General features: G+C 36.9%; 1 protein-coding gene and 1 long non-coding RNA gene across 3 annotated transcripts; both read left to right on the top strand.

The window, feature by feature from the left end:
• Window positions 1-44,605: 44,605 nt before the first annotated feature.
• On the top strand, window positions 44,606-47,899 carry LOC124587459 (TAR DNA-binding protein 43-like). Of its 2 annotated transcripts, none has more exons than XM_047131437.1 (2): window positions 44,606-44,752; window positions 45,766-47,899. In XM_047131437.1, exon 2 carries the CDS (start codon window positions 45,776-45,778, stop codon window positions 47,087-47,089), a length of 1,314 nt encoding a protein of 437 aa, XP_046987393.1. In that variant the 5' UTR covers window positions 44,606-44,752; window positions 45,766-45,775; the 3' UTR covers window positions 47,090-47,899. The 2 variants fall into 2 exon arrangements, with proteins under 2 accessions (XP_046987393.1, XP_046987394.1); XM_047131438.1 differs by lacking the exon at window positions 44,606-44,752 and adding an exon at window positions 44,971-45,121.
• A 10,890-nt stretch (window positions 47,900-58,789) lies between these two features.
• LOC124587735 lies at window positions 58,790-64,973 on the top strand. Its single transcript, XR_006975667.1, has 3 exons — window positions 58,790-60,571; window positions 63,085-63,215; window positions 63,785-64,973. It is a non-coding gene; the product is annotated as an uncharacterized LOC124587735 (long non-coding RNA).
• Window positions 64,974-72,089: the final 7,116 nt, after the last annotated feature.

Genomic DNA, 72,089 nt, shown 5'->3' with positions numbered 1-72,089 from the left:
TGTCGGTCGATTTCTTTCGTGAGATTATTTAGTTTTCGTGTTTGGATCAATGTATCGAAGTTTAGTTTACAAATGTATGTTTTCTGCTTGTAGGTAAATTTACCAGAGATCTCCGATATTCTCTGCTGTGCTAGCCTGGACTCCTCAGAATCCGAAAATCCAGCTGCCGCCTGTCGACGGGCTGGTTCATGTCTGCTTGTGTTTCATTGGCTTGGCCTGGGTGATACCAGGACCAGACATGACCAGAGGGTGTTGAAGCCGTTGGAAGCAAATATTTTCAGCCGAGTTCATTGAGATAACAGACGGTGATGAGAGTACCGGTGATTTTCATTCAGACGTGTCTGGATTTTGGGTTCAACGGGTTCAGGATTGTGTTACTGTTTGGTTCACCCCAAGTATTTGATATCCTCGGTTCCACCCATATGTGGGAGGATCTCCCCTATCCGCCACACAGGATTATTATTATTATTATTATTATTATTATTATTATGTCATCAGCAAATCCGATATTGTTTATCTTCCTACCACTGAAATAGATGTGTATTGTTCGATTTAGTATTTCCATCACATAAATATAGGTTATAATTACATTACATTGCTGCTAGTAGACATATTCCTCTCTTTTTCTTAGACAGTTGCTACCTGTTACTCCATCAAAGGCATTTATGTGCAGTAGCATTGTTGCAATACAGACGTTCAAATTATACGATTTCTGTAATTTCAATTCGATACCAGATCCTTCTAATTGGCTCAGTCAGTCTTAATGCGGATATCCGACTACGGCTCTCATCATATGATAGACTGAGTAAACCACATTCTTAATCGGACTGTTGAATCTAGATCACTTATCTATGACAGGTCCTGAATTCTTAAACACTATGGAAAATACTATACAATGTGCTTATTTCAAATACGTTATTTAAATATAAATATATTAAGTAACGAGATAACAGTTTATTTACAGGAGCAGAGCCGCATCCATCAGAGCAGAGCAGTGCAAGATTGGTTTCAGGGCCAAGAGAGGTTAAAACTGTTGCCGTTTGTTCCACGATCACCGAACATCAACCAGATAGAGAATATGTGGACCTACAAATTCAAGCGACCTTTGGACGAATATAGAAAACATATAGTGGGAAGTAAACCATCACGCTACACTATCGACGACATACTGAAATCAATGCCCCTATGCCTTCGAGAAATCTTCCGTAATGATGTTGGGTGGTTGGTTACTAAAAATACACTCGTCCACAAAACCCATGTGAACAATTATTTGATAATCTTTCAAGCTTTGCTTTGTCGCAGCTCTTTAGCATGCAAGTCCATATACTTTCAGTCTCCTCCTTGCAATTCTTCCAATACAAGGTAATTGAAAAATCTCATCCACTCGACGCCAACTGAGGAATTGATTGGTGCATGTGTTGTTCAACACACAGCAGTTGTCACCCTCACTGGAATCAATGACTGTTTGTGTATGTGTGTCAGTATGTGTGTTTTCGTGTTCACGCACAATCTGAATCAATACTATTAATATTATAGAGACAACCATCAATAAATATTGCATCAAATGTCACTGTAAATTATTTTAATGCGATGGTGGGAAGCTACTAACTGAATTTTTACCCAATCCACGTCCTGCATATTACGTTAAGTAAGATGTGTTAACTCCATAATATCGTGCGGAAAGACAGTGCGCTCTTGTTGTCGCGGCTCGCGACAAGTACAGCGATTAGCAGAGCCCAATGCCACCGAGATTTGTTTATGTCGCCTGAGCGTGGACACTGCAGCAGACGCTTCGCCATAAACAGGAAGAAACCACCATGGCTCTGACTGCAGTCAGCGGACATCACTGCCTGCGTGTTCTTATAGTAACCAACGAGAGACTCTACTCACAGGTGCCATGGAGCAATTGCAACGGGTATCATGTCATCAGTTATCAGAATATTTACCAGTGATGAACTGTCCACTTTATTTGAATCCCAAGAAAACAGGAACCTTCTCACAAAGGAATGTGAGGTGATATCAAAATTTATCCAGCATACAAATATTAACCGTAGAGCTTTCGTGCAAGCATTAGTAGCACACAAGAAAATATTATGTCCTGGAAGCGTATATTTCATTTCCTCTTCTCATATCAACGCCCTTGTTTTAGTATGAAGTGAGAAAATATATACGAAAAACTAAAGTTCCTGAGAACCATATGTCATTTCCTCTTCTCATATCATAGCTTTTGTTTTAGTTTTTTTTTTTTTTTTTTTTTTTTTGTCATCAGTCTACTGACTGGTTTGATGCGGCCCGCCACGAATTCCTTTCCTGTGCTAACCTCTTCATCTCAGAGTAGCACTTGCAACCTACGTCCTCAATTATTTGCTTGACATATTCCAATCTCTGTGTCCCTCTACAGTTTTTGCCCTCTACAGCTCCCTCTAGTACCATGGAAGTCATTCCCTCATGTCTTAGCAGATGTCCTATCATCCCGTCCCTTCTCCTTATCAGTGTTTTCCACATATTCCTTTCCTCTCCGATTCTGCGTAGAACCTCCTCATTCCTTACCTTATCAGTCCACATAATTTTCAACATTCGTCTATAGCACCACATCTCAAATGCTTCGATTCTCTTCTGTTTCGGTTTTCTCACAGTCCATGTTTCACTACCATACAATGCTGTATTCCAGACGTACATCCTCAGAAATTTCTTCCTCAAATTGAGGCCGGTATTTGATATTAATAGACTTCTATTGGCCAGAAATGCCTTTTTTGCCATAGCGAGTCTGCTTTTGATGTCCTCCTTGCTCCGTCCGTCATTGGTTATTTTACTGCCTAGGTAGCAGAATTCCTTAACTTCATTGACTTCGTGACCATTAATCCTGATGTTAAATTTCTCGCTGTTCTCATTTCTACTACTTCTCATTACCTTCGTCTTTCTCCGACTTACTCTCAAACCATACTGTGTACTCATTAGACTGTTCATTCCGTTCAGCAGATCATTTAATTCTTCTTCACTTTCACTCAGGATAGCAATGTCATCAGCAAATCGTATTATTGATATCCTTTCACCTTGTATTTTAATTCCACTCCCGAACCTTTCTTTTATTTCCATCATTGCTTCCTCGATGTACAGATTGAAGAGTAGGGGCGAAAGGCTACAGCCTTGTCTTACACCCTTCTTAATACAAGCACTTCGTTCTTGATCGTCCACTCTTATTATTCCCTCTTGGTTGTTGTACATATTGTATATGACCCGTCTCTCCCTATAGCTTACCCCTACTTTTTTCAAAATCTCGAACAGCTTGCACCATTTTATATTCTCTAACACTTTTTCCAGGTCGACAAATCCTATGAAAGTGCCTTGATTTTTCTTTAGCCTTGCTTCCATTATTAGCCGTAACGTCAGAATTGCCTCTCTCGTCCCTTTACTTTTCCTAAAACCAAACTGATCGTCACCTAGCGCATTCTCAATTTTCTTTTCCATTCTTCTGTATATTATTCTTGTAAGCAGCTTCGATGCATGAGCTGTTAAGCTGATTGTGCGATAATTCTCGCACTTGTCAGCTCTTGCCGTCTTCGGAACTGTGTGGATGATGCTTTTCCGAAAGTCAGATGGTATATCGCCAGACACATATATTCTACACACCAACGTGAATAGTCGTTTTGTTGCCACTTCCCCCAATGATTTTAGAAATTCTGATGGAATGTTATCTTTCCCTTCTGCCTTATTTGACCGTAAGTCCTCCAAAGCTCTTTTAAATTCCGATTCTAATACTGGATCCCCTATCTCTTCTAAATCGACTCCTGTTTCTTCTTCTATCACATCAGACAAATCTTCACCCTCATAGAGGCTTTCAATGTATTCTTTCCACCTATCTGCTCTCTCCTCTGCATTTAACAGTGGAATTCCCGTTGCACTCTTAATGTTACCACCGTTGCTTTTAATGTCACCAAAGGTTGTTTTGACTTTCCTGTATGCTGAGTCTGTCCTTCCGACAATCATATCTTTTTCGATGTCTTCACATTTTTCCTGCAGCTATTTCGTCTTAGCTTCCCTGCACTTCCTATTTATTTCATTCCTCAGCGACTTGTATTTCTGTATTCCTGATTTTCAAGGAACATGTTTGTACTTCCTCCTTTCATCAATCAACTGAAGTATTTCTTCTGTTACCCATGGTTTCTTCGCAGCTACCTTCTTTGTGCCTATGTTTTCCTTCCCAACTTCTGTGATGGCCCTTTTTAGAGATGTCCATTCCTCTTCAACTGTACTGCGCTATTCCTTATTGCTGTATCTATAGCGTTAGAGAACTTCAAACGTATCTCCTCACTCCTTAGTACTCCCGTATCCCACTTCTTTGCGTATTGATTCTTCCTGACTAATGTCTTGAACTTCAGCCTACTCTTCATCACTACTATATTGTGATCTGAGTCAATATCTGCTCCTGGGTACGCATTACAATCCAGTATCTGATTTCGGAATCTCTGTCTGACCATGATGTAATCTAATTGAAATCTTCCCGTATCTCCCGGCCTTTTCCAAGTATACCTCCTCCTCTTGTGATTCTTGAACAGGGTATTCGCTATTACTAGCTGAAACTTGTTACAGAACTCAATTAGTCTTTCTCCTCTTTCATTCCTTGTCCCAAGCCCGTATTCTCCTGTAACCTTTTCTTCTACTCCTTCCCCTACAACTGCATTCCAGTCGCCCATGACTATTAGATTTTCGTCCCCCTTTACATACTGCATTACCCTTTCAATATCCTCATACACTTTCTCTATCTGTTCATCTTCAGCTTGCGACGTCGGCATGTATACCTGAACTATCGTTGTCGGTGTTGGTCTGCTGTCGATTCTGATTAGAACAACCCGGTCACTGAACTGTTCACAGTAACACACCCTCTGCCCTACCTTCCTATTCATAACGAATCCTACACCTGTTATACCATTTTCTGCTGCTGTTGATATTACCCGATACTCATCTGACCAGAAATCCTTGTCTTCCTTCCACTTCACTTCACTGACCCCTACTATATCTAGATTGAGCCTTTGCATTTCCCTTTTCAGATTTTCTAGTTTCCCTACCACGTTCAAGCTTCTGACATTCCACGCCCCGACTCGTAGAACGTTATCCTTTCGTTGATTATTCAATCTTTTTCTCATGGTAACCCCCCCCCCCCCTTGGCAGTCCCCTCCCGGAGATCCGAATGGGGGACTATTCCGGAATCTTTTGCCAATGGAGAGATCATCATGACACTTCTTCAATTACAGGCCACATGTCCTGTGGATACACGTTACGTGTCTTTAATGCAGTGGTTTCCATTGCCTTCTGCATCCTCATGTCGTTGATCATTGCTGATTCTTCCGCCTTTAGGGGCAAGAGAGTGCCCTGAACCTCTATCCGCTCCTCCGCCCTCTTTGACAAGGCCGTTGGCAGAATGAGGCTGACTTCTTATGCCGGAAGTCTTCGGCCGCCAATTCTGATTGTTTATCAAAATTTAGGCAGTGGCCGGGATCGAACCCGGGACCGAAGACGTTTTGATTATGAATCAAAGACGCTACCCCTTTTTTTTGTTGATCTCATTTTGTTCTATTTTGTTCGTTGTATATGATCGGGGCGGACGTCTCATGACACCTGTTGAAGTTGTTCGATGAACCGTTCACTCAGTTTTTTTTATTACAGAGGGTAGCTAAACCCTCTGACCGAACACGCTGAGCTACCGTGCCGGCACCCCTAGACCACGGGTACATTTTGTTTTAGTATGAAGTAAAAAAAATAAACAGTTTAGCATTCTGAAGCGTAATATGACACCAGATTCTTATCGTAGGCGCTATCGGAAACGCAAAAAGTAGGGAGCTGTCCATTCTTTTGTCCAACAGTCTGTTTCCTTTCATGCAGTACCACCGCTGGTAGAATCTTATTTAAGGACTTGCGGGCATCAAGTTCTTCAGCAGAATGAGCCTTATGTTATTGTGCTAATTACGGTATGGAAAAAATGCAACAAAGACGATTTCACCTAAAGCAGTGGGGATATTTGCAAATGTCTGTATTCAGCAATGACTGCCAGCTGCCATAACACTTCACAGAATCCGTGCGGCAGGCAACACAACTGTGCGTGCACTTCAGACTTCATTCAGTAAGACGTCAGGAGATGGACGGAAACGTCAAATTAACGTCGTTTACCGAGTCGTATTCAATCCAGAATGAGGTGTTATTAAGGTAGTTGAACGTTCTAGCAATTACACTTTAATTCGCATATGAGTATTCCGATAGCCAAAAGAACCCGTTAGTGTGAAACCATCGGGAACTGCGTTAATATCAAACTGCAAGAACTTGAGACAATACGTGGATTCTTCTCTTCGCTGGGTAACCTATTACTGTTATTTAGGATCCTCTGCGTCCTAGGTGTAATGAAATAAATAGAACTTTGCATTCATGAGGCGCTTTCTGCTATTCTTGATAAACATCAGAAACTTGTAATCACTGCGAGTTACAACTGTGTGATGATAATGGTACAGATTTTCAGTGGGTATGGTGGTTTTATACTGTCAAACTACTTGCAGTAACGTTAATGGTGGCGCACATAATTTAGCGCTGACTACCTACTTGAGTAAAGATAGTGTGGTGGCGTCGTCGTTTCTCTTTATTTGGCATCGGCTTGAGTAATCAGATTTAACGAACATAGTACTCCATTCGCGAGCTGCTAATGATACAGTATGACTACTGAGATAATCGTGCGTGTCTTGCATTAATTCTGCAGTGTATTGCTTTACAAATATGACTCATTACGCAGGAACTCTATGTTGCACTTGGTTAAGTGATCAGTTCGCTGCAATCCTGCTTCTATTGTTCGTAAATACTTGTATGTTGACCATTCGTTATTTGACTAAATATGCGCTACAATTTGATTCGTATGTATATGACATGGGTTGCCGTCGTATGATGCCGTTGAAGTCCCGTTACAATGATGGCAAGAGAAATGTTCGCAAATCACCTCTGTTTCCTCAAAAAACAATTACATCTTAAATATCGAAGGACCGACGTCCACACTGTCACAGCGCTTTGAAATACAGCAACGACGGCAGATGAAAATTTGTGACCGACTGGGCTTCGAACCTAGACCTCCTGCTTAACTAGACAGACGTGCAGACCACTGCACTAATTTTTTTTTTTTTTTAATTTTGAGAAGACTTTCAGCACCAGGTAGGTGGAAGCAAAGAGGGCAGGGGTCGACGATCCGAGGCCTGGCCACAATGCCTCCCCCTTACCTGTCACTGAGTAGCTGCATTATTCCCATGTAATCCATGTTTGTTCCCATATATACCTTTAAATTGTAGAACAAAATTGAAGTAGTAATTAAGGTAAAATGAATTACAGATTACCGCTTCCAATGGCGTGCGTTCCTTGTGGAAAATACCTTATAACAGGCAAAAGGGTGACGGAAAAATACATAACAAACATTCATTCAGAAGCATATTCACAATTTATTATGCACTGGATGCGTATGAGGTATGTAATGAAGCCATATATTTTTTCAACAAATGAAAGAAATTTCGGAGTCTGACTGGTTTTGCCAAATTAGAACAGTTCTGATTTTAGAACCAGCATAAAAGAAGATTTCAGGAATAAAAAAAAGTGAAAAAATAGTATTCTGCTTCTAATCAATGAAACTGTCCACCTTGTAGCCCACATAAAGGAATAGATAAAAAATTTTGAAACCATTCCTTATATTTGTTATTCTTCTTCAACTTAAAATGTTCTTCTACAATATAAAACATGTACTCTTATAATTTCGAATTTTTGTTTGTTAACACGTAAAACACAAACTGACCCAGAAGCCACGAATAACTGTTATTCTTTGCGGACGGGTAACATTTCCAGTCGGGTTGTAACGCTTCAGTTATCGGTACATGACTTTCTGCGGTTCTGTCGATAAGTACTAATTTCTTCCTAGTCCTGTTCCGAATTCTGATTCTATTTTCACGTAAGAACATATGCGCTACAGTTTCGTTTCTACAAGCCGACATTTGTCGTAATATGGAGATGGTCTCAATTTGATTTTCCATAATCGTTCAGCTGGGGATATGGTTTCGTTTACAACGTCGTACCAGACGGCACTGACGCTAGTTCGTAGAATTTTGCTGTTGATATTTTTCCAGGCGTTCATCCAGTTTTTAGTAGGCTAATTTACCTGAATTGGGTTGTGAAGACGATGTCTGGTAATATAATCATAGACGGTTCTAGTGTTGGTTTGTGCTGGTGGAAATCTTATATAGCTCCAATCGACAAAGTACTTTCTGACGTAATATAGGCTGCCGTCTATGTGTGCTATATTAACAGAAGCGTTCCTATCCCCGGGATCTAACGAGAGGAACAGAAGTTTCGTGATGCCTGTCTTAGTGGCATGTATTAGTTTAAAAGCATGAGTTAGAAACAGTGCGTCACATCTAGATTTAATGTATTTAATTCCAAGTTCTCCGTTTTTCCTCTGCAAAGTCGCCGTGTGGAAGGATACTTTGAAGATATTTTGTTTCCACACATACCAAAACGCTGCAGCTAGTATTTTATGTGCGGTGACCTGCGGTATCGGTAAGACTGCTGCGACATATTTTGCTAAGTATGTATGTATGTATTTATAAACTGAACTTTCTGCAGCCGGACTAATGATCGCATGTCATGGTCCTTCAACAAGGATCTGATGACATTAAGTTTCCGCTCCCAATTGTGCGTAGCCATGCGCTTGGGATTCGCCCTTAACCACGATCCGAGTTGAAGTCTCTCTCCAGTTACATCTAACCAGTGCGCACCTATTGCGCTATTGTAAGAACCGAGATGCAGTATTTTGGATTTAAAATTTTGTTAATTTGTGGTAAGATATTATATATATATATATATATATATATATATATATAATATGATGTTAGATGATCTTAGCCGCATACCACATGCGCGGTATCCCCCCCCCTCGAAACACCCCCGCCCCCCTCCGTCCATTATTCCACTCGCTCGCGGCCACACTGTATTTCCGCAAGGGTTCGGACTATGACGTGCGTCTAGCACTGAAAGCTTTCGATGACCCGTCAACATCTGAGTAATTATACAGGATGTTTCAGGAGGAATAGTAAATATTGTAGGAGATGGTAGTATAGACAAATTGCAGAAAAAACGCCTTATAACATATGTCCAATTTTTATTGAGTACGTATAGCTGGGTTCAATGCATTTTAGTTTCGTATGTTGGTCCTTACAGGACCCAGTTTTCTACACCTCCTTGAAAATGATCTTCCAGCGTTATTGGAAGAGGTTACTTTCGCTACAAGAATGCGTATGTTCCCCCAGCATGACGGGGCTCCTGCACATTCTAGTCATCTGGTGGCACATTATCCAAACCTAACATTTCCCGGAAGATGGATTAGAATATATGGGCACTTTTCTTGGCCACCAAGGTCCCCGGACCTTATCTCTTTGGATTTTTGCCTGCGGGGATGGTTAAAGGCGAAGCCTACAAGGAAAAAGTAAATCCAAGAGTCGATTTGATCGTTCGGATTAGGAATAGTTCAGCCCTCATAAAAGAACGAAAAGACGACCTCAGAAGAGTCAAATGTGCATTGAAATTGGTGAGAGAATTTTTGAAAATCAACTGTGAACGTTCGCATTTGCCTTTGCTTTGAATTTGTTAGGGGTAAGTACAAACAGCTGTATCTCTGTACTCAATAAAAAGTGGACGCATTTATATGGAATTTTTTATGCAATTTGTCTGTACTTCCACCTGCTAAAATATCTACTATTCCTCCTGAAACATCCTGTATATGGATATATGTGTGGTGTCTGTTCTTTCGGACATGTCCGAAAGAAAAGACACTAGGAATCCTGATTCGAACCTGGCCAGGCACAAATTTTCATTGGACGCCGTTGTTCTATTTTAACGCCCATGACAGCCTGGACATCTGTCCTTCGATATTTAGTTGATTAACAAGGCTGTCTATTTCGATTCGTAGTGTCTGTTCTTTCGGAAATGTCCAAAAGAACAGACAGACACACACACACACATATTTTTATCTTAAGTGCTATTCGGAAAATATTTGGCAAATCGGTGATAGTGCTGGACTGGAGCTGCCTCAACCTGCAAGATATAGCAGTAATTTTCTGAACAATTCCTGTTTAATAAGTGACAGCGACAGTGTCTCTCATCGTTTACTTTGTGAGAAACCTGCTTCTTTCTGCCCTAGCCTATACTACAACAATGAGTGATTACTCACGTTCTTGATACCTTACTGGACTTGCTACTGCAACTGTAGCCAAAGATTCAAATCCCGCTGGAAAAGTATGTTTCAAGTCAGATGGTTTTGCTCCTCCCCTACTGTCATTGAAAACGATCACAACGAAATAAAGTATAGGAATCCTTCGAAACCCTTGAGTTCATACTGCGGTGCTGTGCAGATGAAGAAAGTAGTTTTTGACAATTATCAGATGACAGATGGAATTTGTCAGAGTCCATTAATTATGACTGCATTATCAATTATTGGTTCACAGGCGCTTTTCTGCCGCTTATTGTAACTGCCTTTTGACTGTTAGAGCTGGAAGAATAGAAACATCAGATTATCGCCATATGGAATATTCGAATTCACCTTAAGTCTTCACGTTTCGAGCAAAGGCAGACTATCCGTCAGAAAAGATGACAACAAGAGGCCAGGCCATGCCTGTCTTATGGTGGATGTGCCAATGACAGTGATCTCAAGAACAATATTGTACAGCAAAGATATGTTGCCAACTCAACCACTGGAGAAGCTCCAAAATTGTGAATCGCGTCTGGTGAATACTCTTTCAAGGTTTCTGTCCGATTAAGAAAGTAAAACACAAATAATTGTCGTAGTTATTTATTTATGACATTTAGTTTGCACTCAGTGCATCGATGTATTACAAGTAATAACGCTGTAGCCCCTAAACGTAGTTACAGAAATGCAAATAAGGCTCATTGACATATTGCAGCCCTTGCCACCCACAACTTTAAGACAAAGCTATAGTCACTTCGCGGTCACTCACAGAGCCACCAGCTGGTATCCTTCCTGACAGTATAACTGAAACTTGGCAGCACCGCAGAATATGTTTGGCAACTCTGTGACCGACGAGTTACTTCCTTGATGGCACAGAACTATCCTCCTAAATTCCACCTGATATAATCTTGTCATTTCAATTGAATAATGTCTTCAGATGTGACATAAGAATATCATTTAATCCTTTTGAGTCAACGAAAGCCGTTCCACACGGGAAATACAACTACTCTCGCCTCTTATGTTACGATTTATCTGCCACAGCGGCTACTGGCCCAATAAGTAAGCCAAAGACAGTGCACCTATTCGCTAGCTTCTAGGTAACGAGCTTGCCTGTCAGGAGCACACTGCCTTTGTTCGCCTTTCGAGACTCGCTAAAGCCAGATTTTTTATTCAAGCAGGCAGATAAAAACTCCCTAAGGGAATCGCAAGACAACGCTCGATCAATATTCGTCTTTCTACTTTTACTACCCTTTAGTGTAAGAGCGAAAACCTTACAGTACAGCAAAATTCATAATGCCACTTCAGTTTTCTTCTGACATATTTGTTGTTGTTGTGAATACATAATTTTATCTATGAACTGCCACATTTTCATAATGCTTGCGAATGATACAGGACATGAAGTAAATACAAACATTTTCGAAATCAAAAGTCGGTAAGATCCTACTAATTCCTGTTAAAATAGGCTCAGTCGTCATACAAGAACTTAATGCTCTATTATGATAGACTGCCGTTGTGATGTTTCTGCAGTAAGCTGAATTTAACTTGTATTAGTACAGTGAATATTTTAATTGCGTTTTCCATTAGTATACTGAACCCAATAGTAATCATCAAAGAGAAATTAATCAGCAGCAGGATTTTCTTTCACGATGTCTAAAACAATCTGACAATGTTAAAGTAGTTTACAAATTCTACGCCCATAGAAACCTACTGGTTTAACGATGTCATTAAACCAGTGTAGTCTGAAGAGCATTTTCGTCTAGAAATGAATTGCCTTGACGGTTAAGCGATCAAGAGTGGGAAACGTAAAATTTTACGAGTATATGATGAGAGGGACAAGTGCTTGAGTGAGAGAGGACTTCCCTATCAATACAAGAGCCTGAGAGATGACTCTCCTATCAATCTCCTGGATAGTTTTGTTTCACAAACCAACAGAGTGCCTTACCACACGTGATGTAGTTTTGTCGGTCGATTTTCTTACACTGCGACCCCAAGGTGTCTCAGTTGTTGGCAACAAATTCCAGCTGTGATGCACACACCCCTTGGGGCAGAATCCGTAGCTCAAAACACACTTTTGGAGCTATCACATGTAAAATATTATGTTCACACTACTCTTTGCTCTAATTTGTCTTTTGGTGGGGCTCAGCCTTTCATTTCTTCTTGGGAAGTTAACGATAAAGGCATCATAACTCGTCACCCGGAACAGTACTGCATAGGAACGCTCAATGAGCGACCTGATGATGTTAAATAATAGTCACTCCGTTCATTTTTGTTGTTTCGAATTAGAGCATGCAGTACTCCTACATCAGACTTCTGAACGTTGCCTGTTGAATGCAAATGTCGCATGATGGTTAAATGGTAATCCATCAGATATATCAGTAGCCGAGACTTCCTTAATGTTGAAAGTCATGCATGCTAGAACGATCTTTGTTGAAACAAGAATATCTTTTTCTGGCGTATTTTTCCCAAAAGCACTCGCTCTGCACTCACTTCAAATGTATCTCGCTGCCTCCTCTGCATTCACCCCTCTGTTATGCGAAAAGCAAATATTGTGTTGCAGTTGTTACACCTTCTTCCACTTGCAACTCAATTTTACAACGTTTAACGTTAATTCATGCTTTCAGTTATGCAAAATCCAATGCTTAACTGCAAGATGGTAACTAGATCTTCAAATTCGAAAATGACAGTTGATACATACACTGACAGCGTCGCGCCGCGGTTCAACCTGGGCGGCGCCGGATTTCAGGCGTCGGGTGGCGTCTGGCCGGTAGCCGCTGCAGCGCGAGGAAACGCTCGAGCGTAAGCTGTTCTGATCGCGATGCAGCCACGAGATGTCCTGCGGAATTGTTTCTGAAAGTACTTGTTACTGCTGGTTAGTAGAAAGTGACGCGAATTATCTTCGATGTTCAATCAGACTCATAACTTTATACGAGGGCCGAAATGTACAAAAAAAAAAAAATACAGTTAGACGCGAACTCGCGACTACAAGTTCAGAATTCGCGACGATTACCACTAGCCCACGGCTTCACCCAACACAGCTATATCTCGAAGGTTCACGACACTTCCCGCTGACTCTTCCGCATCTAACAGTGTTGTCAGATCGTGCAGATGGCCGGACTTAGCGTTGTCAGGGGCGGTCGGTTTTATTGGCGACCTCAAGTGAACGACTCGGACTTAGTCTCTGTGGCGGCCGGCCGGTGGTCAGTTTTTATGTCTAAGGCTGTACCCTGCAACTTTGTTTAATAAAAATTGTTCCTGAACGTTGTCTGATACATGATGTTGAAATACTTAAGCCAAATGGTAATATTTTGAATTGATAGCTTCGTCGCCCATAGACAAATGTAATGTTTTGACAGTGCTCTGCTAGCAGAATCTGCCAGAAGCTGACTGTCAGTCAATGCTTGTTAATATTTTGACGCCTCTTCCCTACAGTGCAAACTCTTCCACTACCTCAGCCTTATCAGACTCTTGTGTAATGAATTTGTTTAAGACTGGCCTCTAATGTGATGCACACCAACCCATCTTTCTTTAGGACAATGACATGGGTAGTGCAATAATTACTTCGAGAGTGCTCAATGATTCGCCATTGTATCATCCTTTTTACTTCTCTGTTCGCTGTGTCTCTTTTTGATATCAGATTGGAAAATCGTTTAAACCTGAACAGATCATGTGGGTTAATGTGGGAACAATATGTGTAATCCATTATATATCCTGTTTTTTTTTCGAATAACCCTTCAATACATGTTACGTTTTCATAAAGCTGACTTCTGTGTTACCCCCACATATAAGCATATGTTTCCTTCCATATGAGACTCCAGTACAACTGTTCCCTAAAAATATGACCCTAGCATCATTGTTGATACTTTACATGCCTTAATTTCCCTCAGGTCCTAATATTTTTTCTTCCTTGTTGTCTTTTATTCTCATTTTGCCCTAAGCACAAACTAACACTGCCCTATCACAATTAGCCAGTCTGCTCCCAAAATTAATTTGATGCATAATCCACAAACCACCAAGGCATTGACTGAAAACCTTTTGTCTTGCATTTGAAACTCTAACAAACGCTGCTTCTTTATACACTTCCTTCTAGACCCATATGATGTAACTATTTTGACCCCTCGAACTGATAATAGAGGAACATCTGTACCCTTCTTTATCTTCTCAAACAAATTATTTGAAACTGCGTTGATTTCACCACCAGAATCCAGAATAACAATTCTTTTCATCGTCTGTATTTCAGTTTCTATTAATGGTTGGTACTCTTCTTTTACTTCCAGCCTACCTTCTTCCATGACTGCATCTTTTGTCCCATCCTGTTCATCGTACCCCAAGAATCTTATGATTACCAATGTGGAAAGGACAACAAAAATAAACAGCAAGGTATATTTTCAGGAAACTAGATTAAAATACAGTCATGTCATATCGCGATGAGGATTTTTCAGCACACAGTACGAGTAAGTAGAGGAACTATGGCTCACATTTGAAAGAATAATTGACCATGGAATGTATCGATATGAAACCAGTAGAACCGTTCATAATGGGAATTACTATCCACAGTACACAGTCTTTGGAAAGAAACTTATGAATAAACAGAGATTACTGCGTAATAGGTGTAAGAAAAGTGTCAGGCTACAGATAGAGAGCTGCTGAATGAAACACATCTGGCTGTCAAGAGAGCAATGCGTGATGCCTTCAATGACAACCATGGCAGAATATTATCAAGTGCTATTTCACAAAACCCAAAGAAATTCTGATTGCTGAAAAAGCTGATTGTGGCACATAAATGGTTCAAATGGCTCTGAGCACTATGGGACTCAACTTCTGAGGTCATCAGTCCCCTAGAACTCAGAACTACTTAAACCTAACTAACCTAAGGACATCACACACATCCACATCACTTGCTGTAGCTATAACTTCACCACTTTCACAGATTACTCTTGCACCCTGCATGTCAAAAGTGACTGTATTTCCTTTCTTGACAATTTCCCCTACAGACAGCAGGTTAGTTCCCACATTTTTCACGTAATGAACATTGTGTGCTGTAACCATATCTGATTCACCATTTACACTTACATGTAGATCTAGTTTCCCAGCCAGGTGACACTGGAGCTTGTTGCCATCAACAGTAGATATTCCCATATGAGTCTTTCTTTGATGTCACAAAGAAGTGATTTATCTTTAACAATATGCACAGATGCACCTGAGTCTAAAATCCATTCCATATCACGATTACTCATCCCACCAAAAGAATAAAAACATGAGAGTGCCTTACCTTTGTTATTGGTCCTTCTCTCTGCGCCCATAACCTATTGGAATTTGTGCCACACTCATTCTTAACGGTAACTTGCTTTTTATTGCTGTAAAGAACACCGAAAAATAATGCAGAAAAAAAAATTGCGATCGTCTTGTAAGGATAGCTTGCACTTCACGTAAATTGGAACTTTTCTAATACTTTGTCCCTACTGTTTTATTGATATACTTATTCTAAATGCAGCCTAGGCCCATAACCTATTGGAATTTGTGCAGCTGAGTAAGTATTAAGGAGAAAAAAAGGAGATTTTACTAATAACTATATTTGCACATTTAAGAACAAAAAAATTTACAGCGAACACAACAGAATAATTAGCGCACGCAAAGAGTGTTAGACAATGCCAAAGAGGTCAATTTTACGCAGTGCACTTTGCGCTGTCACACACGAAATATACTGATCACACAATTCCAACAAGAACTACTTAAACCTAACCAACCTAAGGACATCACACACATCCATGCCCGAGGCAGGATTCGAACCTGCGACCATAGCGATTGCGCGGTTTCAGACTGTAGCGCCTAGAACCGCTCAGCCACCCCGGCCGGCGATTGTGGCACAAGAGAGTCACAGAGATACTGAAGAAACTGAACTACATCCTCTTGAAGAGAGATGTAAACTCTTCCAACAAAGTCTGTTAACGAAGTTTCAGGACTCTAGGAATATACTAGGGCCCCCTATTTATCACTCACATAGGGTACATGACAATAAGTTTTGAGTAATTATAGCATGTACAGAGGCATTCAAACAATCAATCTTCCTGTGCTCCATATGTGAATGGAGTGGGAAGAATCCCTACTAAGTGGTACAAAAACTGGGACATACCCTCTGCTATACACTTCACAGTGATTTGTAGAGTATAGATGTAGATATTCAGCCATTTGCGACTAGACCAAGTCCGAACTGCCTTCTAATTATCTGACACTGCATGATCCCTGTTCTAATTATTACGATATTCTCTGTTTCGTCTGTAATAACCTCCTCTATTCATATCCCTCTGAAATACACCTCTCCTTCCTTGGGATGAGCTTTGAGTGCCTGGTGGTGATCTGTTTCAGTCCCAACCATGGCACACATCATTCCTATGCACACCACTGCTTCGGCTTGGCTTGCACTCATTATGACAGTCTATCCACCATTTGTTCTTTCTCTACCACTCCTGTCCTTGCCTGTTCCCATAGAGTGAATCTAACTCCTCGAGGACAGCCATTAGGCCATTCACATCAAATTTGCTTGTATTAATAAGCTTCTCCTTTACTCACTCGGTAACTTGATTTATCTCTAAGAGGAATGACTCTTTTAATGAGACCATTAAGTACAGATGCTTCTCTGAGTAATGTTGGAAAAATTCTTTATACCTACTACAGCTGCTACGAGCAAAGCTTCTGCCCTCAAATATTTCCCTTCTTATGCTGGTTTGTGTAGTGTTTTATGCACAACTAGGCCAGTATTGATTCAAGAACGCTCATAGAAAATCACTGTATTTTGTACATGTTTTAATGACTGCTGTTCCCCCATGATATTATGTCTCCTTCAAATCTATTAGTCACCCATCTTATGTTCTGCTGTTTTGGCCAGTGTTCACCAATAACTCCCTCAAATTGTTGAATGAAAGCAACTTGATGCAGTTTGTCTTTAATAGATAAACGATTGAATTTACATGTAATAAGATAATCTACTGCATCAGTAACATGAACACTAAGTTTCCTTCTTTCTTTTTCGTACCATGTTTCTATTATTTTTAATTTTGCCTTCAATTTTAGTTTCCTGGTTAGTTACTTTATGTGTTCCATTTACCTTTTTCTATCTTTTGCTCAATATCTCTCACTTTACCCGGGATTGCTTTGTGTTGTCTTCATAAGAGGATTTTACATTTGAAAACTTACTGCTAAGGATATCATGCTTATTTTTAACTATTTCTTATCACTTGGCTATTTTTATGTCTATCATTACATGCTTTAGTAGCTTTAGTTTGCTGATTTCTTATTTGACTAATACTACCAGTCCCAACATTTTGTTTCATTTCAAGCTTACAGTTATCTAATATTTTACGCTATTCTTTTGTTTCTTGATTTATTCGCTTCATACTTCCCTTGGTCTTAGCTTCAAGTTTTGTAACATTGTGTTCTAAAGCCTTGATTTATTTCTTCATTCAACTTCCTTTTACCATACTTTGTTTCCTCACACTCTCTAAAAGCTACAAGTATTTCCCTTTTTAATTTTTCTTTAATTTCTTTTAACCCAATCTCTATTTTGTCCAATAATATATTTTTTTCCTAATCTTTCTGTTGCCTTTGCTCGTTCTTTTCGTGTAATTTTAACACTGACCTTATATATTGTTCCTCACTGATTTCCTTGTATTTATTATCCACTGCTGGCAAAGTTTCAGCTGATCCAGTGCCATAGCTTAACCAAATTAATTCTTCTGTCACCTTACTTGTAATGTTAACATCAGATTGTTTGTCTCTGGTGAAATCATTCCAATTGACCATTTCATAGTGATCAGGCATGACATACTCTGCATTTTCATTAACATCATTTGCCATCAAAGCTAAGGTTTCATTGTCATCACCATCTCAATGAAATCATTTGTAACTACTTCTGAACTCCCAATGAAGTCATTTGCAATTGAATTTACCTTTTCAGATGTGTGCTTAAGGTTTGAACCCACACTTTCACTGGAGTCACTAATGACTAAATTTATGTTTTCATTAATGCAATACGTGTTCCTACTGCAAAAATCGATTAACCATGTTTTATGAAGTATAGAGAGAACTGAATTTTCTTAAGCCACAAAGAGCTGTGTCACCATATGGAGTGTTCCACTGTATTAGTTTAGTAATGATGTTTTGTAGAAAAGCTTAATGTGTAATTGGCTAGTTACTGGATTATTTTTTGATAATTAACAGAAAAAATCAATTATTATTAACTTATATGGTTTTGGCAGGCATCATTCGAATTATTTATCAACTTCAGCAAAGTTATATTAAACGCACATCCCTAAATTATTGAAATCAGTATAACCAATCATATTATTGATCATTAAATGATTATAAAACACTGAAGAATTTTTTCCCTGCACTTTGTACATCTGCATCACTACTGTCACGGTTTTCTATACCAGACTCAGGAACTGTGTTGGTGGCAGCTGTTGAAGTGGGAAGTGACTCATACAAAGTGTGAAAGTTCTCAGGAATGACTCCATTTTTGCATAACTGTACCAGTTATTTCTGTTTCTTTCCATTTACTGCCAGAATCTTAGGATGAAGACCTTTTAAGTCAATATTTTTCATATTTAAAGTATGTACTTTACCAAATGTATGTATGTCCTTATAATGTGATCAGTGATTGTATTTGTACATTACCATTACTGGAGTGCATTTTTGATAGCGAAAACGTTCCACTCTGAGCTAGACTGTCAGTACTTCTGTTTTTAATTATAGCTGCATAAAGTTTAGATAAATTCTTGAATTCCTCATGTTTCAATTCATATACTGCGTAATGTGAACCTTCTTGTTTCAAACCCTTTTTGATGTTGACAGTGTGAATATGATGAGCCAATCCTGGAGGATATAAACAGATACATGTTTCTTCAAACACTCAATTTCAATATGTGTGTTGTTCATTTCCTTGAATGTGCTACCACATTCAAGAAATTTGTTTTCAGTAACATCTAGATTAGTTGTCTGAACAGAAACAACACAACTGGTTTGATTCCTGCTCTGACCCAAGTAAGTATCAGAGAAGAATGAACCGTATTTTATATCTGATGGAACCTGTTAAACTTATTTCACGATGCAGGTACCGGGTTATGAGCTATGTCTCTTTCCATTTAGCTCAGCCAAAGCATGACAGAATGCATCATTTGGCTCAGAAATGTCATGGATAGTTAAAGTGTATGCACAGATTTTCAACTATAGAACATTTGAGAGACTTCACATGAAGGTATTTCCAAGACAGAATGTAAATTAAATGTGGAACACATAAATGCCTTGTCAGCTTTACATTTTTCTCTATCAGTACTATTGTGTGACTGCATTCATTTTTCCTTGCAATATGCTCATTATACTCTTTTTCTGATGATTTATTTTCTTCATAAGTCTTTGCTTTATCATAACTAACGTATTTTTTATATTGATCCTTTTTAAGTTTGTAGAAGGCGAGATTGCAGTTCTGAAAAAATATTCTTCTGGAAGTTTGTTCGCTAATTTGAAATCCTTAAAAACTTCCTTGTGCAGCCAGTACATTTTAGATACACTTAGTTTGGAGGCTAAATACAGTCGTTTAGTGGGTCTCCTTAAATAGGTAGACTCCACTGTAGGAAACTTTTCTATCTGTTTTTCAGCTCTCTGCACATCATGTGATTTACTTTTATTATGCGAAATCTTTTTGTCTATCTTATCATTTCTTACGAGAAGTCTGCTCTGTTGTTTCCCTTTTGTATACAGAATCTTTTATTATCTTTATGTAAGTAATAAACCTTAGAATCCTTACATTGTTTCAGGGGCTCATCAATGTGGAGTTGGCCTCCCTGAGTTACCAACAATGAAATCTTTCTGCCTTATACAATTGCGGTCCCAGAAGCTTCTAAACCAGGAGCAAACCATTTCATCTAAAAAAAAAAATTGTTGCTGTTGTACCTAAATCTTTCACAACTAACTGGCTTTTGTTTTTTAAATTCAATTTTATACTTCTTAATTACATTCTTCTTTTTTTGAGATCATTTTCATTCCTGCTTGAGTGTTTACCACTGTTATTCTCTTTCACAGCATTGATTTCTTTAACCATGAGATCTGTATTGCCTGTGTCACTGGAATCTGGTTCATACTTAAGATCCTTGATGGAACGCTCAGAGTCAAAATCGTTCTTTTCTGCAACATGCTTGATCATTTCAGGAAAAGCAACCCCCCCCCCCTCAAGGCTCACCTGATACAGTTTCTGTTTTGGTTTATCTTGTGCTGTTGTCTGTGGGTTACCTCATTGTCTACTCTGCTTGCATGGTCTACTATACTTCCAGCTGTTGTACTTGGAGATTAAAATTCATTTCCTTAAAATAAAAATATGAAACAAAATTGCTTCATACATTTTAAAATGTCAGTGTATTGCAAGAATTAAGTTCATGTTTGGAGTACCATTTTATTACTTTCTTGCACTTTCATCTTCTGTGGTTATCATTATCTTGGCCAATGACACAACATTTTTTAGAATTAAACTCACTGTAGGCAACTGGCACAATGCCATGGCACCCAGTGGACTCACAGTTGCTTTTGCTACAATGGGCGTTTAGATATTCATGCACTTCAGTAATAATAATCGACAATAATACTGATGTCACATTGTTGAAGTAATGTTATACTATTAGAGACCAACAATGAATCACCAGCAGTGTTGACAGCTCATCAGAATGATACTAAACGTAGATTTTCTACAGACTGCCAACAAAATTTATCTTTGATATCTTTCAAATAACAAACAAAAATATTTATGACAGACTGCTGACAAAACATAATATTATTTTACATCAACTTAAGATTACTTTTCTGGTAGAGGAAGCTAAGAAACATAAGTATACCACAATCTAGCAGCATGTATGAGTAAGCCAACTCCAAGTAACAGAAGACTTCACAAGGCAAGTACGCAAACTGATATACAATTGCACAACAATTTATTCCTACCATCATGTAACAATGAATCCCTTTTATTCATGCATTTAAATATCATGTCTTTAATAAATAAAATTGATGACTTGAGAATTCTCTTAGGAAAGAACAAAACCACCATAATATGTATTATTGAACATTGGCTAAGTGAAAGTCAGTTGGATTTGTATGTACCACCGGGCATTGATTTAGTTACAGGATTCTGTAGAAAAACACAACAGCGTGGTGGAGTTTCAATTTATATTAGTAGTTATCTAGATTTGCAATATAGTGTCTTTAACTTTGCTGAATACTGTATAGAGAATATGCTTGAAGCTGCTGCAGTGCTACTTCCAACACTAAAACTCATAATAGTGTCAGTATTCCATACTCCAGATAGTGACAGTGAATTATTTACACAGGTCTTAGAAAAAATGATCTTACACTTTGAAAAGTTAAGCATATATAGAATATTAATATTTGGAGACATAAAGATTAATATAAGGCTAAAGACATTAAAGCAGCTTTATCTACAGAATATGTTAAGATCACATGATTTATGTTGGATTAATAACAATCCAACAAGGCAGTAATTCTGTCTTGATAATGTCATCGCCAAAGTTGAAAAAGATCTGTATGAGCTAGGCTTCTTCAGTACTTATTTTCTTTCAGACCATGAGGGGATATGGTTAAAATTAAAAATCTATAAACCTATATCTAACTGCCCCAAAGCAAAGCATATCAAGCTACTGTATGATCAAAATATTGACAACTACATGACACAGTTGCAGATGGTTAGATGGAATGACATCCTACTTTATAGTGAAAGTGTCGAGGATGCCTTTACAGTTTTTATCAATATACTAGCAGACATTTTTAAGACCTGTTGTCCAAAAGTTCTGAAAAGAAATACGGCAACAACCAGAAAACATGACTCTACACCCAAGTAGTTCACACCCACTCTGCAGAGGCTTAGAGCATTGGTTATGATTTATTATGATAAATATAAAAATCATGATGCAGACAAAACCAGTTATATTAATTTAAAGAGTGAATACAGATCAGAAATCAGGTTAGCAAAGTGTGAGCCAAATGACAATTACATTAACAATTCTGACAACAAATGTAAAACTGCATGGAACGTTATAAAGACTGAACTGGGGACAAGTAAGAAATGTAAAAGTGATGACTGTACTGTGAATATCACACCAGATTAATTCAATGTCTATTTCGTTAATTCTTGTGACATAAGTTCCTCTACTGCAACTGAGTCAAATAATTAACATCAACAGGACCTAAAGGAAGCTGTATCTTTCCTACAACATTTGGAACACATTTCTCCTACATGTGAATGGAAACAGGTCCAGTTAAGTGATATCATAAGGTCAATTGCAAAATTAAGAAGTTCAAGAGCAGAAGACATTTATGGTCTTTCTAATTTTGTAATTAAAAAAATAGGAGATATAATAGCATTTCCACTCTGTGTACTTGTAAACTTGATGTTTACTAGTGGTTGTTTCCCGAAAAGTTTAAAAATGACAGTGGTCACACCACTACAAGTCATGTCCAAGTAATTATCGACCAATTTCTCTTATACCCATTCTATCGAAAGTAATAGAGCATTGCAAGCAACTCCAAATCCACAAGCATCCATCTGCCAACAACCTCCTTAGTGATTCTCAATATGGATTCATACCTATGATATCAACTGTGAAGGCAGTGGAAAATATTATTTCTTTCACTTTGTCTACATTTGAATCCAAACTTTCTGTAAATGCCACACTTGTAGATCTAAGTAAAGCTTTCGATTCTGTCAACCACAGAATTCTATTAAATAAGCTCTGCTTGTATGGTTTTGAAGGCAAGTACTATCTCTGATTACATCTTTCTGAGTGAGAGAAAACAAATAATACATTTTAACAGAAACAAATCAAACACACTGGGTGTAACACGAGGTGTGCCACAAGTGTCCGTGCTTGGAACCTTGCTTTTCATAATTTATGTAAATGATTTGTCCAATATGATACCTTGTAAGTCCATACTATATGCAGACAACACCACCTTTCTTACAGTAGATAGGGCCTTTGACATACTCAAGCACAAAAGTGCAGAACAACTCAGTATATCCAGTGTATGGTTTGGAGCAAATGAATTACAAATTAACCACTCTAAAATTGTAAACATTCTATTCAGCCTATGTAACAATGACAACTGTAGTTCCTCAGTTGAGCTTCTTGGCATTCATCTGGACCCAAAATTAACCTGGGAAACTCACACCAATTATGTATGCAAAAAGTTATCCCATGTCATCTATCTGCTAACTAAGCTCAGGACTTGTGTGACGAACGAGCTACTGCTAAATGCCTATTATGCCTCTTTCATAGCCACCTCACATATGCAGTGCTGTTATGGGGCAATGCCTCTGAGGGAAAAAGAATTTTTCTTTGGCAGAAAAAGGCCATTAGGTGTATTGCTGGAGTGAGAAATCATGTATCATGTAGAGACTATTTCAAAGAGTTAAAAATACTGACACTTACATCACTGTTTATTCTCAGTTGCTTAGTGCACATAAAGGAAAACCAAGAAAGCTATAAATTGCGCGAGTCTATACATAGCCATGACACACGCCAAAAGCAGATGATGGATATCCCAGTTACTAGGCTTAAAAAAACCCAAAACAGTTACACATACACAGGGATACAATTATTTAACATGCTACCACCTACAGTACACAGTGCATCACTGAATGTCTTCAAAAATATTACAAAAAGGTGGCTTGGACAAAAAGCATTCTATACAACAGAAGAATTTAAAGTATGTAATAAAAATGATCTTATCTATTAAAACTGCTATATTACATGAACACCATATTACATGAGCACTTCTGAAAATGTTATTGTATCATGTGGTTGTGCTTTATTTACATAATGTATTTTTACTCAATAATTAACTGCTGTATGATATGACCACCCTATTACATAAGTTCTTCTGAAAATGTTATTAAACCATACTGCTGTGCTTTATTTACATAATGCATTTTCCCCAATGGGTAACATGTATTAAGCCTGTCTCATTTATATTTGTTAAAATGATTTTCTTACTATGTGTATTGTGTTACACATACAGTACCTCCTTTTGTCGTTCTGCACGACACATTTATGCTTAATGTCTACTAAACATATGCAGTATAAAACATATATACACATTCAGAATGTTGAAAATGTATGACTTATTTTGTAACTATATAATGTATGTAAAATGATGACATCAATTGCATCAAAATGCTTAAAGATGGATCAATAAATCAATCAATCAATCAATCAAATCAATCTACTTGTACAATGTATCTCTATATATACTTTTTCTGCTGAAATCCATTAAGTACATTGCTGGATTTTTGTTGTTCAAATAATTTCACCAAGCCTATCGACAAAGTGCAGCAAAAATCACTTAAATGCACCTAAACGATTTTTGCTACATAGAATATTCAACTATACACTTAACAGAACTCTACAACATCTGATTAACTTCTTAGAGTGAGCATTGCACTTAACTGGTTTCTCCAGACAAAAGATATTCATTTTCTGATGCAGAACTGTACTTAACGAGTTTTTGCAGTAAGGCCACGAATATCTGAGTGTATTGCCAGTTACACATATTTGATCTATGAGGTCATCACTACCATTATGAGACTGTGTTCTCTCTTTTCTCCAAAGAACATATTTCACTTCCCTTTCCCCAGAAATTTCAGCAATATGAATAAAATTAAAACAAAATTTATAACAAAATTTTCTTGCTATATTAACTCCTGCCATATATAATTTAACTGCTCTCAATTTATGCAGTGCCTTCAGAGTCATAGCTACAGGCCTTAAATTTCAATACAAAAGTGTAACACTTATGCTAATTTTCCTTCCTCAGCATGCTGCCCCTAATTGTTGGAGCTGTAGACCGCAACGTTGGTTGCAACTCAGCTAATGTGTGGGGCTGAAGTCAAGACTTCAGTCACAGTCTGTTCTACTATACCACACGCTACAGCTCCACCTGGCCTCTGTTGTCACTTGTGCTGCTCTCCACATCGCACTGTCTCATAGCAAGACGATTCTTCAAGCAATGTATTTGTGTAACCCCACAGACCATGCACACAAATTGGATTTTGTCACAGTTCATTACATGTTAGTACTTCCTATCTATAACTTTCCAGTTCAGCTGAAGTTCAATTGTAGCTTAGACACAGTTCAAATCCTACTTATAACAGGCGGGTGAAGCACTTCAGGTATCTTTAGGTCCCTCGTAAACTATGTGCCTAAACTAAGTAGTTTTTCATTACTTAATCACTCCAGAATTAGAAATCATGAGCTGAAGATGCATAGTCTGGTGCAATCAGTTGTTATTTCAATTGTGTGAAGAAAAGATATCTAGAACAGTTCTACAGTCAGTAACTATTGGTTCAGTCCTGCACTTTTCCACAATATTAATTGTTCACAGTTCTTGCTAATAATTTCAGGCGTCATAGCCCCAAAGAACTTCAAACTTCGAATATTTTCCCAAGCCAGGGATGCCAATTATGGTGTAAAATAATTTTAGATTCAGAAAGAATTTGTATAACTTCCCAGATATCTACCTCCTCTTTTCTACTGTTCCCATTTATACTGAGAATGCAGTCCACACTATGTACTTAGAAGCTTTCACCACTCTAAATAAAATGCATGTGATTTCTGATAAAGTTCACCAACATTCTTCTATATATCTGCACTGCATGGAAAACAGCATAAAGGTCGTACATCCATCATCTTGAGGCTGTAATGAATTGTTGATGAGAAACTAATAATACCTAAATAACTGATTCATTCACTTTTTCGGGATGTCACTCGTATTTTTTCTAGCAGAACATGAGAAAATGCGAATTACCATCTTTATCCACGATGTCACTCGTATTTTTTTCTAGCAGAACACGAGAAAATGCGAATTACCATTTTTATCCACTGTCTATTTAACAATTCACATGTCATTAGTAATTTCACAAGTTCTCTTGCTAGACAGTAGTAAATTATCAGACATTTACTTATTTCTTTAACTGTCCTAGACATCTTTTCTTTGTAGAATTGAAATAACAACTGATTGCACCAGACTATGCATCTTTACCTCATGACTCCTAGTTATGGAGTGATTAAGTAATGAAAAACTACTTTGTTTTGGCACATAGTTTATGAAGGACCTAAAGATGCTTGAAGTTCTGTGTCTGTCTTTTCATTCAACTTTTGTTTTTAGTTTTGCTTATTGTTATGACTTTTGAAATAATCTTGTGAATAAGAGATGCCAATATTTGAATGTCAAGGAAATTTAATGCATAGTTCTTTATAATATTAATGACAGAAAGTGATCATTCTGGTGCACTGCCTCAGAAAACAGCAGCCAATCACAGTGACAAACTACAATCTGGGCTGTCTTTCCCATAAAAAGGGAGAGCAGACATACCATTGGCTACTGGTACCTCACATTATTATGTCATTTCCTGAAGCATGTAATCTCCATTGCTCTGGGAAGAGAATCTTGGAACAGACATGATGGTTGCTAAAGTGAGAAATATTACAGCAGTACACAAGGTACTGCCTCAGTCTAAGAAAAATAACTTGTGTCACAGCCAAGGATAAATGATTCATTGCTCTCATCCCACATTCATCTCAATGGTCCGTGTTTCAAAATGTGAAATATTTGGTGATAAATATTTATCTGCCTTCAGTACACAATACCTATTACTGGATGTTTCAGAACAAATGGTTTGTAATCCTAAACATGCCTTTAAATTCGGCAACTGAATGAAGTAAAGTTGAAGAGATTGAAAGACTCAGCCAATCAGTTGGAAGTAAAGGTTTATTTTATCCCTTCGTCTAGTTTATGACAATTTGTAAAATCTTATCTTCAGAAGGTACAACGGACCCTAAAAATTCTTGTTGTATGAGGCTCCCATTTTACAAACACAAATAACTGCGAACCATGACTTAAAACTGCAGTACAATAATATTTCATATATGTAGATAAATATCTGGTGAAGTGCCCCATTAACACAAAAGTCTTGTCGAAATAAAAGTTACATACATTAAAACAGAATGATGGCATCTGGATTATAACAGTATGCATATGACAAATAGCAAAAGTCAGCTGCTTTCTTGACACAGTCTTATAATGTTTTGAGTGTGATCTGAATTTAGAAATTCGTTGGTGTTCTGCTTCATCTGCTGTACATAAACTTCACTAGTGTCAGGTGTAGGTTTCTCCAACTTAGCAATTAGATTTTAACAAAGTTTAGTTCATGGCCTCCCCTTCCTCTTTGTTATATTATTTGCTACCTTTAATAACACTTTTTACTACATACAAGGCGAAATGTCGTTGCAGTCTTACTCTGTTGTAAGAATGTTTTAAGATTTTGTTTTTACAAGCACTTTCATATCTGTTTAATTTTATTAAAAGGTTGAACATGGCCAACATTCAGCAATCATTTTTAGGTTCTAGTGAAAGATAAAACAGCCAACCATATGTATAAATTTTACTGTATTTAGCTGGTTTCAATACCAGCTACAGGTATACCTTTAGTTGCTATCGAAACTACACCAACACATTAAAATTTTTGCCTTTAGTTGCTATCGAAACTACAGCAACACATTAAAATTTTTGCAGTCAATTGGTAGTTTTATCCCGTAATTAAAAATTTTTTTGTTTTGTATTGTCTTATATTGATAGTGCCCATACACAAAACAGAATTTTCTTTTCTATTTTGATTTACACAAGCTACTCAATGCATTATAGGTGTATATCTTACTCAGACATATTTAGTGCCCTCTGCATGTAGCTTCCCTCAGTACTAGAGCCTATACATTTTGGCAGTTGACATTTGCTATTCGACATATGCATACTGTTATAATCCAGAAACCATCATTGCCTTATGCTAATGGGCCATTACACTTTGCACTTACATGTACACCTGAAATATTATGTTTCTGTAGTCTTATGTCATGGCTTGTGTTTATTTGTGTTCATAAAGTGAATGCCTCATATGACAAGAGCCATTTGGTTTAATTCACTGTACTTTATCAATCAATATGTGATGCAACAAGGGAGTATGCTTATCTTACAGTTTTTTTCTATAGTTGTTACTTATTTGTTTTATTCAAAATATTTTTATAGCCAATAACATAATTTTTGGGGTCCATTCAACTTGCTGAAGAAGATAATTTTACAACTGTCTAATTCTACATCAAGAGTTCTAGTAAACCTTTATTTGCAACTGGTTGACTGATTCCTTCAATCTCTCCATGAATGTCTCACTTTATAGCTTAATATGTCACCACTCATCATATAAGAATAAAACAATACTCCTTAATTAGTCAATTAATAATTACAATCACTGTTTTGTGTTTGAAATAAGTGTTTATGATACATCATTTTTTCAAAAACAAAACATTACTTGAAGAAAATTTTATCTTGAAGGTTTACAGTACCAGGGACTGTCTTTTTCCGAAATTTTGTGACTGTCTTGAATTTCCCATTTGCAGAAATCGAACATGGATGGCATTAAACTGGTGACTACTTTAAAAAAATAGATAGTTGAGTTCATACTTCATCTCTTCCAAATGATTTATCCTGGGTAAAAAGTCTATCAAAACAGAAACTGCTTCTAGTGTAACAAATATTTCTTACCACTAATGCGAGTAATGGATCCCTCATTGTGGACATTTAACACTGTAAAGGATAGAATTCGGCCACATGCTCTTTAGTATCTTCATATCACGAAAACATGTTATGATCTGTAGTAAATTATCTGTCTTTAACACTGGACAATGCTTCCAGCAGGAAAATTCTCTAAGAAACACAAACAGAATGCTATTTTTCTCAGAAATTGGCTTCCTTTTGTCTTATTTTTTCCAGTCAAATCCACACCAAGTAGGATGAAATACTTGTTGTTAGGAACCAAAAAATGCCAAAACTTCCAATACATCAATAATACTAATTTCAGATTAAAATACAGCATCATCTTATATTAAGTTAGAAATATGCTCTCCGAGTTCATCATTAAATGAACAGAAACTGCAGGAAGACAGTGAAAACACCTTTCTGGTGTACTTAATGATGTTAACCATTCACTGCATTTAACAGTGTGGTGTATAAGGATGCTCTAAAAAGGAATCCTAGTGATTTTTTTCATTCTGTTCTCAACATCAGATGAAGAATTACATGTCACGCATATTACTCAGTTGATTTTCCTTCTTTGCTAATGCAAGTTGCAACCCTCTGCCACCAGAGGACTCCAAATTGTAGCATGTAACATGGCAGTGTGTAATGTAACAACGTTGGGGAGTGATGAACACCATGCTGTAATCGAATTCTCAACATCATAAACATTCCAACAACTGGAATCAACTTGGAGCATCCTCTCCTTCAGCACGAAAATGCCATACCACACATGAGTGCTGCAACATCAGCAACAATCTAATGCCTTGGTTTCACTGTCTCAATCATCCTCGATACAATCATAACTTGGCTCTATCCATTTTTTTCTGTTTCCATAACTTAAAGAACACCTTCAATGACTTCTCTTTGACGATGATGCATTGGTGCAAGCAGAATAAGGCTGTGGCTCCATCAAGAAAGGAAAATATTCTATGGTGATGGTATCAACAAACTGTTCTCTCGTTGGGAGAAATGTGTTCATTACCTGAGGGACTGTGCAGTGAAATAAACATGTACACATTGAGAATAAAAATGTAGAATGTTAATAAATTACGTTTTATTTAAAAAGCTTTAGGGGTTTTCAAACAAAAAATTTGGAGGCATTTCTTTCCAGCACACTGTATGTAATCATCGATTGTTGCGAGTAACAGTATGCAAATTTTTCTAATAATACCACACAGTAGTAAAGTAACCTCAGATTCTGTTCACCTTTCAGGTTTTCTAGGTAGATTCTGTCAATGATCAGGATAGTGGTGAAGGTGCACACGCCCATTTTGATTTAAAACTAAAGATTTTACATACTGCAGATGAATATGGCAGAAGTTATTGTTTCTTGAAATGAATGTATGGAATAATAAATATTTGATGAGAATCGCCTGAAAAACATCACAAAGAGATACACTATCATTCTCCTTATCACCTATATTACCAACCATGCCAACATAAGCTATAAGTATATTGTCATTACAGGAGCAGAAAACTCGTGGAGACTGTTTCCCTCCGATTGTATGAGCTTCATAGCTTTTGGTCTAATCTGTAGTATGATATACAGCCTCATTATTATATATGTAACAGTGGAGGGGAAAAGGAAAAGTTATTTGATCCTGTCAAACTTTTGCTCATAGATTTTCATGCCAATCTTGTGACATTCTTACTGGTCCATACAGACTGTTGATGAATATTGTTCCTAATACTACACAGAAAAGTCACAGAAAGTTATGGGATTTTAATACAGCCTGTTTTCTTCAGTAGTGTCTTAGTCACTAGACATCTGAACACTTCTGTACAAGTGTCAAACGCTTAGTATATCGCCACTCCATAATTCACGCAAGAGATGATGAGTCTAACGCTTTTTCCACATCTTTGAGAAATTCTAAATCCTTCTTCTCTACTTTAAACATATACTTGTCAAATGAACAGTCCAGTAATATATGTATCATCTAAAATCATATCGCATTGAAGAAGAGACAGTATCTTATGTTGGAAATATGAGTTTGTCTTCCCCATTGATTCATCCCAGTTGTTTCATTTTGTTCTCTCAGCCTCACTGTCAACAATACCACATATTTCCTCATCCCCATTTATTTCTTTTCCTTCCTTGTCTTTTAGTTTAACTTTCATTACTCCATCTAAGACCTTTCCATATTATTTTTCACTATTTCTCCATACCTGATTCGTTTGTTACTGCTGCCATCTCTTCCTTGGAATATGTCACTACTCTCATCTGACATATAATGAAAAAAGTACTCAGCACATTTTTAATAATATAATAATTATATTCATTCTGGTATCATTATTGTGTGTAACTCAAATATTGTGCAGATTGAAGTGTTCATTCTAAATGGTAAGCTTGAAGGTGCTACTCTTCCAGAAAAAATAAACCCATACATAAGGAAATAAATAAATCTTGGTGTCAATACTTTGTGAGAATTACATTTTTACTTTGGGTCAATCAGAAGTTGAAAGAAAGAAGATTAATATTTTACTGTCTTATTTGTGACAAGATCTTGAGAGGTGGAGGATAAAGTGGGAATAGGTGAATATGAATTATAAAATAGCCTTGACCTTCTCAGTGCAGCTGGTTTGACTATTTCCTCCCTCACTCACATGGCTAGTATTGTCACAATACTCATTTTTGTAACTGATTAGATGAAAGACCTTGAAATCAAATGAAGAAGTTCAACAATGGTACAAAATTAAGCAAAGAAGGCCTTACAGGGAACTGTCATTCTCTCTTGTTTAGTGCAAGACATTTTTATGTCATCTCTGGCGCCTTCCTCCGATCTCGGTTTTGTTCTTCCAACCCTTCTAGTTCCTTAAGGCACATCTATTCAAGCATTGAGTTAGTATGTGCCCTGCTGATCGCAGCCTTCTAATCTTTATGCAATTGTATATGTCTGGTTCAGTTGCTTTGTTTTCTACATATATCTTTCACCTCTGATTAGCATTTGTTTATCAATGTCTCAAAGTAAACCAATTTATATAAAATGTTTTTGTAACATAAAGTAGGTGAAGTTTCTAAGGATCACATTATAAGTATGAAAAAAGGAAACGGTTTGTGATTCCAGTTCATCAATTATAATTTATTACTTTCTCTGTTTAATCTATATGACACAAGGAAGGAAAATATATTTTTGCCATAGGGTTACTTTTATTCTTATTTTAAGCAATGTTTGATAGGAAAATAAAATCAAAAATCTTTTATTAGGGTATTTGACACTTGTAAAGCAGAACAAGGGTTTGTGTCACTCTGCCTGCTTCATCAGTGCAATACTAAGCATGTACTCTGAAATATGTGCATTAAAACATGCCTATCAAATGATTTCAGTTGCTGTTCATGCCATACTGGAAACTGTGCCAAAAGAAATTTCGACTGTTGAAACAGAATCTGACATCTGAAGTAATGTTGTAAGTTTGCAATAAATGTAGAAAATCAAATTAATCAGATCCACACAAATAAATAGCTAGGGATCTGTCGTTCCAAATATTTATTCATTGATTGATCATGCAGGGATAAAGTTAAATCATTTCTAAAAAGTGTTGGCGTATGGCAGAAAAATCATATGGCTACAAATGTGCATGTCTTAAATATATACAAAACTGAAAATCGTATGTCCAAATTCTGCTACACATCACATGTAGAGAAATATTTTTTACTTACTGACAAACTCGGCATTGCCTGGCTATCCATTTTGCTAATTTTGTATTACAACTGAAAACAAACAATGAACTACGTTTGTTGTCAAGTATCGAAAAATTCCATTTTCATGTAATGAGGGAAAGACCTTTGAAATTGTGAAACAGTTGTACAAAGGTCCTGGACAATTGTACACTGGGAGCAGCTGCTTCTCATGTCTGCAAAACAATTTTGTAACTGTCTCTATGACAACGCCTCTTCATACTTCCATAGATGACAACTGATTTTGGTTAAAGCTGTTTCAGCTTTGCAATTGAAAGTGGTCAAAAGCACTGCCAGATGTCAGGCATTCCCTTAAGTTCACACGATTGTAATAGCGTATTATAAGTAATGAATGAATGTATTAAAACTTCATACACGATGTGGCATTTTTCATGCATCTCAGTGTTTATAACACCTTATCTCCTGAACTATGTGTGGTACTACAATACACTTTTGTAGTTATATTTAGCGACATATGTGGATACTCTGTGAGAAATTTATTGCTGATGCAAATAGTAGCACTTAAATAATAAATTTAAATGTCATGCATGATGAGTCAGTTTTTCGAACATCTCGTTGTTTATAATACCATACTTCCTAAACTATAATTGCTAGGTGGTTCTTACACCTACAGCTATTGTTGCCTGACAGTAAGCGATACACACACACACACACACACACACACACACACACACACACACACACACACACACAAAGACAGAAACCAAGAGAAACTATTAGATTCTAGAATTTTTTAGTTGTTTTTTGAAGTGAACTTCATGAATATAGGCCATTTCACACTATCCATCATGCCACATCATGTCACGGCACTGTCATGACAGGGTGTATTCACATTATCCATCATGCCACACCATGTCAATTTGCTTAATCCGATACTCAATTGTAAATATGAGGTTATGAGTGTCAGACTCCAGTAGCAGAGTTGTCAGCATGACAGATTGTCAATCCTAAGGGCCCGGGATAGATTCCCAGCTGTGTCGGAGATTTTCGCCACTCAGGGACTGGGTGTTGTGTTGTCCTAATCATCATCATTTCATCCTCATCGACGCGCAAGTCGCCTAAGTGGCGTCAAATCGAAAGACTTGCACTTGGTGAATGGTCTGCCTGACGTGAGGCCCTAGTCACACGACATTCACAGCTTATTAGTTAGCATTCATGATACAAAAAGTCAGAGTATAGTATCAGAATTGAGGAAATAACAATGATAAAATTTATTAATGGCAAAAGATAACTTCATAATGTATGTTCTTCATAAGGTTTTGTGTGGTGAAGTGCTGAGAAGCGAAACAATATTTCAAACCATCGACAATTACTTACTAGGGACATTATGTAGATACAAATACATCAAACAACATTTATAGGGCCTATTGCCCTAGCCATTGTGTTTTTTTCTTACATAACTAATACCATCATAAACAACTACATTTTTCTGCTTTGGTAGCATTGACTTCTAGACTTAAAATGTTATTTGAGGTGCTCGGGGGAACAAAATGGTAAGCGCCAAAATTACAGTTTCGAGATACAGCACATCTAAAGTTTCAACTGATCTGCAAATCCGAATAATTTTTTTTTGAAGAGTCCTTTTATTCTGTAGTGATTCTAACATATATCTTCTACTATACAGACATAAATGAAACTCAGAACTGACTTAAACAAATGAAATATACAAAAATTATTACATTGCCATACACCATTAACAACACATAGTGATTGAACATTATATATTAAATTTTACAGTAATTCTTCAACACTTTACTGAAACTGCAAAAATCATTCATCAGTCTCATTACTAATGTCTTTTTCATCCAAAACTGTTGGCTTTAGTGAAAGGATAAATCCATGGTTGACAGGAGGTATGTAATTTAGGAGCGACAGGACGTCAGCAACTTTCTTCATTTCAGTAAGCCTTGGCCCATTGTATTTAAGTCGAAGCATAGGAACTGGTCCTTGCCTTCCACGTTTCCTGAAGCTTATTTCATGCCAAATGTCATGACAAAATGTCTCACTGATGAATAAAGATGATGGATATTCGGAGGTCACCTTCCACCTACACACTTTCCTTAGGTTGACATCTCGACCATCAACTGTCTTCTTGCTGAAGACAAACGCTTCTTTAGAGTATCGTATTTGATAGAAATCCTCTCTCTTCTTGATGATCTTGCACCACTGATCTGGACTGTACACATCATGTACTTGTCGGCGAACGTAATTTTCAATTGTCGCGAAATCTCTATCGGACGGCAACATTGTGTGCCCGCTCACGGGGAAGTGGTGTTCAATCACACGATATCTACCAGTTGAAATTAGATATTTCCAAAACAGTACCATGTTCCACTTCTTATTTTGGCCACAGCAGCACCTTTTCCGAGACAACCTCTCTGTCTGTTCCTGAATGTTTTCTGCAGGAGCGATACACTGTTCGTTGTTTTGGGAAATATGATCTGATTCGCTATTAACCTGTATAACAACGACACTACTATTACCATTATCATTACTATTATTACATGTAACAATATAAATGAGAAATGCGCATTCACACACCTCTTAGCCAAAAAATGTAGCCATTCTAAAATAACCTCAAAATTAACGTACTTCAGGAACATAATGGTATGTACATGCACTTACCATTATGTTCGTGAAACGTACTAAAGACAGTATATTTACAAAATATCATACCTTTGAGTCATCTGAATAGTAAGGAATGTATTCTGGATCCCTCTCGAAGATATTAGTATCATTGGAAGTATATTTCTCGTCTTCTGCCATGTTCACTGTTGCCATAATCTCAGAGATGTTTTTATTTGCCGCCATTCTCTCTGTCACTTACCATTATGTTTCCGCAATAGACGGACAGTGGCGCTTACCATTAAGCTCGGCCCTGACATCTGTTGAATGAATTTGGAACTACTAGTAAGTTTACTGCATTGTGCATCCCACAGGTGGTGTCATTAGCCATCTACCGCAAAATACATGGCGGTGGCGCTTACCATTGTGTTCCCCCAAGCAGCTCATTTCACGAAAACTGTTTCATCAATTTATTTTCCTGTTTGTATACTGGGAGTGGGATCAGCCCTGTTCTGTTGTTGTAAAACCTAAATAATATTTCCATTTCATATATCTGATCCCACTTATGGAAGAACATTCAATGGAAAAATATCCAAGTCACCATCGAAAATTTGAAATTTGATACGAAAATAAAGAAAACTAGTAAAGTAAAGGTTAATAAGACTCAAAAGCTTGAAATCACCCACTATATCATGAGCATGTTCGGGTAAAATACGTCCACTTCCAGCTTAGTAGCCAATGATGTCAACAGAACTTTCTTCCTAAGAAACTCTGATGTGATGTGACGGTTCATTGCCGACCCAAGTGAATGCCACTATTTGAAATGCATTGTAGAATCCTTTGATGTGATGTGACTTGAGATGAACTCAAAGCCAGTGTGAAATGGCTTTATGTGATCTTTATTTCTTCAAAAAATGCATGGAAGATTATTGCAGGTTAATACGGAGTAGTCCTGTAACTTGTTTATGCAATTGCTTACAACATTTTAGATTGGGATAAATTCAAGTGTCCAACTCCAGCAGTTGACTTTGACCAATAATGTCTTATCTAAGCAAGGGTGCTGCATAGAGGCGATATCTGATGACATAGACCATTTTATAGTCTGTGAATGCAATATGGCATATTCGTAATAACAGTGTATCACCAGGGAGGTAAAATTCACAGGAAAAAATAATACACCTACAAACATAAAACATAATCACAGTTTATATGATTAATTATGTAACCACAAACTGCACTGAAAAGAAATTGAGGTAAAGAAAAGGAAAGTAACAAAGAAAAGAAATCTGCAAGCATTCAAAAAATTATTGTGGTAATTTAAGCAATTAAGTGAAAGAACTGCAGTGTGACCTTTAAAATCTACTACAATATTATGCACTGTGCTAGGTAATATTATGAAATGATAGTAATTCTTAATAATAAATATTGAATCTAGTGGGACTACTGTGGAAAAGTGGTAGATTTTTGAGGGGAGGGGGGACAAACTAAAATATAACATAACCACAACAAAATTAAGTGAATAATCACATATAGGAAACATAAAAAGGATGTAAACAGGAAATAAGGAGAAAGCAATAGAGATATTCTAAAAGAAAACATTACACAAGAAACGAAAATTCACAAAAAATAACAGATCTTGGAATCTGTATACAGGATTAAGCTATATGGATCAAATCTAGTGATGAATTCCAATGTTCATTATGTTCTGCGTTTTTACAATAGGTGTACAGGATTCTTTGTTGTAGGATTTCTATTTCTGGCATTGCTTTCTGTGCTATTGTGATACATACCAAACCTTGGAATCGGTAACTAGAGTTGACCTATGTAGGTTTCTACAATAGGTCTATGAAGTGTTTTCTTTTAGGAAAACGTGTGCATGTCAGTTGAAGTTATTGATTCCAAGGTTCATTATTTTCAGTGGCTTTGCAGTGGGTGTGTGCAATGGTTTGTTTTAAGGTTTGTGTTTTTGTTGTTGCTTTCTGTGCTGCTGTGTTAAATAACAAATACTGGAATCGATAACTAGGTTTTTGCAAAGGTCTAGGGGAAATGTTTTCTTTCAAGCATTACATTTTAGTGTCACTATTTATTATTAATCTATAAAGGTTATTTCTAACTGAAGATTCCACATTCTATTATTTTTGGTGATTTTTATTGACCATGAATTGTTGCTAAGTTTAGAATTTCAACTTTTCGTATTGTTGTTTATGCTACAGCAAAAACAGGAAAACTAACAAATGTGGGACCTGTATAGCTCAAGTAAGAGACTTGACCAAAAAAAAAAAACAAATCCTAAAAGAAAAATCAGCACATACTTAATGAAAAATCCCGAAAAATAACGACCTATGGGTTGAATAGCTAGCACTGTCCTATATAGTCCTTCTGTTATGTTCCAGCCTAACCTCACCCTCGAGAAACATGACATATTCGTAAGTAATAGCCAGATATTTGTAATAACGACGATTATAAATGTGACCAGATCGTTTCACTTGTAGCAGTGTATGTTGTGCTTAAAGGTTCCTACCTAGCTTAACCCATGGAAATCATGCCAAATATTTTTTTTTAAATTTGAGATTATGAATATGATTGCTTATCGTTTCACTTGCAGCAATTTAAGCTATCCTCTTAGATTCCTTTCTAACCTCACTCTTGAGAATAGTGCCTCATTTGGAAAAAAAGAAAAACAAATATTTGTGAGAACCAAGATCACAAAAATGATTACAGGAAAGTAAGCTATGCTCTTAGGTTCCTGCCCAATTTCGCCCTCAGAAATCGTAATATATTAGGAACAAATAGCTAAATATTTACGACATCTAACATTATAAGTATGATTATTACAGAAGAAAAACATTAAAAGAGTCTAGTATTGAAAATATTGTGACAACAGCTGTCGAAAATATTGTTGTTGTTGCGGTCTTCAGTCCTGAAACTAGTTTGATGCAGCTCTCCGTGCTACACTATCCTGTGCAAGCTTCTTCATCTCCCAGTACCTACTACAACCTACATCCTTCTGAATCTGCTTAGTGTATTCATCTCTTGGTCTCCCTCTACGATTTTTACCCTCCATGCTGCCCTCCAATTGTAAATTGGTGATCCCTTGTTGCCTCAGAACGTCCTACCAACCGATCCCTTCTTCTACTCAAGTTGTGCCACAAATTCCTCTTCTCCCCAATTCTATTCGATATCTCCTCATTAGTTATGTGATCTACCCACCTAATCTTCAGCATTCTTCTCGAAAATATTACGATTGCAAATTGCTGCACTTCTCCCAGTCGAAATACACAATGTAAATGTACAAGCACTAAAGACAAAAACCATGCATATATCAGTGACAAAGGTAATACAAAAGATGGCAAGTCCCTTAATATTTCAACAAGATCAGACACTACAAATATTCTGTGACAGCCATGGTAAAGGAATCTCAAACATTCTGTGGAACAACATGGACTTAAAGGTTAGCGCCACTGTAAAAGGCAGGGCCTAACTCAAAAATGTTGTAGAACATATAAATAAATGTAACAGGGAACACTGCAAAAACGATGAGTGTAAAACTGTAATGGTTAAGAAACTCAAAAGTAAAAGTAGTGAACTTACCAAAAATGTACATTCTCCTTGACTGGTTGTGTGTAATCATGGAGATTGGAAAAGCTAATTCAGATTTGTTTGTTGTTTGTAGGAAATCCAGTAATATCTGTGTATAAGATATTAGCTGTTATGAAAGAGACTGGATAAACAGAAATTTACCGATGGTCTTATAAACTTGCTAAGCTCTAAATCATAAGCAAATAGGCGCAACAGCACTTACATGGTCAGATAAGGGAAACATGTGAAGTGTCCAAAATGCCCTATACAATTTGTATGTAGGCATTTAGCTAATTTCAAAATACAACTCTGCCTTGATATGTGAAATAAAATAGCTAAGAGCTGAACACTTATTGCATAATGCAAAATCTGAAATAGGTTTTCCAGCGATAAATATTGAATGTCTCTCTTTCTTCCACATAAATATGCAGTCAATACGAAACAAATCTGAATTAAAGCTGCTTCTAAAAGAATTACATTGTGGTTTTCTGTGTCTCAATGAGCAGTTGCTCACAAAAGATAAAAGCCAGATATGTGATGGCTACAAAACAGCATCTGCTTGTGTTAGGTCCAGTACAAGGAAAGGAAGTATAGGTATACTTGTCAAAGTGTGCATAAAACTTAATGTCAGTGTAATAGATCTTAAGCATATAATTCAAGAAGAAGAGTTTTATGCAGCCAGTGTTCCATTCCCTTAATGCCTGGTTATTGTGGTTTCCGTATACTGGACTCTCAATACAGACTCAAAAGTTACAGTTAACCATGTAGAGAAACTGTTACTGTTATACTTGCATATAAAATTCTTATCCTTTGTGATATTATTATAGAAGTTAGTATTCATAGTTCTAAACTTAACCTTCTGTTAGATACTATGAGATCACACAATTTCTTCTGTCTAAATGGTAAATCCACAAGACACAAAGCCTAGATAATTTTATCCCAAATGTCTGCAGAAGGAATGTTGTCTCGGATTTTGTGAAACCCATGCTGCCTGACTATGAGGGCATATTTATAACACTAGCTAGACTTGGTAAACTTCATGAGGAAACAAAAGAACCCAGGGCAGTAAGGCAGCTAAGTAATACAAACATAATAAATATGACACAGAGAATTATAATCAGAGATTGGAATTCTAGTGTGATGCAAAGTAACTCATTTACTGTAGCATTTGAGTGCTTCCTGCATACTATTGTCAATATCTTTAATGACTGGTAACCACTAAAAACAAGTTCGAGTTGGTTACACATCAAGAAGCAAAAGAAAGGATAAGAAAACTACTGAGAGTCTATTATGAAAAATCCTGTGTAGACGTTCACTAAAAACTGTTTCTGACAAACTAAAAAAGATATACAGGAAAGAGCTAATTGTTACTAAGAAAGAGAACCAATGATGATTATGTTCTTAAGTCCAGCAACAAATGCAAAGCAGCTTGGACTGTAATTAAAGCAGGAACTATTCTTTCATAAATGATGGAAATTTGTTTATGACAGTGAAGTCAAGACAAGAGCCATGGAAATATAAACGGATCACTTCTTTCTTGGAAAGTTCGAACTAACATTGGTTCAGAACGTCTTCAATGGAAAACTGTTTACCCTAAGGAATTAATGGAAGTAATCTCCAAGCTGAGCAACTCTAGAACATAGGATGTCTATTGTTTGTCTAATTGTTCCTTAAAAATGTAGTAAATGCAAACAATCAGGCCCTGAGTTTCCTTATGTAACCGATGTTCAAAAACATGTTGATTTCTTGACAGCTTGAAGCTGACCACCATCTTGCCTCTGCATAAAAAAGGAGACCGAAACTCAACTGAAAATTATTGGCATATTGTATTATTGCAAAACAGTATTGAAAATCATTGACACCACAGCAAAAAACCAACCGAATACTTTTTTGACAGTAAAAACCTCGTAAATGGTGTGCAATACAGGTTTCAATATCGAGTGTATACAATTTAGGCAGATGAAGACGCGTTCTGTGCCTTACTTGGCTTTGAAAACAGACAAAAGACCATGGCGGTCTAATAGATCTTAGCAAGGTCTTTGACGCTGTTTCACAAAATATTTTAAGAAATAGAACATTACAGAATAAAAGGCAATGAACTAGCACTTATGAGATCACATTTAGCTAAAAGAAAACAAATGGTGATCAGAAATCCAAGCAAAAAAACCTGATTTTCTGAATGTGAAAATGGAGTTTCATAAGGTTCTGTGCTGGAACATGCAAATGACTTGCCAAGTCTTTTGCCGTGGAAAGCAGTCACTTTTGCAAGTCACACCAGTTTCATAGCATCTCATAAATGAATGATCTTTGATGAAAGAGGCAATTCAGTGGTTTAAGGGTAACATATGTAAGCAAAATGATAATAAAACAGAGCAGATACTGTTCTCCCTCATTAACCTTGATACTGATGTGCACAATCTCAAGGGAATGACAATGAAATCCATCTAGACAAAAAGTTATTTTGGAATAACCAGACAGAAAAAGATTGCAATGAATTATCGAGAGCAGTGTACATAATAATAAAATAGAAGACCTGCATGAATCAAGACCTACTACAGATGGCCTATTACGTATTTTGCCATACACCCTTGAACTATGGGCTAATACTCTGGGGAAATTGTTGTAGTTAAGAATGTTTTCTTCTGGCAGGAGAAAGTAATAAGATCCATTCTTGGTCTACGAAACATAGTTTCTTGCAAAAAAATATTCCACTGAATGCAGAATACTTATTGTTCCCAACTTGAACATACTCAGGTTCTTGTCTGTGCCAAAGAGAATGCACATATGTACAAAACTAGGGTTAATGTCCATACTTCTGAAACCAGGAGCAAAAACCTGATAACTGTCTCCTGGACTAGACCATCCAAGACAAAAAATAATTTTCTGCACATTAGCATGGTGTTCCTGAGTAAGGTATCACAAAGTGTTGGGGACCTACCACACATCAAATTTAAAATGTGATGGAATCATGGTTAAAAAGAATGACCTTCTAGAATGTTGAAGAATTCATTTGTAGTAGTGTAAATGATATAATAATTTATTTATAATCCTAACTAGATGCTGTACAATATAATCCCTGTAATACACAAGTGTACAGTAACATTTATGTAAATCAAATATGTAACACTATATTCTGTAACAACATTATATTCTGTAAAGAAACAGATTGCACCAGACGATGTCTTACATAACACCAGTGTTATCTTCAGGCAAATAAAAGGATTTGATTTGACTGACTTGCAGCAATTTAAGCTGTCTGCTCAGGATCCTGTGTAACACACCCTTGGAGATCGCAACGCATTTGTAATAAACAACATAGTCTACCTCAGTTACTAGGTCAATCACAGATGAAATTTAATAATAGGCCACTTACATCATACGCATCATAAACTCATGTCATCACATGAACGTCACTGGATAAAGTAAAACCCCTATAATCTTAGCTGAATCGTCTGTCACATTTTCCTTAAAGTATAGCATATTCATAGTGGTTTACGATGCAAGCTGAGATTTCTAATCAAATATATTGAAGAATTAGTCATAAACTTGGGTAGCCACTCAGCTGTGAGCTGCACTAACCATGACAAAAATGGTTTTCGTATGTTTAGATTTCAAAATAGTCTGAAACGAAGACAAAGATCGGCAATAAATTGACAGAGATAACATGGAACCAGGACCTGGCGCTCAGTTGTAAGTGTATGTTAATAAAAGTAGCTATAAACATGAAATCTATTGTACAACGACTGCTGAACCAGTTTGTCCCAGAATTTTTTGATTCCTGAGGTATTTTAGCAATTGGCAAGGTGAAGAGGATTATTTATTGTGGTGTATTTATACATCGTTATCATAAACATACATACACAAACTGAATAATACTTGGCGCCATATCGTTGTACAGGTATGGTAGGCTGAGTGATAATTATGATTTTTTTTATAGTAATTAGTCATTGATAACAAACCTGCAAAGGCAATGTAACCTTCAAAGAGTGCAGTTTTGACCACAACTCAAATAGTAACAAATTTTCTGTCTTATTTTTGTGTTAGTGATAAAGACATTTAATAACAGCATGAATTCCAGATACAAAAAATTTATATTTGGTGTTTGGAGGGACGGTTCTTCAGACTTCCCTGCTGAGCAAGAACTAATTTAATCTTATGAACAAAAAATAAACAAAAAATAGCAAACAACATTAGTTTTGGGGAATGTACATACTTCTAGGTTTGAGATCATGCATGGTACATTTCTAAGGGCCTCACATTGACATGAGCCTACATTTCTATAGCCATGCAGTGTTACACTTCAGTTTTTCTTCCATAAGAAAAAGACATTCTAAATATCTCTGTATACATGAATTACTGTTTGGTACGCTTTATACAAGCAATATCAAATATTTTATAAGAAATAATGTAAACTTTGTGTGAGTAGGTTAATCCCCCACAAGGTGAACATTACCAAATCCTCAGAGTTGGGGAAAACATGCCAGACGATTCAGCCTTTTACGTAGGAGGTCTTGGTCAAAGCTGACAGGTGGAATTGAACACTGTAATTGACCCAACAGTTGGTCATATGAGGAATGCTGTATGGGAACAATATAACTTGGATTATAAAAGCATGTATGATAGATACACAGTTCGGAAACAGAGAGTTGCAGGCTAGATAATTATGTACATATCTGAGTTATGACATGTGAAGCTCTGCCAAAACCTGGAATGCATAAAGACAAAAAATAAAAAGTTATTAATTGCTGAATTTCCTTTCAAGTAATTTAATATGCAATCGTTTCATACCGAGGAGGGTATCCTAAGCTTCTTGTTGTCAAGGGACTTTCCATGATTTGTTGCTAAAATGGTTTTAAACAACTAGATTAGAATATTCTAACTTCTGAATCAATAAGTACAAGGACTGGGTCAACAGATCTATTAAATGGAGTCTCAACAATTAAATGATTATCACCAAGGTAAGAAAACAGGTCAGATTATAGAATTTGTATGGATGAAGTCACATTCTGGCATTCTATACAATGATAAATCCGATCAACAAGTAAGAGAAACGATTAACAGTGAAGACCTATAGACATTAAACTCGCATGCACAGAAAAATCCTAACAGTAAGAGAACAAGTGCTTCTCTCATAGCGGGAAGAATGAAATGAAAGTCAACAAACAAGAGGTAAAAGCTATGCAAACATACAAAAATTCATGTCAACACAACCATGGTTTGCGACGTACAAACATTCAAGGAAAATTATAATATGCATTGTGAGAATGTGTCTAAGTCATGGATCTCTTCCCCACCCATTCACACAGAATCGGTATATCTGAGACAACCTACTATTATTGTGAAGAACAAACAATAGGTGATATAAACCACATTTTATTTCGGTGTACACGTTATGAGAAAGCCAGAGTCAACTTTTTAAACCAGTTTTTAAACTTGCGTCACTGCCAGCCGCTTTGCAAGAGCCCAGTTATCGGAGACTGAACAAGGAGGATCTACCACGCCATATCCAGATTCATAGTGAACGAAGACATAAAAATTTGAAATAATTTTGATCACTGAATTTAACTGCAGAAATGAAGAAACAGTTAAATGGTTAGCTGTCACTTGTGTCTTTGCAGTGTAGGTACAAATGTCTCTATCTGAAGACGTACATGAATGAAGAAAGATAAATGTTATCTTGCTATATGTTTGTGTATCAAAAGAACTAAAATGTGATGTATAAAAAGTTTGTATCCTAGAAGCGAATAAAAAAAAAGCATTCGAAATGCCTTGGTTCTATACCAGTGATCTCTGCTATAAAGTAAATTGAGTATCATCTTTGGTCGTTGATGTCTTTTGAGATTGATCTTTGTATGGCGTTGTGTGTGATGTGAATGTGGTGGTAAATGGTTTATGTGTCGGTACTTGTGTAACTAATAGTTTGTGTTGAGTGGAAAATATTAGTGCAGTGGTTCGTATTTAGTAAACAGTTGTAGTAGACGGTAAGCTTTCTTCGGACGAAAACTTAAGTTACGATTAGAAATATTTTTATTGGCGCACTTTCGTGAAAAATAGATGTTTATGCAGCCGCCATTATTACAAATGCCCTAACAACGCGCTTTGCGAGGTAAAACTTTGCCGTAAGATAGGTTACTGGTGAAGGAGAAGTTGTTATTGATATTCAAGCCGCAGCTCTGCGCACGCGCAGTACAGCATCCATTTTCTTGCTTGCTGGTACTGCGTCGTAATACGTGTAAAGTATTTGTCTGGGTCCTGGACTGTTGCGAACAGATGTTACTAATCGTGCCGTAACTAACCGTTGTTAATAATCATCGAGTGCACCGTGTTATTTACGTGTTCTGTCGTGTAAGGTGAGCCTGTTTGCTAATATACGAAATTGTCCAAGCCTTCGTAGTTGATTCCTTTGCATTCCACCCGCAGTCAATACGAAGTTACAATAAAATTATAATTGTGTTGTGGGCACGACGTCCGTCGCTGCTTGTTTGCGTACTGAGCGTTGTTCAGAACTCGGTATTTTATTTCTCAAATTATCTGGAAACATTCTGTGAACTTTCTGCCAGATCGGTCGTGTTTACTGTGTCGCATGATTTTCTCGTGTCAACTATTATTTTATGATGGAATAGGAGTTAAGCACCTTGCAGAATTGCTATATGCTTGGCTTAGTGAAGCACCAGGCCTACTTTTTTGGGCAAAGGAATTAATTTTTCTAGGGGGTTGTTTAATGTATTGACAGCTCTTCAGTATTAAATGTTAGTTTAAAATGTTTGATTAATGACGTACTGTGCCTATGTTTTGCAGTTCAGTAGTATGATTTAGTATCAGTGTGTCTTAGGACATTTAAATTGTAGTTTGTTGCATTGTATCTGATGAGGAATGAATTTCTTAATAATTAAGTAGTACCTTCTGAGAGATTCCATTTTCGTGTAGCTAACTTCGATCATTCTAAACCTTTGTTGGTAATTTAATTGAGACAACCTTTCTCCATTTCTTTTAGGAACAAAAACATGACAGAGTACGTGCAGGTTGCGGAAGAAGAATGTGAGGAGCCTGTGGAGCTTCCTACTGAGGAAGATGGCACACTGCTACTATCAACATTGGTAGCACAGTTCCCAGGAGCATGTGGTCTGAAGTATCGTTGTAAGGAATCGCAGGGTATGAGAGGCATTCGTCTCGCTGATGGAAAATTGCATCCACCAGAGGATGGTTGGAAAGGTAATTTATATTGTTGTGTATTCCCCAAAGAGAACAAAAGGAAATCAGATGATAATACCATTAATTCAATGTCTAAGACCAAAAGAATGGAAAGCAAGCTGAAGTGCACTGATCTAATTGTTCTTGGTTTACCGTGGAAAATTAATGATCAGCAGTTACGTGAATATTTTGAGGCGTTTGGTGAATTGCTTATGTCACAAGTTAAGGTCGATCCCAAAACAGGACAGTCAAAGGGATTTGGTTTCATTAGGTTTAAGGACATAGAATCACAGATGCGAGTCATCTCGCAAAGACATTTAATTGGAGAACGTTGGTGTGATGTTAAAATACCTAATTCCAAAGATGGACACATTCAGCAAATGCCATCTAAAGTATTTGTTGGCAGAGTAACTCAAGATATGACAGCTCAAGATCTAAAGGATTACTTTTCTGACTTTGGTGAAGTAACTGATGTTTTCATTCCAAAACCATTCAGGGCATTTGCATTTGTGACTTTTTTAGATCCAGAGGTGGCTAACAGTTTGTGTGGAGAGGACCATCTTATTAAGGGTGTATCAGTTCGTACGGGCATGGCATTGCCAAAAAACGCCGATAATTACGCCCGCAATGCAGGCGGGTATCAAGGTGGTCCCAATAGGCAAGGTGGAATGGCAATGGTTGGTGGTGCCAGAGGTAGAGATTGGGAAGACATGAGAATGGGCTCTGCATCACCTCGGTCAAACAACACGACATTGACCCCAAATGTAAATATGGGTCAGATGGGTATGGGTATGTCTGGGCAGGGAGGTGGTAGTGGTGCAAATATGGGAGCACAAGGTAACACTTCAGACATGCAAAATGTATTGTTGACAGCAGTAAACCCCATGCTCGTGGCAGCTGCTCTAAATCAGGCTGGTTGGGGACTGATGGGGTCAGGTCAGCAAGGTGGACAGGCTGCTCAGCAAGGGAATCCTAGTGACACTGCTTCAACCGGAACAAATCAGCAACCCACTAATTATGGTGGTGGGTGGATGAACAGCCAAGGACCAGCCGGTGGCAGCACCAATGGCCAGCAGGGAATGTGGTCACAGAAAAACAAACATGATTCAATGCTGAAATATAACTGATGGGGCAATTATTTTTCCAGTAGTCCATCCTATTTAGTCATATTTGATGGATGGTATGCTCCTCATAGAGTGAGATATAGCTGTTGAATGCTGAAAAAAGTCATATTTTGCAAGAAATGGACCGTGTGCTGAGTTTGTTAAATGATGTGGAAGATCATTTTATGTTCATAAAGCATATGTACAGAATTGTGTGTGTGTGTGTGGTTTTAATTTTTATTATTTTTGTAACAAGTCTCAGCTTAATGACTTTAGTTTATCACCTCATGCTGAAAGTGTGTAATTTTGATGAAAGGGTTTTTCCTTGCTACTAAACCTTAAAGCACACGGTATTGAGCATTTCCTTTTGTAATGTTTAATTATATAATGGAAAAAAACATAATTCATTTGTATTTCACATGAATGTTCAGATTCACGAAAAGTGTGTGTTTTGAATTTAAAATATTACTCCAAAGAAACTTGTTGTATGTATGTACTGTGATTGGAAATGGTTTTTTGGTTGTAACTGAAGAAGTGTCCGTGTGAAAACTACTTGACAAATGCTTTTTTGTATATAGTTACAAATGGTAGGCAGAATCCATGAATGTCTCCAGTTCTTAATGTCATGCAGTATGTATTTAAGGTCAAGAGATTGTGGCTGAGATTGTAGTCATTAAGTTATCACACTACCAGTGTGAAGTGAGTGTATTGGATTTGGATTGTCGTGTTTGTGAAGCTTGATTTAGCGAATGTTAACTGAAAAATGTTTGTGTGCTGAGTGTTTGAAATTATGAATGTGTAATAATGATTGAAATAAATGCTTTAAAACATAAATAGTGGGTTTGAATTATATTTTATTTAATAATTTCTGAATAAAGTTCGAAGTCTGACTTTTTGCTGTATTTTTTTCACATGAGCAGTGGGGGCTAGTAACAGGGTGGAACAAGCGATTTAACACCTCATACTTATGTTACAATTTGATCATTTGCATAAATAGTGGTGGTTAGTAAAGATTAGCCTTTTAGGTAAACTGGTTTGTAGGCAGTGAGAAAGTTCCTAGCCATTTCTCCAGAGATTTCACTTCACAGGTGTATGAAGAATTCTTAAGTGGTGGATGTCTAATTTACAACTAAAGTCTTCTCATTTACGTACCTTCTATTGTATTTAAAAATATTCTTGAAGTCAGTCTCTCTCTCTCTCTCTCTCTCTCTCTCTCTGTCTCTCTCTCTCTCTCTCTCTCTCTCTGTGTGTGTGTGTGTGTGTGTGTGTGTGGGGACATATTGTGTGGCATTGGTAATGTGGAATTTTTTATTTCTTGTGTACTGCATGAAATAATTATTTCATGTCTTGTTCCAATTGTTTTGTCTGGAAATACAGTGACTATTCTGGCTTGATTTTTGTTTTAACCAGTTAACATAAAATTTTAGGACTTGCGGAAGTGTCCGACTGTCAACATTTTTGTGACTTTTCATAGTGTTCTGTCAAGTCCATGCCTCCAAGGTTGTTCAATCGGGAAAACACTCATATGGGTTTACAGTTTGGTGGCTTGATTTCTTTAATAGGGGGAGAACTGTTCTGATATGGCACACACTCTGTTGTTGCTGTAAATTCCAAAAGTTCATTGCATTTATGTCACGTCATCACCACCATCATTGGAGTGTGTTAACTCACCTTGTAGGGTGCGTAACTACTGCACTATTACATGGTGTATTTCTAAAGTAAAGTTTGTCAAGGTTTCTTTGCATTTGGTAGAGAACTTACATGGATGTATCACTTGTATGTACTTACCAAATTAAAGCTTGCAGCAGTTACTTGAACTGATTGTTAAATAATGAATAGTCAGTAATGTAATTTGTGTTCAATGTTTAGAGAAGAAATGTTAGCGAAATTTGGTTAGTGCATCAGCATTCGTCTAAATCAGAAATTAGTGTCCATATTATGTTACATTTGTTACAAGTGATGTGGCCTGTTGATTCTAATGTATTGTTCCTCTGTTGTAAATCTGTTTTCTGAGTAGCAATTTTATGCAGAAATTCATTTTCCCTGGTGGGACAATGTTCACCTATCCCTTCAGTTTGTCACATGAATAACGAACATGCAGTTACCTCTAGTACATCTGCTGAAGTTCAGTAGACAAAATTAGACTGAAAGCTGCATCAGTGTAACTCAACGTTGCATTTAATGCCGTCCCGTGTGTATCTGCCTGTGTAATGCAGCATGACTGTAAGTAGGTGCTTCTTTGTTGAAATGTTCAGCATACTTTCACAGTTAGATGAAGTTGCAGAGAGCAAATATTACTTCGGAAAAGAATTTGCAATTACATCCACCAGTAAGAAGTTCCTCTTGAAACATCTCTAGAATTGATATTTACAAAACTATTTTATTTTCATGCAGTGCCTAAATGTGTGTGTCCACTAGACAAGTAATTTCTGAAAGCTTTTGCTGGAGTGTTTACATTAGAGCAAAGACCTGCACAATTTTACTTCTGCAAGTTAATTTCAGGTACTTGCTGCAAGTACTTCCAGAAGTGTTTCCACTAGAATTGCACCATGACATAAGTACAAGGAAGTTTACAGAGTCATGCTTAAAAAATAGAGCAGCGTCCGCCATTGTTGCAGTATTATTACTGTTATTATTGAAGAAGAATCTTTACGAAAAACAAAATTGAGGAAAAGCGAAATATTTGGGTGATTAAATGAATAAAAAGCTGTACATGTTTGTTATTGAGAAACATTATTGACTGCATTAAAATCTAATCTCCAACATGGCTTGTCTATAGTACAATCAGACATTCAGAAATGGCATACAAAAATGTGTCAGCTATACTACCAACAGATTGCATTTTCATTAGTCACAGATTTTTGCAAGCAATTTGTTATTTTACATAACACATTTACATTAATGCTAAAATATGAAGACTTACATACTGCCATTCAAATTCCCCTTCTGGCTGTGGTGGTCAGTTGCATATGTTTAGGTCTACCAAAGGTACACATAGTTTTGCTCATCTGCCTCTGTGCTATTCTCCTTTTCAACACTTGACATTTTATTACTGGTGTTAAACACACAACTTCTGCAAACCTGAGAAGAACTTCCCAACTGGCAGGTTCGGGAAATATTTGCAGCAAGACACAAGAAATTGTTTCCACTAACTTGTGGAAGCTACTTCTTCAAGTTGAAACTTGTGCAAGTCGACTTGTTGGGAGTGTTCCTATGCCAAACAACTGACAGAAACAACTTCTGGAAGTTTACTTGCTAGTGAGCACATGCCTTAACAGCAGAACAACTAAAGTTTCTCTTCCAATATAATCTAGCAGAGATGACATTGTGAGAATGAAAACTACCACATATAAATTTTCATATATGTTTATTCAGCAACACTAACGACTAAGTGAAAGTAAAGTGATTACTTTACTTATTGTGTCAGTGAATTGACATCCCTAAAAGTAATGAAAGTTTTATACCTTTTCCATACAGTATACAATGTTTCCCTGCTCGGTGTCTGTCCCATACGTGTTGACTGCTTTTTGCAAACTGTATGCTACTGCTTGTTAGGTTTCTGTCATGATTATTTGAAGCAATGTAATTTTGTCAGTATAGGTTAATATAGTATGGCAGCCTCAAAGTAACAGGTATAAAGTAAGGAAACCTAAAAATTGCTCAAATTTTTATGTACGCCATAGTGTAAAGGGAGAAATGTAACCAGTGTAGCTTTGCATGTAACGTGAAACATTTCTGCTCATTTAACAATTATCATGGAAGACTACATTCATTCTAGAAAATTTAATCCTCCAGCCATGGTCGTAGCAAGTGCACCTAAAGCTCTTCTGCACAATGCTGTGAGGCATGCTGAGTAAAATATCTGTGTGTTTGTATGATTTAAGCCATTATTTTCTCGTCTGGTGTTTTCTGTTGCTCTGGAATATCAGGAGTCTTGTATTACACATTCTCAAGTCTCATCCACACAGTTACACATATATCTTCTCACACCAGGAATTTCGTAACCAGTTTTGCAAGCTTGTGTATGGAACATTGCTTCAAGACATGCCACTATCAGAAAAGTTGTGAGCAATTTTCTCTGTGTACATTACATTGAACAAGATTTTCATGTCCCCTGCGGTTGGAGGATTAAACACAAAAGCTGCATGTTCATTAAATGTCGGCTAGAAAACACTTGTAAATTCAGTTTTTGGTCTTCTAGTTCCATTCCCTCTAACCATTTTAATTATCAGATAAAATTTCTCCTCAGTTTTATACAGGAAGGGTTAAACACAAGAGCTGCTTGCTTAAAATAATTAGGAATTGAGCTTTATGTTTTCAAGATATGCTTGTTCCACATTGGCCAGTACACCCACAGCTTAAGCAACTTACATATGTCTCATTCCTAATATAGTTAGTATACATTGAATCTGATTCTGAACATTATACATGAAGGATTGATGATATATGTACACCTGCAATTAATGTTGGAAAATTGCCCGCCATCAATATTGTGAGACTGAGGGCTTGAGGTACCATTGGCTGTTTTAGTTGCTAATAGACTCGGAACTAAGATTAAAACTGTATCAGGCATACATTTTGATGAAGATTACATTATTACCCACATGAAGTGAACAACCTTTATCAAGACACACAAAATAAGCTACTCATAAATTACTATGGGAGACTTCAGTGGATCAGCTGTTAACTTTTAAAACATTATTGTTTCTGTAGTATTGATTTGTGGACTACCTCAATTTGATACAGTAAAGAGGAAGTAAAATTCATTTAGTTGTAGAATTTCAGAAAGACAGTTCGTAAGAATTAATGATCTGCTTGGTTGAGTGCCTGCTGTCAGAAGAACATCTTGAGATTTGAGTCAGTCCCATCTCAGGAATGCCTGGAAGTAGCAGTAAAGCATATGTTTTATGCTTGAAGAGATGGTGTGTGTGGAGTGAGAAAGTATTCGTTGGATTGCCTGTTCTGAAACAAGAAGAAACCTGTGTTGCTGAGAGAACGAAGTACTAGAGGGAGTGAGGTAAATGATTTTGAATGTGTTGCATGATTGTGAAAAACTGTATACATATACTTCATAAAAATGCATGGTTGTGTTGAAGGTGTCTGTGTGCTCTGTCTGGTGTGTACTGTTACTTTTTACATTTTATTCAGTTGTCCTAGAAGAGTGTTTATTATGTAGTTGGTACTTGTATCCTGTTTTTTAAGTGTATGAAATTCCAAAGAATAGTGCCTTTTCCTTACTCTCAAGCTAAATTAGAATTGTTTATTTATAGACTTACAGCTCTTCATATGCACTTGCAAACTACACTTGAGTCCGACTCTGAAGGACCAGAGTATTTTTTCTATCTACAGTACCACATTTGTTAGATAATTGAACATCTTTAAAGATGGAAAGAGAATCAAGACTTTTACAGCTTGACTAAGTAATGTGTGTGTGTGTGTGTGTGGTAGGGAAGACATTGGTACACTTAATAAATACTGGATATGCCACCTTTTTGTTTTCTATCTCTCTCTCTCTCTCTCTCTCTCTCTCTCTCTCTCTCTCTCTCTCTCTCTCTCTCGCATATTATTGACTGGAAATGGTTGTACTAAGGATTAAGTTGGTTGGTTGATTTGGGAGAGGGGGCCAAACAGTGAGCCTATCGGATTGGGGAAGGAAGTTGGAGGTGCCCTGTCAAAGAACCCATCCTGGCATTTGCATGAAGTGATTTAGGGAAATCATGAAAGGCTTAAATCTGAATTTAAGTTCTTCATTTTCTAGAGTAGAGTAATAGCTTCCCGTCTCAGGCGCAACATACCAATATTATGCTCACCATCAAACACACACCTTGCTTGTCTAAGCTGTACTGGTATAATTTAATTTATATAACTTCTCCTCTTGAAGTGGGCCAATATGAAACTTGAAATTTCACAAAGGAAGAGAGCAGATGGTATGAACCCTACCAGGAATTCAAGTAGAACATGACATGAAATGATTGGAATAATTAGTGAGTTTGCAAGTCTGAGCTCAGCAGTGGACTCTGAATGATAATATCCCTAACAAAAAATGTCTGTACAAGGAGTTTCCCGTACTGGGTATCGTGTTCTTGCAGTGGTAAATGTGAAGATATGCAGGGCTTTGTACTGAAGTCACAGAGTGAATGATCAGCTACTGTGTCAATATGTGATAACATCCAAAGGTGATAAATATATCAATCACATGTCAGTGATTGATTGTTAGTGGACTTGGAAGACTACTGCAGTTGGGCTATTATTTGGCCTAAAAGTCTTCGAAGCTGTACATTGAAAGCACATATGCATCAGTGCAAGGTACTTGTAACATCAATGAAGGGGTCAATGGAAGTGTCAGATTCCACCCATCTGGTTTGACCTGCAACATAACTGTGTTGTGTGATGTCATTTGGGTGTGATGTGCTTGAAATAGATTGTACTTACAGTTGGTGTGTCGGAGAAACTGGTGGCACATTTTAGTGTGGGATGTTCTTCGTTTCTGAATTGTTTGTGAATATGACAATGAACGTAGTGCTGTATGGTATTCGATGCTTTGGAAGTGTGCTACGTTGACAGTGTGGTGTTCTCATGTCATTGGTTACTCGCTACGGGTTTGTTTTGCCACTGTTGTGTACTGGAATCCCCAGTTTTAGAAGCACGGAATGAATCTGCTCAATTTCATAGATTTTGCGCACTTTTGACACTCCACATTCTGCCAAGAGACCCTAAAACTGGAGAAATGTAGTTGTAGATGCCATACTATTGTCCATGGTAGCAAGCAATGAACAACTAGTAAACTGCATTGTAAAATCCATACATAGAACCCAAACAGAACCTCATTTATAGTAACACACACACACACACACACACACACACACACACACACACACACACACACAGAGAGAGAGAGAGAGAGAGAGAGAGAGAGAGAGAGAGAGAGAGAGAGAGGTGGGGGGGGGGGGGGAGATCCACCATTAATGTCATGACAAACTAACAATTTTAAAAAATTAATGGTGTGTGTGTGTGTGTGTGTGTGTGTGTGTGTGTGTGTGTGTGTGTGTGTGTTACTATAAATGATGTTCTGTGTATGGATTTTACAATGCAGTTTACTAGTTGTTTGTTGCTTGCTGCTATGGATGATGGTGCAAGGCATCAACAACTAAATTTCTCCTGTTTTACGGTCTCTTGGTAGAGTATGTGAAGTGTCAGCAGTGTGCAAAATTTATGGAATTGAGCAGATTCTTTCAGTGCTTTTCAACTCGGTTATTCACATATGTGACAGTGTTTTCACTGAGTTTCGATGTTTTTTTTTTTTTTCTTCTTTGTTGTGGATGCCTATAATTTGGCCAGTAAGTTTGTTTTGGTGTATTTTTAGTGTGTGTTCCTTTGCATTTGTCATTTTCTTCGGTATGTGGCTATTGAAATGTATGTTGGAGTAGTTAAGTTTTTCAGTTTTAGGTGCCCTGGAATGTGTTGTTGTTGTTTGGATCGCATTAGGTTTTGATAATAGTTCTGCTACATTATTAATTGTCATTAAGTTGTGTGCTGTCAGTGACTAACTTCTTGGTTAGTGATTATTAATTAATAACAATCCATTATCAGTCAAGAGATTTTTTCCCTAATTGCTGTGATTCTTAGCTAAAACTCAGTTTTCAAGGACACTATGGATGCAATGGGTGTTAAATCTACTTGTATATTTCATCTGATAGTAACAAAATGACAAGAGTTGGAAGATTTAATGAAATAAACTATACTTCAGATGGTATTAATGAGAAAATGTGAAATAAAGTCTAATAACATATTATGTGTGTGTGTGTGTGTGTGTGTGTGTGTGTGTGTGTGTGTGTGTGTGACCACATAACTTCCATCTTCATCTGTGAAAAACTTCCACATTGGCACTTAACATTTTGAAACCATTTAACATGTTTGTGGCAGGTTATATATGCAGCGTTTGACTCATGTAAACTGTTTTATAGTGATATGATGGCATATTGAATTTACTGTTATGCAAATGGGAATAATGCTAAACCCAGTTTATCATTTTCTCGTTAATCCCATGTAAGCTATAGTTTAACTCTTTTAAACCTACCATATGTATCAGTTCTGTTATAGCTAGTTGAAAAACTGAAGAAGATGTAATACCCATTACAGTCATATTGTGCTGGAAAATGGGTTTGTACCTCCAAAACGCATTGAATGGCAATTAAAAAATAAAACATTGATAGTGATGATCAATGATGATATTAATTAATAGTCCCTAACCTATAGTTCTGTTAGTTACTGGCTCTTGGTATTGCTGTCTTCATTTGAGCTCTATAGGTCAAGTGAAATTTGCGATTTTGGTTTTGTCTTGGTATGTGGGACTGGAGGGGTCAGGGAGTTGCCTGGTATCTCTGTCTTAATTTGAACTGTATAGGATCATTTGAGCTGTATAGGACAAATGAAATATTCAGTTGCAGTTGTGCATAATCATCTTTTTTTGGTTTATTCTCCAGGATTTTGTGTATGTAGCTTATCCTCACCCTAGACTCCCTACTTCCTACGGTTGTCCCGTTAGTTTCATTTTATTGCTGGAGTGATATACTACACATTGTTTGTAACACTGTTTCTTGATATATGACGGCATGGTCGCCATACTGTATATGCTGGCAATAGGGGTGTCAGCCATCTTGATGATGTCCCAATTGAGAGCAGACAGGTGGAATGTGACACTTCCATTTTGCACTCTTTCTATGTGTACTAGTTTGTACTACTGAGGCAATGGATGCATTAGGCACAGTAGAGGTAAATGCCTTCTCAAGAGTGGATAGTACAATTTCAAGTTCTTGCGTGCATTTTGGGTGATGATATGAAGCCCCAATTTGTGAGCAAGCCTAGTTTGAATTGATGGTGCTGTCAAAAATTGCTGCTTAAGAGAAACTGCAGAACCTATAGTGCCACCCTTCATTAAATACCTTTTGTACCTGCACCTCCAAAGTACAATGCTAATCAATCTGCTGTAATAAATGTTCAAAGTTTGGTCTCTGGATGCAAATAACATTCCTGCCATATCCACTGTCTGAAATGTTATTTATAGAAGATACTTGGAAATTTGCTCACGATAGTTTTCCAGTTAAAGTATAGTGAATCATGTACATGACATTTAAAGATTTTCGTGTAACTTGTGGTAATGTTGCCGGAGACTGATTTTCTGCATGTTATATTGTTTTATTTCTTTGTTGTTCTAAACCAGTTACGGGTGGACTGAATTTAATTTCTTATAATTCCATCACAATCCTGCAGTTTCCAAAAACAATGGTGTGGGACGATTGATTCTGTCTTTTACCTACGTACGCCAGTGGCTTTAGCAGTTGAGATTTGGGTGGTTAATGCATGATGAAACTAAACATCATTACTGATTTCTTTCATATGTGATGTACATCATTGGTGCGAATTATCACTGTAACATGAAAACTATTAAGTTCTCAGTACCAAGACAGGTACATGCAAGTGTAATAACTAACAAAACTTTCCTGCATGCCAGTTGTAAAATGTGTTCTGTTTGTATTTTTGGTTTCTGGCTTTATAACCTTATCTTTTATTTTTTAGCATGAAAGTTGATTATCCCACTAACCATTTCGTTGCTGTGGGCATGTATACACATCCTGCTATGTTCCTGGGGTATTGTGAACTTCAATACACGCCCCATTTGGATTTTCCTACAGTGCTGTGGACGTCTGAATGTGTCCTGAGTTGTCAACCCCTCGCTGCTGCGGACGAGTTACTTCCATATTGTGGTGAACATGAAAATTTTGAGTTCATCATAAAACACATGTTCCTGATTGCATTCTGACATTTTTTCAAAAAGTCTTGTTTCGATATCTTACATTATTTATGAGATATTGATTTTTATGACCACGATTCATGATGGGTGGTGTAAATGTTCTTCGAATATAAAACTTGTGAATGTGCTCTCAGTATCATATCTACACTTCAGTGTATGAGCTAAAATCAACCATACACAAAGTTTGCACAATGCCTTTTTACCTAAGCAAAATGTTTAAAATGTGTTTGTGCAGTGTTTTAATTAATTTGCAGGAAGTATGAGGTACAATGAAAGAAAATTCATGTCTTAATCGAGTGAGGATATCGGTCAGTAAGATATGCAAAAATCAATTTTTACATAATAGTTTTTGGGAATTTGAGTCATAAGTATGTAATATTGCCTGGAACACCATCGTTCAGCAGAGGCACCGACATTTGTCGAGCAGTACAGCCATAATGAAACTTCTCTCAGTACAGAATGCAAAGAACGCATCTGTAGCAGCAAAAGGGTTGATGGAGGCTGAAGTAGTATCTTTGATAAAGGCAATGACTCTGTCAAGGAAAGCTTAATGGTATTAATGTGCAGCAATTTAGAGATACCACAGAAACATAAATTGAAGAAGGGGGTGGGATACTCCACACCTTTTATGTGATGATTTGTTGTGCAACAGCTTGTGTCAAATTTTCCATTTTAGGCACAATCTATCATTAACTTGGTTGTTGTAATATTGTGCACAATGTGGAATTGGGCACCCTACAGACATGGAGGCATACCATCAGTCATTCAAGCCAAGAAAATCTCTTGGAAATTACAGATTTCCATACAGTCATTAATACAAACGTTTTTATGTTGAAAACCTGTATTAGCTCATAAAGACTTGGTCAACAGATTTACAGGAATTCATTGGAGCCTTCTCACTCTTAAATATCAGATGTATAGTTGTCATTATTTGTTTGTACTTAAAAAGTCATGGTTGTTTATTCAACTTGGGAATGTAGTTTTATTTCATGATGTGGTTCATCACCTTCTGATTTACAGGTCTGCAGATGTTGCTGAATGTGGATGGCACTAGTGTCTATAACTAAAGTAGCACATGGTCCTTCACGCTGCTGTGTGCGTGTTACTGTTAATATTCAACTGTACAGTGTGTATGATTGTGACATTGTCAACTTAGGCAGGATAAAATTGTAGTTTTTCAGTTCAAATATAGTAATGGTCTGTTTCATTCTTCCTTCACAAAGTCTCAAAATTGCAAGATCGCTGTTTTCATATTATGACTCAAATTACTGATATCAGCATTGTGTGTGTCTTCAAGAAAAAGTAGGGAGATTGAGGCTGAAAGTGATCATGCTACAACACAGCGTGGTGAATATAAACAACGTACTGTGACATGACACACAACCGTCCATAACTTGACAGATCACTCCAGTACAAGATTTAGAACAGCTGAGCTTAAACCAACAGTATATACACAGTGAAAACAAGGCTATAATTCTTTTACTATAGCATAGTTGTTCAGGTGCTGACAACAAATGGTAATAGGGCTTCTGTATCCATTCTTGCTGCTAGGTAGCAGCAGTTGTTTCAGAATTTGTGAACAGGGTCAAAATACTCATATTTTTATAGAACACCCAGTGCAGATATTGCTAGAACTAAGTGGCAGTATTTTTTCCTTATTATAAGTATTTGTTCTAAAATGTTAGATGGATTGGTTGTTTTTGCGTTCTGGGTGAATCTTGTCATCATTGTGATGAAATATTATCTAAATACCTAGATTTAAGAAGTAGTCATATCCACAATTTCAGAGTGGTTTTGAATGCATATATAAAAGTTACTTATATAATATTATTAACAAATACAAGACTAGGGTGAGCAAGTTTCGGTAACTGACATGTTATACCTGCATCTGTATCCTGTTTGTGGAATACATCTTGGTTAGGCATATGTAAATGCTTGGTTGTGTTCCATATAATGTTGTGCTTTGTGCACCCCATTTAGCTGCTACAGGGTGATGTGTCTGTAGACAAGGTTTCCTTTTCCTGTTTAATCTTTGCTTTGCCTCTTCCATACATAACCAAGCAAGGTGCCACAGTGCTTAGCACAATGTACTGAAACAAAATGGTTCAAATTTCTGTTTTGGCCTTCAAAATTTAGTTTTTCTGTGATTTCCCTAAACTGCCTAAGGCAAACAGTCGGATGGCTCCTTTGAAAGGGCATAACCAAATTCCTTCTCCCAACTTTCCCCCATTACAAGCTTGTCCTCAATCTCTAATGACCCCCATTATCGAAAGGGCTCTTTATCTTCCGTTCACCTTCTTTAAATTTACTTACTTAATACCCAGTTTTAATAAAGCATCTGCTTTAATGACATTTTGATCAAAATATCATGTTCCATTGTGCAGTCTACCATGTGGCTTGTATTTAGGAGGAGTGGGTCAAAATTCCTATACAACCATCCAAATTCACATTGATTGTGCGTTGTTTCAACTGTAGTAGGCCATTTGTTTTGAAAAGAGGGAGAACTCTTGCCTTTCATTGTTTAGACTTGTCATACTCATGTAACTTTCATATATTTTTGGGAAAAGGCATTCTGACTGCAAAGAAAAGTTACTGACAGGCATCCCATATGCTGCCTTTGATGATTATGCCAAAGATGGCGAGTTTGTGGCTGAAAAAAATAATTACTGTAGATGTGCGCTGTAATTGTGTATGAAAGAAATAAAAATAAGTGTATATTTTGCCTTCTTGCTTGTATACTTTAACAATAATGGAAATTTGTAGATGGAGCAAAACATAAAATAAGGAAAAAACAGCCATTCACCTACAGTGGACTGATGGGTGATGTACAGAAACATATACTAGAAAACAGCTTTCACACTAGCTTTTGAGCAGTAACACTTTATTTCCCCCTAGCACTAGTGCACAAATTTACACAGACATCCAGATATACACTCATGTGGTCACAGCAAGACTGCAACTGTGCAATTTGTGTACTTGGCTGGGAAGTTGGTTATTGCTCAAGAGCTGATGTGAATGCAGTCATCTGTTACATGTTCCTGTGCTCCACCCATAAATTCACTGTGGGGGAGTGGTTGCCTTCCTCTTATCTTGCTTATTGCACCCTGTGTATTTTGTTGCTGGAAACATTCAAAATGCTCAAATGTCGCATCTTAACTGACATTACTGGTAACACACAGATTTTTCTCTCATATTATTAATGAAATACTTTTCTTGATATTACTTCAAAATTTGTCAATATTACGTAAGCTGTTATGAAACACTGTGTAAATGCGTTATCAGTCCATATTTTTATCTAATTCGTTTCAAATGCTTTTAGAATGATTGCAGTTGACTTCCACACTGAGCAGTAAGTAGGGCATAGTGTAGCATGTTACAGAGTGTGTTATTTTCTAAGTAATCAAATGTTTGTGAATGAATGTGAGGAGCAAAGGAAAAGCTGTTGTTTTTGAACCAGCTGTAAATGGGACTGTGTTAATGTGGTGGTGTGATACACGAATTGAAGTATGCATTGATGGTGAAAATAGAAGAGACAGTGAGTAGTGGATGTCAGTCCCATCCAAGATCTCTCGTTGCCTCAGTCAGGCAGCTGTGTCAGGAGAGAACAGTTAGTGTTTCCGAAAGACTTTGTCAAAAAGTCTAGCAATTTTCAGTCTTCCCTGCATGCCTGTCTGCTGTCCACCACTCCTTGAATTGTAAGTTGATTATGGTTTAAACATTTATAAGCTTAGCTTTAATTTTTTACTGTCAATTTGTAACAAAGCTCAAAAAATAATATGTAGTCTCCAGATGCCATAAAAACCTAGTAATTTGGGAGGGGGGGGGGCATTACATTTTGCACAATGGATGGCCCTTTCATTTTAACCCAGTGATTAGTTGGCAACATTTTAGTCTCAGTATTTGGTATTTGACTGAGCACTATGTAGAGAGAAGGGTGGGCGTGGCGTGGTGTGCACACGTGTGCATGTTTTTCCTATAACTAGAAAAATGAAATGCATTTCGAAAACTAGCCAAGTTCTGTACATTTTGTTTGTGTGCTTATCGGCGATGCAGTGCTTCTGCCTTTTGGTGAGTTGTCTCTCCTTTATTCCTAAATAATTCGTAATTTTCAACCAGAACTTTCCATAAATTACATCACGTAAGTGTTATGAAGATGCTATGGGAATCCCTGGAGGGAAGGCGACATTCTTTTCTGGAAACACTGTTGAGAAATTCAGAGAACTGTCATTTGAAGCTGACGCTGAATGATTCTATTGCCACCAACATACGTTGTGCATAAAGACCATGAAGGCAAGATTCGAGAAACAGGGTTCATATGGAGGCATATAGACTATCGTTTTTCCCTCTATTTGCGAGTGGGACAGGAAAGGTAATGACTATTAGTAGTACTGCATACCGCTGCCACACACTGTACGGTGGCTTGCGGAGTATTTGTTTAGATGTACATACATTTCTTATTGAAAAAGGGTATTTTAGATTTTAATTTCTATTTTCAAGTTAGTTGTGCATAGTTCTGTACTTTTGTCCTCCGTGACTTGGGTGGCAGTAAGCCAAATAAAATATTCTGTGTTCAAGCAGCAGATTTGGTTTTCTAACATCTATCCTTGCTATTGTCCTCTCAAGCAAAGCTGCTGTAATAGTTCTGCTCATAACAGAGGTGGAAATAAGTGTCAAAAACTTCTATATTTTGCTCGAAATGGTGTGGCTTGATATATGAGAAAATTTTGTTCCCATAGTTTTCTGAGAACCTGTGAATCACCGTTCTCTCTTATTTGATGCCTTAAATTCATATTTTTTATTTATTTATGTTTTTCCCATGCTGAAATGTCCAGAACTGTTGATCTTTAATGGTTGGTAGGGTCTTCTTTTGCAGAAATGGAATGTAAATTTGTGTGCTTCGGAACAGCACTAGGAACATCTTCTTATGAGTTAGTATATTTTGTAGTCTCTCCTTAAGCAGTATGTAAACATTCCAATATTATATGCATATTTGTTATGCACTATTAATTTCAATATCAGGATTTTATTGTTATGTTTTATGTGTAAGTACATTTATTTTCACTACTTCCATTATCAAGCTATCCTAAAGGATTACAAAATTGTTTATCCTATAAACCTGTCTTCTGCCCAGTTGGAGATGTTACCCTACATCTGACTTGATGTAGAAGCATTTTCTAAGTTTTACTAGATATTTTGAGCGAAGTGACATTTCTGGTAGCGACTTTTTTTTTCTGTACACCGAGTATGATTCACAGATACCTCTTTCAAAATTAAAAGGTGATCAAATTTTCCACATTATTTTGTCTTTGTCTTTGTATGCTGAGAATTTCCTTTCGTAGTGTTAAGCAGACTGTCTTCAACCTGTGTTTTTTATTAAAATTATTAGGATGAAGGGCAGATAGTTTTATGTCCATTGGAATGAAGTTATTATGAGTACCAAGGTGACTACACAGATGACTCTTAAAGTCTGTATGCAGTTATTTCAATGCCAATCTTCTGTTTTCTAGGAAGGAAGATTAAACAGTATAAATTTACTTCTTCCTAATAGTGGGTATTACATCAAGCAATTTATTGAAAGTAGGTGGCTTTTCCATTTTTATGTAACGATTTGGTTACTGGTGCCATATTATTTTAATATAAATTTAACTGATTTTTTATGATAACCAGATGGTAATTTTAATGCTTATGGACAGTGACTTACATTGCTAATTTTCTTACTGTTCATTGAAGGGAGTAATATGAATTTTGTTATAAATGAAGCCAATATATTGTTAGCACCTGTAAAGATGAGGAGTGTGTGCTTTACTGTTAAGTAAAGGCCTAATATTTAGAGGTGTGTGTGTGTGTGTGTGTGTGTGTGTGTGTGTGTGTGTGTGTGTGTGTGTGTGTAAAATTTCAATTGGACAATCCTCTCAGTAAAGTGAGTATGCTAGTTTGTGATTCAGTTTCTCTGCTGATGATGATGTATGTGAGATTTTTCTATTTGACTCCATGTCACAGTTCTAGTCATCAGATTATTTTAAAGTTGCATCACAGACTTACACACAAATGAGACACACTATGGAACATTCAGAACTTTTCTAAAATGTTGTTTGACAAGTTGACCAGTTTGACATAAACTGAGACATGAGAATTTATGCATGCCTAAAGTGAATCTGATTTAATGATTGTTGCCAGAATATAATTCAAGCCATTGATAATTGTCAAGTTACAGGGTTGGCACACAGGTTTTACTGCTTTGAGCGTCACCAGAACGAACCTCCAGATGTCCCCAGTAATGATTCGCAGACGTGAAAATATAATACTTCGTCTGAGCAATTGAATATGTTTAAATAACAGGTATCCAATTATTTCTTGAAAATAATTCTGTACAATAAATATTAATCTTTAAAAGGTACTGTTGCTCATCACATAGAGGAGGCATTTAGCTGTTCACATGAAAAATAATTGTAGAAATATTTCAGCTTTTGGACAAAGCCCTTCTTTAGACAGAGAAGTGTCACAACAGCAATAGTTCGCACACACTTGGCACAGTCTCCAGGCACTATGGCCTGACAACTATTGACTGGTCAGGCCATAGTGCATATAGACTGTGTGTGTGTGTGTGTGTGTGTGTGTGTGTGTGTGTGAGAGAGAGAGAGAGAGAGAGAGAGAGAGAGAAAAATTGTATGTTTTCTACTTCTGTGAAGGACTTCATCTGAAAGCTAAAATATTACTAGCATTCTTTTCCTGTGTGCATGTCTGTGGTCCAAAGCCTCCTCTGTGCATTTCATTTTGTTGTTATTCTCTCCTGGACTAACTATTATTTGTTTCATTAAAATTTACTGTCATTTCTGTTTGTGGGTTTGTGAACCTGCTTTTGGTAAGTAATAATGTTTTCAGTAAATTATTTTTTTGTGATTTTACAGGTCAGCATCAGATTGGAGCTTTATGCAACAAGTAGCATACAACTATTAACAAAGTGTTGTGGCATTAAAACGAAAGTGCCTTGTAAATGAGAGCAGATGGTACTGCATTGGGGAAATGAGGAAAGTGCAGAATTACTCCAAAATATGCAGCTACTAATTGTTTCTGATATCACTTCTGTAACAGCAACATGAGGAAATGAATTGCGGCCCTGGATTCGAGCTGTAATTATTAGTAGAAGAAACAAACGTCATTAAAAATTATTTGTTTCTGCCAAATTGCTTGGTTTATTAGAAGCTGTAAAAGTTATATTGTGACTGGATACCAGCCACCACCTGCAATGTTCATTCAGTTCCTTATTCAAACCACAAAGTGCCTGTGGTAATGTAATTGTAATACAAGCACTACTGTTAACAAAGTATGAGCATCATGCAAGAAAAAGGCTTCTTTCATAATGAGCAAGCTTTATCTTACCTGTACTATTACAGATCATGTGCATACAATGAAACACTTCCATTGCCAAAAACTTATCCCACAAATACCGTGTGCTTAGGTGATTATCTTTGTTTGCCCTTAATGTTTTTGTACCCCAGCCCTTGCTCTTGTACACCCGCTCAAACCTATTTCCAAGGAACAAAGCGTTCTTTTGTACTTGAGTACTACACTGCTCCAGCCTCCTATTGTCAAATTTTGTATCCTACTGAGGTACTGAGGTTCTTTAGGGAAGTGTATTCCTTAGTGAAAATAAAATTAGTTCAGTTACATTGACAGTAATGTAAAACTAGCCAAGGGAAGCGTTTGTCACTCCATTCCATAATGCATGTGCGTTATATAGAACCCCAGCAGACAGTGCACTGCATATATAATTAATATATAACCTACATGCTTTTCTTCATTTAAACATTTCATAGGTCCTGGTGGTAACAGGAAAGAAGTCAAATCCGAAAAATATTAGAAAGTTGTCAGTTGTGTTCAGTAATAAGACAGTGATTTTTCTAAGCTGTAGCTTGGTAAATTAAAATGTACTTTTTTGTTTCATAGTTGAGAATTGCTGTAGCAAGGTTTAGGCAACAATCAGTGTGTTAAATTAATTCTGTTGCCACGAAGCAGTGTTCCAGTTGTATTTTGAAGCTGTTAGTTATTTCACCTTCCAAAATAATCTGGTCATTGAAATATGAAGTGTTACCACAGATAGAGGAAGTTCGCTGTTACCACAGATAGAGGAAGTTCGCATTTATTAACAAATTGTACCTACGATAATACCTCTGAAATCTGTCCTGTATGATATAGTTAACAGACATTTTCCACTGGTGGGGTGCAGATCCGTCCATTACATGGTCACATAAGGTGACATAAAAATAATGTTGTAGCAAATGACATGTTGCACACAAGAACAAACAGAATGTGTAGAATTATTGGAGAACAAATGCAGGAAGCGTAACTGTGAACAAAAATGAAGTCTAAATTTGTATGGAATATGCTGGCTCTCTCTTGCTTTGTGTAAAATTTATATGAGTAAAAATAACTGGAACCGTAAGAACACCAGCAGTTACTTACTGCTGTGTATCAGAAGAACAGAAAATTATTACTTGAACAACAATAATAAAAAATTACTCAGCACGTAAGTATTGTAGACTTTTGGAATCATCCTCATTGTAACTAGAAACTGTAGACTGAAGAATTTTATGTGTAAAGTATAATTACAGTTTCATTAAACTATTATGAATGGCAATTTTCACTGCTTCTTGCATTTTGTTTTGAAATCATTTAAGCTAAGTTAGCATTTGTGATCAGTTAAACTCATTCTTCAAACCATACAAACTGTATTACAGAACTGTAACAAATTTGAAATAAATGGAAAATACATACTGGAAATTTTCTCATAAGAAGTTTTGAAGCTCTGAGAAACCTTGTTGTAATCATTGTGATGTGGGGCTCCTAAGCCTTGTGCCATCCCATTAAAAACTGCACATACTCAGCCAAACACTGTGAAGATTGATTCACTGTTCCTCAGAGGCAAATCCAGGGGGAGACCTTAGCTTTCGGACGTAAGTCTTGAAAATTTTTTCATTATTGTAGTTTTTATTTGTTCACTACAGAGAATTTAGAAAAGGTACAATAATACAAAAGTTCTATATGCTCAGTTCCCACTATCACAGACCAAAACCATGGATTCGACTCTGCTGTTTCTGATGCAGTAGTCCATAAAAACAATGTCACTGTTAAATGGAGATGAGAGTATAATTCCATACATGAATAAAAATTGATAGCTAATAATGTGATCACAGAATTAATGCTTGATGAAGTGCTCAAAAGTACAAAGAAATGGAAGGCACTGGGAAATTTTGTTTTAACAGAAAATATTATGGCTGGGGCAGAAGTTGCACAAAATGAACCTATAAAAAGTTTTCTGGAGAGAAAAAAAAGCAATTGTCCAAAGCTGGAATAGTGCTGTACGTTGCTCGTTCACAAGAAAGAGCACGAAGAAAACTTGACTCTTGCGTAATGTAAAACATATTCACTAAAATTATCTTCCACATTTGGACTTAAAATCAGTAGTAGTTTGCTTTAGAAATGTAAATAACACAATGGATCATTTACAAGTCATGAACTAAACTAGAGAATAAAGCTAGAATTCCATCTGTGCCTGATGCATAGATGTTGAGAAATTTTGTCTGTTTTTCAACAAAATCTGTATCAACCTGTGTGGGGGGTGGGGAGAGAGAAAGAGCTCTATGTTTAACATTATACTACTACGGGAGAAAATCAAAATTGAAAGAGGATCAGGAAAGGACATTCAGTATCGCTATAGCTGTCCTCAGCACTCTTCAAATTATAAATGAGGGCGATGAAGAAGAAACACTTACTAATGGAATTTAATAGAATTGTTTTTGTTGTGCTCCTAACCTATTAATATGTGCATCTAATACAGTTGTTAAAACCAAGGTTCTGTTATGGTTTACAAGGGGGCTGCGGCTGTAATATGGTGAAATCAGAATTTCCATAAGGAATGGAGAAAGGCATGTTGAAAATTATTAGAAGGGTGAAAAGAAACTGGAAAAGATGCAACTGTGTAATAAAAACGAAATGGAGGTGGGCATACAGGTAAAGACCATGATGGAAACGACTGGAGGAGGCTATTTTTCAGAGTTGAATGACAAATCATTTGATGAAATGAAAAAGTGAAACGAATTAGGTGTAATGCTGAAGGGACTAAACACACAAGTTTTAATGCGGTTTTGTGTGAGTGCAGCAGTATTGAAAATTTATTGGCAGTGTGTTATTTAAAGTTTTTGTGTACAGCAGTAGATGCAGTGGAAACTCTTCAGCTCTCACTATTGATGATACACCCGATGTAATTTTAATACGTGTAATTAGGTGAATCTGCAGTCAATAATCACAAGTAGGTGATGCATCAATCGCTAAAAACTCCAATAGAATGCTCAGTTCTACTTCTGTGAAACTGCACTACTAGACAAAAAAATTGAAGCACCCAGAAGGAGAAGAGAAAATGAAATGAAACTTAACAAGTTGCAAAGGTTAGTTCAGTGAGTACAAAATTTAAGTAAAATTGACAAAGAACTTGCCAGTATTAACCCACTTATCAGTACAACGTTGCACTCCTGTGCGCTGGATGCATTTGAGTTAGAAAGAGGTCTTTGGCACTGGTATGGAGGTAACTCTCAGGTAGTCCCATGCATGTTCTATTGGGGACAGATCTGGGGCTCTAGCTGGCTACAAAGAGTACCTTAGCATCGTGCAGACAGTTCTGAGACACACGTAGGACTGCTTGAGCATCGTCCTGTTCAAAAGTGGTGCCACAGTGTTGTCCCACAAGATGTAGCAAATGAGGATGCAGGATATCCGTGATACACTGTTGTACCATCAGAGTTCACGAATCGCTAACAGCACTGAGCCTATCGAGATCATCGGAAGAGTGAGCCCTCTCCCCAGGTTGCCACCATGTTTGCTTTCGGTCTTATGGTGCACTGCAGAACTGCAGTTCATTGCTGAATATGATGACTGTTCATCAGCAGTCCGTGCATCCTGGTCAAGGCATCTCCCCAAATGCAGCTGTTTCTATTGTAGTAACAGCCTGCACATGGGACTGTGCTCTTCTAGTCCACTGGTTGTAAAACTGTGGGCCACATGCAGCTTGAATCAAACATTTGTGAGATTTGCTGTTGTCCACCTTGTTTAATAATAGTACACATTGAGCAACTATGTGCAGAATTTGAGAACATCAACTTACATTGAGAGCTTCTGAAGAATGTAATTTTCGTGTTCAGCAACAAAGAAACACACTTGCCGACACAATATTATTTCAAGAAGTATTTAATTTTAATTGAAGCTTCTGAGTTAGAACTAATGTATATCCAAAACTGATAAAGAATAAAAACTTACCATTTGCTGCTGTTGGCTTTACCTGACTCCTTTGTCAACTCAGAACTACATATTTGAGGAAGTATAATAGGCATGCAGAAAGTTGACATCACCTCGGATGAGAAGCTGGATGCAGTGAACATACATTTGTAGTTTCTGGGTGAGGGGAAATATTTTCTTGTTTGTCTTTCAGTGCTGAGAACTAATGGTCTTGTGCACCTTATACTCACCAGCTGCTATGGTATAAATTTCAAACAGAAGTAACATGGATTTGTGAATGCACATTACAGAGATGTCATCTTCAAATGTGCTACATATTTGTTGCAAAGAATACAAAATTAAATAAAGGCTGTTGTAATATAACACAATGCATACTATAAAAATAACCTTTAATAAACATTTGTGATTGTAGCCTACATTGCTCAATGCATGTAAATGTAAGTACAATTAACAATGGCACAATTTCTGAGTTGATCAGGGCGGCAACAATATGAAACTGATAACAGTCAATGTGAAGTGTTCTGAATGATGCTGACTTAACAGTTTGTATGTGGGGACCAGCAGCTAACTTTTTGCATTATTACTACAGCTAGTCAATTGCGGTCTTATAACATTCTAATTTATGTAGGTTATCAGTGGATATAACATCACTCACATGCAGTCTGAGGATCCTCACCACATCGATATTGGCTCTTGGAGAAGAGTTTGACGACCAGAGTTTAGTCCGTGTGTCACTAGTCTCCAACCAATAGTGTGGCATGACACTGAAAGTTGCAGCAAGTCCATTGGATAGTAAGTGCAGATGTGATAGGGTTACAAAGTGATCGGTGCATTACACCTATTGCCACATGTAGTGGTTGGACATTGTCAACCAGAACCTTTATGATTATGCCAGACCTCACTTTCCCTTGTAATAATATAACATTGAACCACTGTCACATCTGAATGCCCCACATATCTGGATATTGCATGATAGCCAGCCAGTCAAATGGAGACCCTCAGTGAGTGCATATGCACCTTCTTACCTTTTCAAATTCTGCACACAGTGATCACCCAACATATACTTTTCACAATTGTTATAATACTCTACATGGCCTGGTAACAAGATTAAACACTAACAACCACTGTACTTACATTGGTGTTCCACTTAACGTAAATCATTTACATACTGGCTGACGATGTGTTAAAGTACAGAGTTACAGTGACATCTACCCATGTGTTCCAGGGTTGATACTTACAGAACATTGTGTAAAGGGACAAGCAAGTCATTTTTTCCAGATTACAAAGCACTGAACATTGTCGCTTTGTATAGACGAAGTTCTCAAAAACTTATAGAGTCAACAAAGTTATGGAAAGAGAAAAGGACATAGATGAAAAGGGAGATATGAATTCGTGAAAAAAATTGAAATTCTGCTCCAAGACCTAAGTTGAAAAAAGACACCTAGACAGACAATTTCCTCAGAATTACTGAGATCCTTAGCAGAGTCAGCCATGACAAGTTATGTAGCAAGTGAAGTAATCTGATACTTTAGTAGGAATGGAATAATTCCGAAAGTAACTAGTGTAAATACTATTGAACCATCAATAAATCATGCTTGCAGAATACTAATGCAAATTATTTACAGAATAATGGAGAGAGTGATAGAAGCTGGCCTAAAAGAATACCTGTTAGTGTTCCAAGAGAAATTCAGACAATGAAGCACTGACCATGTCTCATACCAGAAGACAAACTGAAGAGTGGGAAGCCTTCATTTATAGCATTTGTAGAGCTGAAGTAAGTAGTTATAAGGACTGAGAGCAGGAAATTATCTACAACTTGTACAGAAGTCAGATTGCACTTCGAAGAGTTGACGGACATGAAAGGCAAGCTGTGCCGTAGTTGAGAAGCAAGTGAGATGAGGTTGTGGAATATCCCCAATTTCATTCAATATGTACACTGAGCAGCCTGTAAACAAAAGCAAGGGGATATTTCGAAACGAGGCTAAAATTCAGGGAGAAGAATTTAAAGTTCCAAAGTTTGCTGATGGTGTAATTCTGTTGGAGATAGCAAAGGGCAGTCTTTATGACAGATAGTGAGCTACACGTCAACAAAAGTAAAACCATTGTAATGGGATGTAGTCAGGCTGTGGTGTAGGGATTAATTTAGTAGTAAGACACTAAAAGTAGCTGATGAGTTTTGCTTTTTGCGTAGTAGAATAACTGATGGTGGCAGAAATACAGAGTATATAAAATGCAGACAGGCCATGGCAAGAATAGTATTTCTAAAAAAAAGAGAAATATTTTTGTATTAAGTTTAAGTGTTAGGATGGTAGGACGGTTTTTTCCTTAAGGTCTTTATGTGGATTGTAGCCTTGTATGAAAGTGAAACATAGACAGTAAGCATATAACACAGCAAAGTTGAGTTACTCGACCTAATATTATTCTGCTCCTCTCAGATAACTAATGTTTGTTTTTTATTTTCTAAGTGTGTTAAGCTGAGCAGTCATTGTACATGTGGGACCTGCCAAAATATTATTTGTGCAATATTTTTCAGAACTTCATTATTCAGTATGTAGTTTTCAAGATGCTGATGCTCGTGGCATGTTTAGTTACGTTTGAAACATTGCTGCTTAAGAGAAATTGGTAACTGAAATAGTTAAACAGTGTGAAATGGTAATATTAGTGTAAGTTGTATATGGTAAGTTAGAGAGACTTGACATAGCCAGTTGAACAGCCCTATGTTATAGTGTCCAGTAACTAGTTTGATTTTTCCAAAAGATAATTAATTTGAATAATATTCATAATTAAAAGTTCGGCCACACTGAAAAGCACGTTCCTCATGTTAGTCCTTCACCTCCTGTAATTCTCACGTTTGATGTTATACTTTTGTTGCTGTAATTTTTCTGCATTGTATAATGGCTGTGGTTAACTGATAAAGCCACTAAACTAGGATTTGATAAAACAGCAAAATTCTGTAAGATAGCAATTTTACATGAAAGTAGAGAATCCACTGTGGAGGCATACAATCTATTAATCATGTAGCACCTTGAACTTTTAACACTTCCTTAATAAACTGCCATGTTGTTAAACCAGATTATTGTTAGAACTGAAAGGCTGACAACATGATTGAATGTTCACCTTGCAGTTTTATAATGTAATAAATAAATACCAAAATCACAAAATATCTACATGCCAGTCTTTATATTCATCTTACCCCACCCTAAAACCTTTAGTCCAGGCTTGGCAGTCAGCCTGGTAATGTCATGTAGTATGTTGTTAATTCCTTTGTGCGAGTTTGCACCTATTTAACACGCTGCTAACATCTCCATCACTATATGTCAGTGCCAGTAAAAGTTCGTGGTTAGAATACACTTGAGTAACATTTCCAACTCATTAACTGGTATTATGTATAAAAGTCTGTGAAATGTAGACATTGCATAACATAAGCATTGTGAATAATTGAATACATATGTGCAAGAATTTCGTATTGTATTGTATACTTTTGATGACAGTTTATATAAGAAAATCACTACACAAAAAAATCTTGTTCTTGAACTGCTATAAATGAATTTTGGTACAGTTTTTGTTATGAACTCAGAGCTAACTGCTGAATTATGGAACTGCTGTATGAAATCAGTGAGTAAGATACCTGCTTGTTTGCTTTAAGAATGAACCAAGAACTTACAATAGTGTAAAGAATGAGTCATTGTTCAGTTCGATCTTGATCAAACGAAATATTCCACTAAGTAAATTTAAAAACCCTCTGTGTTATATCAGGTGTTTATTAACAGTCATGCAAATAGTTTTCTGAAAGCATCCACAATTTCAAGAACAGATAGAATGAATATGTTCTATGGATATCTGGAGAATGTGGCTAGGCTGATTTATATTAATGAATGTGACCCAGTTACCTGAAACTATTTTGTAGTTGGGTTTAAATGAGTG

The sequence above is a fragment of the Schistocerca americana genome, chromosome 1, assembly GCF_021461395.2.
Source record: "Schistocerca americana isolate TAMUIC-IGC-003095 chromosome 1, iqSchAmer2.1, whole genome shotgun sequence".
In the NCBI taxonomy this organism is placed as follows: Eukaryota; Metazoa; Arthropoda; class Insecta; order Orthoptera; family Acrididae; genus Schistocerca; species Schistocerca americana.
Note: the sequence above shows the minus strand (reverse complement) of the source record. Positions and strands in the feature narration are given on the sequence as shown.

What these genes read in the sequence shown, in the direction of transcription:
- LOC124587459 (XM_047131437.1), top strand. Translation starts at nt 45,776, where the DNA reads ATGACAGAGTACGTGCAGGTTGCGGAAGAAGAATGTGAGGAGCCTGTG.